The sequence below is a fragment of the Sceloporus occidentalis genome, unplaced genomic scaffold (assembly GCF_023333645.1).
Source record: "Sceloporus occidentalis isolate IW3139 unplaced genomic scaffold, rSceOcc1.0.p SCAF_53, whole genome shotgun sequence".
NCBI classification, from domain to species: domain Eukaryota; kingdom Metazoa; phylum Chordata; class Lepidosauria; order Squamata; family Phrynosomatidae; genus Sceloporus; species Sceloporus occidentalis.
Window position 1 is genome coordinate 3042871 of NW_028317033.1, and position 72089 is coordinate 3114959.

General features: G+C 41.1%; 1 protein-coding gene across 3 annotated transcripts; it reads right to left on the reverse strand.

Moving 5' to 3' along the window:
* Positions 1–21348: 21348 nt before the first annotated feature.
* LOC149288214 (phosphatidylinositol 4,5-bisphosphate 3-kinase catalytic subunit beta isoform-like) lies at positions 21349–57520 on the reverse strand. Of its 3 annotated transcripts, XM_089491933.1 has the most exons (23): positions 57494–57520; positions 56038–56184; positions 55512–55737; positions 48661–48884; positions 48070–48252; positions 47745–47912; positions 47515–47601; positions 46403–46648; positions 43881–43977; positions 43187–43317; positions 42815–42868; positions 40321–40509; positions 37943–38064; positions 36143–36286; positions 34813–34912; positions 34305–34483; positions 32830–32939; positions 32515–32593; positions 29463–29630; positions 28042–28165; positions 27590–27735; positions 27194–27326; positions 21349–21486 (listed from the first exon to the last, which is right to left on the reverse strand). In XM_089491933.1, the coding sequence occupies exons 1-23, from the start codon at positions 57518–57520 to the stop codon at positions 21349–21351; spliced, it is 3222 nt and encodes a 1073-aa protein (XP_089348059.1). The 3 variants fall into 3 exon arrangements, with proteins under 3 accessions (XP_089348059.1, XP_089348061.1, XP_089348060.1); XM_089491935.1 differs by lacking the exon at positions 42815–42868; XM_089491934.1 differs by lacking the exon at positions 57494–57520 and having other exon boundaries at positions 47515–47613.
* Between the last annotated feature and the right edge of the window lie 14569 nt (positions 57521–72089).

Here is a 72089-nt window from a genome sequence, read left to right on the forward strand (position 1 = left end):
ATGTTATTTCCTGTAATAAAATAATTGTTTAGGTTGTGAGCAGTGCATTAAGAGAATTAAGTGAGCCTTTGTATCCAAATTACTTAAATGGTTTACTTTTTTTAAATTGGGAAGATTGTATACATTTGCTGTTAATACCGAGTGAATCCAAACCTCTTTAAAAATTATGGCTCAATATTAGTTCTACCTTTTTATATAAGAAAGAAATCAACTTTGTCGAAGTCTTTACATTTAAAACGGTAAAATGAGCCACGACCCACACCTTGAATAAGATGCCATATGAAAATGCACATAAAAAGCATACAATTTCAAAATCAACACCTAAATAAAGGATATTGCCTGTAGAGCAATGCTATGTGGACACAGAGGCGCTGATAGCCTAATACAGGACCTGGAAATTGCTCCCATATTACCTTCAGCATACCATTCTTGCCAGACATGCACCACAAGCGTCTATAGAACCCATAGAACTCGAGAGCCTCCACACCAAACGCATCAAACCATGGCTAGATTCATCCGTCAGTGAAGTTTGATCCATAACTAATTGCTAACCAGAAATCAGTTTGTTTGCAGTATTACTTTGGGCTCAGAGATCAGTATACCAGGCATGTATACTTAATAAATGTATGGGATAGACACTGAATAATTTCCTTAACACAGTTGAAGTATATCTTATTTCGTAAGTTGTGTGTGTGTATATATATATATATATATTATATATATATACACTAAAAGAATGCTGGTTCGCGGTGAGCCAGCCTCCTAGACTATGTTTGTGTGCAGTCCGTTTTATAAACTGAATTAAATACTACAGCCACGGTAAATTATATATTGCAGCTTATCCTTAAGTGCATTTAATAAGTGTTAAGTTGATGTGAGTCAACTCGCAAAGCTATTCTGCTTTATTGCGAGTGTGAAATGTTAGCCTAGTAATTATATATTTAATGGCTTATTACATGTCGTTGGATGTGTGAAATTCATGTCGTCGGGGAAGCTTCGCTGTATAGAGGTTGGATATTATTTGCAATAGTATTTTATTCTTAAAACTTTTATTAAGTACGTTTCACATTTTTTTACTGTGTGATATATAGAGACTTTGCTTCTCCAATAGTTGTTTATTATTCAAGATATACAGAATCAGCTGTATGCCTGTACCTGGGAACTCTCCGGGTTTGACGGACGTCATGGCCCAAACACCCCCATTCCCCCAAGGGAAGGCTCCAGGTAGCCGGAGTGAAGAAGTTCCCAGGTAAGTGACTCTTATTTATATACAATTTTTGTGAGTGCATTTTACTCCTTTATTGTGGGTTCTTCATTTTAATATACCACACAATGAGAATTTCTTTTTATATCTGTTTTTTCTCCTCATCACTATACACAGAATATCACATTCATATAGAATTCTTACACCTAATGATAATTCTAGGGTTTGACGAACAGACCCCAAAAATCGCCCTTGGCATATTCTTACTCTGGCTGAGATATTTTATATGGCAAGAGTAACATGTCCACAATTTATATTCTCAGACCCCCCACATCAGCATTACGTACAGCTTACAAAGAAAAGCATAAATAAAGGCGACAAAGAGTGCGTTCTGAACCCAGCACTACAGCAGAATGCCGAATATGTTCCCCGATGACTGTATGGACACACGCCGTGGCAGGTGAAGGCGGAGCGGTCCTAACTATTCTGCAGCTTCTGCTCAGAATAATACTTTTCAGGTATTCTCTTAACCGATATTCACATTTATGGACCCATTTTTTTGCTTTCTCTCTTAAAATGCATTTTTGTACTATCGTCTGACAACCTTGTTTGCTAATTTGTAACTGAATCTAAATATTTTGCAGACTTTCATAGCCATTCCTAGAGACAATATTTCCGACTCCGCTGAGAAAAGGGATTGTTGTTGCTGGTCAGCTGTAGACGTGTTCCATGCGCCTTTCACGTAGAATCCTTGGACGTTCTGTAATATGAACACACTAAACAAGAGGATGATTGCAGTCACGTTAAACAGACTCACGGCCACACAAACAGGAACGACAGTTGGGTGGAGGGTTCACAGGAGGTGGATGTATAAAATCACAAGAGAAAGGGATACAAAATCAAGTGCAGAAATAAACTGAAAGTTGGTAAAAGGAGGCCATGTACATGTGTGTGTATATACATAAATAAAAAAACAAAAAACGAATAGTGGAGGTAGGATGAGGAAGGAAGAAAAAAAGAAAACATTAATGAAAGAACATTTTTGTCAATGATTTCCCAATAGCACACCCCCAACTGTAGTGCTGAACACCGCAAACTTTTAGTTATCAGTTCTATATATCCTATTTCAACCTCCCCTTCATATGATCATAAAATACGACCTTATTCATTTTTTTCATTTGCATGCTTACAGAGAGAATAAAATACACAGAGATACATAGATAGATGAGTGCAGGGGAGAGAACAGAATGCTGAATATAAAAGGAATGCTGGGATAGAGAACTGAATGATGGGGAAAGTAACAACCATCCAAGAAAGAAATGAATGGGGGGGGGGGTCTGCAGGGGATAACAGAAGACTGGCAGAAAGATTTCAATGCTAGAGCAGAAAACAGGACGCTGAGGAAGAAAATAGAACACAATGAGAAATAACTGAACTGTTAGGAAAAACAATGCTACCAGGCAGAATCATTTACTGGTGGAGAGAACAGAATGCTGGCTAAAGGAAAAAAGATGGGGGTAACACAGGTTTGTTCTGGGGGAGAGTGCATAAAGTTACTTACTGACAAGAATAATGAACATTACTGCACAACCAACACCCATGATAATCATCATCTGTGAAAAGAGATAAATATAGTCAATAACGTACAGTTTTCAGTTTTAATTAAGACACTAACACCTACAAATAAGAGATGATAATCAAGTTTAGATCATTTGTTAGCATTTTTATATATTTTTTTCAACTGGCCAAAACGCAAGAGAAGTGGAGGTCTTTGCAGTCAGTGGCACACGCTTCTCCACTAACGTCTCTTCCTTGGTGGTCTGATTGGATCCTGGGTGCCAGGATATAATGTCATATCCAACACACACTGCCAGCTGGTGCTGAACAAATTTCACCTCCAAGCTGTGCTAGCTGTTGAGGGGCTTAAAGGAGCAACCTCTGTAGGCCCCTAAGATACACCTAAGCCCTGGGGAGCTGCCTCTTTTGCCCCTTGCTTATTGCCTTGTGCTCAATGACTTCCCAATGAAGTGGTCCCTGTAATTGAGGCAGTTGACTATGAGGCCATCAGGTTGCCCCATTAGGAAGTTCTACTGGATCAGAAGCCATTTAGTACAATGGATGCATGAAGACTTGTCTTCTTATCCAAAAACATGTTTTTTTTTCTTTAGAACTCAACCCAGTGGAAGTGGTATCGACGCTGTCCCAAAGTGTGCTACAAATAAAAAGCTCTCGGTACATTTTACATTAGTCTTTATCCTGACAGTAGGTTGGGCAATAGGATTCTGAAGTGGACTCTACAGATCTCATGTTTGTACCAGAAGGTTATCACACGATGGGTCTGCTCTTTTCATTTGGGGAATCTGATGATAATAATAAAAAAATGTATGCCTCGTGATTGTAGATATTAGAATCCTTTGTCGGTTTAGTCTGGGGTTAGTGGATGATGGTATTAGAGAGGTGAAATGTTTTGCAGTGCTCTGTTGCAAACTAACCATCTAGTTCCTAATCACAACAGGACAGTAAATGCAAACCCTCTCAGCCATCTCATAGCCGAAGACGTTTCATCTATTACCGAGTACAATAAATGTAAAGCACTTCAAGGGAAAGCAAGTGTTTTCAATGTTTGGTTTATTGCAAGACAGAACATATGTATTACATACAAGGCATACTGATCCACAGAATACAACAACAGTACAACAAGGTATACACAGGCTTATGCTGTAATAAAAACAACGCAAAAACAATCAATACATTGACACAAGACATTGTACACAGAAGGAAATAAAACCGATTGTTAATTAGTTCCAAGAAGGCAAGAACTATGGTAGGAATGGCACCTAGAGATGAAGGGGGCTTAGGTGAAAGGTAGAGTACAAAACCTGTTGAGTTTAGGAGACAGGAGGATATCTTTTCTGAGGCAAATTAAATGCACATAAAATTGAAAAGGGAAACTTAATCATAAAATGCATGAATAAGGTTGGTGACTCTGATTAATGACAATAACTAGAGAGCGATGGGTTGAAAACATAACCACTGCAATATAACGTCTCCAGGGATGGTACACAATGCGTTAAAGGGATACCCCAGCCATCTGTAAAATCCCCTGATATGCATTTGCCCCCCAGTGTTTTCTGTGCAGGAATTGTTGGCACTTGGAGGAGGGCAGCTGCACAGCTGCAGCTTCTACCTCAGGTAAGCACTTTTGTGTTTTTCATTTTTGAAGAACTTGTATAAGTCACTGGGTACTTAATACCCATTCTTCTTTAGAGCTGGTGTCAGGGGCAGTGACAGTAAACTGTCCCTTTAAGTGGAACTCTCTCAATCCTTCTGTGACAAACTGCACGTTCTAAGCAGAATAAGCTAAAACAAATTCTTAGCAGGGAAGCTAAAAGCCATTATGCATTTTTATAATTTAAATTCGAAATTACTTTTTGCATTGCAGGATGCCAGTGCCTTATCATTCAAACCGACAAAAAAACCCAAAACATTTTGAAAGGTCTGTGTGATCTTCGGGGCTGAATGCTGGAAAGTGCAAGTTCTCATATTTTCTGTGCCTGACCCCAAACTGTTGACAGGGCATTAAATGATGAATACATTACAAAGTGTTTCCTTCTGTCTGTTACATTGAACGTTACTAAATCTCCCATTTCTATCAATGGCTAACCAGGTTTTATTTACGATGAGAAATTTTGACATGCATGCCAGATTTTAACAGCAAATTAACTATTTTAAATAGACCAGTTATGGAAATGGAGTAATACTTAGAGGCAATCAAATCCAGAATTGAAAACCAAAATAATTAATCTCTGAATGGTTTCCCTCCTGTGGATTTGGACAGAAATGCAAGAAATCCGGTATTCTGTAATTTGCTTTAGTAAATGGGTCTGCTCGCCAGAGAGGCACTAAGGGTATAAAGCAGTTTGCATAGTATCCCATCTTTTGTATACATCCTAACAGTGCAAACACTATTTCACGCCATTCCCGGGGTCAATACTAACTGCTATTTCTTGCAGTTCTGCGCTGGATGCATACATGCCTTGGAAATTCACAACACTTTTACTATCTTGTTATACATCATTACTTTTGTTTTCACCTTTTGTTACATTTACGCATCTACTGTTATTGTTGCGTTGTTTTTGTCATACATTTCCGTTAATGATTTTGCCAAGCTGATACCAGGGATACATTTCTGTAAGAGATCAGGATTTAGGAATCCCCCTGCCCCCACTATTCCAATTTTTTCATACTCACCTTACAGTTCCTCCACCAGTATTTTCTCTTTAATTTGGCAGCGCTGGTCTCAAACTGCGAGGCTCCAGCCTGGAGAGCATCTGCTCGGTTATCCAACTCTGACAGCTTCTGATCACGATCCAGTACCTTGTCCACATTCACACGCATTATGTCTACCACCTGTCACCAGGAGCAGAAATCCTCATCAAACACAGCAGTCTGTAAATTTGTTAAATTGGATTTTCTGCGTAAGGGTTTCACTCTAGAATATGTGTCACCATTATTCCTCTAGATTGTAAGAAGGGCCCACTTTACCTGATGTATTGGGTTGTCTTAGTAAGTCAATTCTAGTTTCGTCATATGCTTTGAATTTACTGTATGTAGTGGAAGAAGAGCTGCGTAAATAGTAATAATAGAAATTTTTCAAAGGTACGGTATTATGATTTTAAACTTATTCCAACTTAATTGTAACATTTGGTGTTCTTTGCTCCCACCTAGTGGAAAAAATATAAACTACAAGTTCTAGAAGAGCATGAGAACAAACAGAAGTATGTTTTACATTGACTGCCTCCATCTTTATTGTTCTCTGACAGTGTTCAGGGATACATTGTGTTCAAAAGAGATCAAAGAGAACCCTCATCACTGATATAGCTTACAAATAAGTGCAGAGACAGCAACAGGTTCTCGCACTGCCTTGTTGTTGTGAGCAGAGCCGTAGCCGGCTTTTTTTTGCGTGCAACTTAAGAATTGAAAATTGTGCCCCCTCCCCGCTATTTTTTTTTTACAGATGTTATTTTATTGACACTGCCCTTACACATTTCCTTTACACATACCTGCCCATAAGTACACATGTACACATACACTACCCTTACACAAACCTGCCCATAAACACACAGATACACATATGCTGCCCTTACACAAACCTGCCCATAAACACACATATACACATACACTGCCCTCACACACACCTGACCATAAACACATATACACTGCCCTTACACACACCTGCCCAAAAAACACATATACACAAAAACTGCCCTTACACACACCTTCCCATAAACACACATACACTGCCCTTACACACACCTGCCCAAAACACACATACAAACACTGCCCTCACACACACCTGCCCATAAACACATATACACTGCCCTTACATACACATGTATAGACATACACTGCCCTCACACACCCCTTCCTTTACACACATATACACACCAGCTTACAAACATACATTTACCTACACTGCTCTTACACACACCTGCACATACACATCCACCGCCCACACACATACATACATACACTGCCCTGCTTCGTAAGGAATCAATTGGCTACTACCTATGTCACGCGATCGCATGGCACTCTAGGTGTCTCTCTGCCTCCATCTTCATTGTTCTCTGAACAGTGTTCAGGGATACATTGTGTTCAAAAGAGATCAAAGAGAATCCTCATCACTGATATACTTCCACTTGGAGAACTAATCTGACAATTGCCAGGCTGTTTGTATGCCTGCAGGTCCCTGACTAACAGTTAGCCAGCTAAACCAGGCCCCTGAAATATAGCTTACACAGCCCTGTTTTAGTCTTTGGCAGCTTGGCGCGCAATCCACCACCATACTCCCAGGTCTCTCTGGGACTAGACTGAGAGCTACCTTTTTATAGCCCTCCAACCACATCCTTAATTAATCAATTAGTTAACTATTTCACCTCTAGATTTGTACAATCTATCACGGGCACCTCTAGTGTGACATCAGTCCATCACAGCATGATGAGACCTGGTTGCCTCATACGATTAGCCCACTTTTACTGTATAAGTAGCCATGTTGTCACGAATGCCTTTTGTGAGCCACAACTTTTTAAAGCTGTTTTGAACAGACAGCATGTTGGATCTTATAGCTCACCAAACCTGTAATCTGTATGCCAGTCATTTTATACAGGAGCAGAACACCCTGACTTATTTCATTCTAAGCACCATTCCGGGCTTGCTGATTAAACTTGCTGATTAGCATTGGGAAAAAAAAAAATCCTTCCTGTTGTGGCAATTTTTTTAAATATTTTTAATTCGAGACTGTGTCCTGTAGGACTGCACCAAAACACTGTAAATGTCTCCACAAAGCAGCTTGTAAAGACCAGGCAAACTCGGGGATCTGTGATGGCTTTCTGCCATAATGAGTTGTTGGCGCTGACCACAAGGATGTGTTAATGTCGTCCAAGATACAGAATCAGTCCATTGGGACAACATTTGTTAAAGGAAAAAAATGTCGCTCAGCCAAAGGGCATAGAAGATAACAATAAGCATGTGGGTTGTGTTGACTTGGCTGACCGGTGACTGAAACCATAGTAAGCATAGTTAGACTAAAATTGGTATCATGAGAAACCTCTGCCCTTGAAATATGTAAAAATGCAAAAAAAAAGCCCTAGGTTTTTGAGTAAAGTAAAGAAGGGGTTAAATGCAGCTTCTGTTAGCAGACAAAATGGCTGCTCTTTTTGGTGTCCGATTTCCAAATAACTTAAAACAGTAGATAAAGTTTCAGTTACTCTTCCCCCCCCCAAATACTGATTCTGGTTATGACGCAGGGCCAGATTGGGCATAAAAAAACAGAATATCAGTCCCAAATCTCATAGTGCCATTAAAGCCTTAAGGATGGAGGGTAGTATTACTTCCCTGCAAGACCAGTACTTAAAACTGAGGACGTGATATTATATTTAAATCTGCTTAGTGTGGGCAGAAGCCCTGAACGCTTAATCGTTCCATGACAACGGCCGTGAAACGCGAGCCTCTGCATTGCCGCGTTATGCAGCATCTATGACGTGATAGCAGGTGTCTTCTTTCCCCGCAAGCTTGAAGGGACCAAGTGACCATGCTGTGCTATGGATCACCTGCATTAAAAAAAGTAAAAAAAATTAAAAATGATTTTAAAAAATGTCCCCAACCCCAGAGAAGGAACCAAAAACCATGCCACGTGCACAAAAAAAACCCAACACCAACATGTAGGATTCATCCTGATATGTGCAAGAAATGTGAAAGAACATCCTGAATATCCTGCGTTCTCATAAAATTTGAGGTCCTCGTGCATTGTACTTTCAGGGAACACATATATTGTGGGGGTTATTTTGATGTTTAGGAGTAGTTTTACCGCCGAAATCATGATGTGCACTTTGAACCCTCATAACTTGGGCATGTCTTGTCTAACATTTGTGGTATCTTTGTACTCACAAGTGGCAGATTATTATTGTGCGTTCTTCTCTGTTACAGGTAGCCCAGCGTGCAGCAGAATGTACAAAATTTTGCTTTTTAGAGTTTTTTTTCCATATTGAATAATGGTTTGTGCATATACAGTAAGTATGGTTCCAAAAGAAAAGCCTACTTGTGCTGGGAAAAAACATAAACTTGTGTGAATAAACTAAATGAGAGGTGAGAAAATACAACAGAAAACAGGGTAGCTAAAGTGCTGAAAAATAGGGAAAAAAACATTATTAGCTTTTAAAGGGTTAAAAAGGGTTTTTTGGGTCTTATTCCCATATTTGTCAAGCCCCTGTTAATAAATACCTCAAACACCTTTTCTCCCCTGGCCTTCATCATACCCTACAACCTCATAATGGGATCCTCACTCATATTGACCACCAGGCCCGGACTGGGACAAAAAATAGGCCCGGGCATTTAAGCCCGAGCAGCCCATTTTTATTTATTTATTTATTGTTAAAGCCCACCCTTCATGTACCATCTTTGCATTTACTCATTCACACAAATCATTAACACATTCATTGATGCAGTCTCACAAATCATATAAGCAATTCATTTACACATGAATTCATTGTCATATGCATTCACACAATTCATCCAACCATCTATTCATTTATTCTCATACGCATTCACACTACCCCCTCTCCCCATCTTATCTGCCCCTTCTCACTATGTTTCCCCTTTTCACTATGTACCCCCTCTCACTATCTATCCCCTCTCCCCATTTCTCACTATCTAACCCCCCCTCTGCCCCTTCTCACTGCACCCCCCTCGCTCACCCTACTTACCTTGTTGCCGGAGCAAGCAGCAACTGCGGCCGGGCCCGCCACTCTAGGGGGCCGGGAAGCCCCCACCAGGGCCAGCCTTAGGGGTCTGCGGCCGCAAAGGGCTTACATTAAAACATCGGGGGTTTTTTTTTTTAAACTTTGTTTAACATCCTCTGTTAAATAAAGTTAACAAAAACTTTATTTAACATGGAGGATGTTAAATAAAGTAAAAAAAAAAAAACCCCGATGTTTTAATTTAAACCCTGTGCGGCCGCACACCCGTAAGGCCGGCCCTGGTGGGGGCGGACCCGGTCGCAGTTGCGGCGGGCTTAAGGGGCAGGTGCCCCTTATGCCCTGCGTTAATGCGGCCGTAGACTGGGCCTATTTTAAGGTAGGGGCCTGGAGCTGCAGCTCCATCAGCCCCTAAGTCAATCCGGCCCTGCCGCGGCCCGGCCCACCGGGCAAACGCCCGGTTTGCCCGATGGCCAGTCCGGGCCTGTTGACCACGCTTCGGTAACCTCTATAGCGTGAGGAGAAGCAAAGTCTTTCTATAGGTACATGACACATGTAGAGACGTATAGGACAAGCAGTATAACACGTACAGGCGTGCGCTCCATACCTCATTCACTTGCGCTTGTGTTTGGAGCAGCTTACGGTTGCTGCTTGGGGGTTGTACTCCAGAAGTTGACCTAGAATCAAATAGCAAGATGAATGCACCCGCCATACTACACGGTTCTGTATATGTCTGTGCATGATTATTAAACCTAGTAATAACTAAACCATCAAACAACAGTATGTCTGACCCCAGGCACCAACCTAAAGGATTGCTGGATAGTTTTACCATCTGATTTGATTTTCTTGTTCTTCACCCTGGTGTTTGTTGTTTTGGCTTTTTTAGTAGCAAACATCCCTGTTTCATATAGCATAACGCAGAATTCTATATAATAACAGGAAAAATGTAACTCCAATACCATATTATTGTATTATCCATGTGCTCTCAATTTTATTTATATGCCAGTGGAAGTTGAGCGAGGTTGCTAAGCCTTCAGGCAATATGACCATTGTCTCACCTTCATGCATCTAGACCTATAGTCCATCAAATGCCATACAACGTTCTCACTACCACCATTAGAGAGATCCATGGAAGTCCAACAAATGCTCATCAACCTGGGCTAAGTATGCTAGAAATAAACACTGTTCATTCTTACCGTGATAGCGGTCACACGGAAATATTGCTTATAGCATGGGCACTATGGAAAGCGGAACAGTCATTGTCTCCTTTATACCTTTTACGTTTCATTTTATTTATAGAGCGCAAGCAGATTCTGTGGAGCTGTTACAATCATGGAGAATGGAAATTAGCATTAAATTACAATATACATAATTAACATTAACGTTATGTTAAGACTGGTACAGAAGGACTAGAGGGCTTGGTTCTTGTGAGTTTATAATCTATTAGGGAGTTGGGGAGGTTGTATTTACCAATACGAAGAAAGATGAATAACTTTCTGCATTAAATGTAGTTCAAATTACCACAAATAGACCGTTTTCTTTTAAAGGTGTGTAGAGGGTGTCTAGGGTTTCATGGGAGATGTTCTGTTTGTCTCTGTGACCGGTCAACAGTTTTTTATGCAATTGAGTAAAGCGTTCAGAAGAAAATTTATGTTTTACTTAGGTTCACGTTGCACGCTTTTCAAAAACATCATAAAACGTCTATAAAATCTATGGCTGGAACAGGAAAGGCCGGGGTTAGAGTAGATGATCTCCACCGTTTGGTAGACTATTACCTTGCATTGTGTACAGCCTTTCCAGGTATTTATCGTTTATTTGTGCTCTTCACAATCCTACAATACACATTCATGTAAGAACAAAGCCAATGGAGAACCCATAACCAGGCACGCCAATCGCATCCAAGTCTGTCGAGTTATTTTTAGCAAACTGGATGTTCATGACGGTTTTGTTTTAGGAAGCTGATCTATGGGACCAGCCATGATGGACATTTCAATGTGGCCACCATACATCAGGCCTTCACCTGCCATAAGTCACATTGGTCAACATGGAAAGTGGGTTGCGTGCTTTCAAGGACTGGCCTATTTGTCATCCTTGTCTCGCCATATTGTTCTAGTTATACTTAGGATATATTTAGGTTTTTTTTGTTACAGAGTAGCAGCCAGTAGCCAACAAATGAACCGCGTGTTCCCCTCTCAGCATTATACAGAATCCGTACCCAGCAGGAATCATGCAGATCAGGTAGGAATCGCTAATCCCATTGGAAGCGCTGCTACAAGTTTCACCAACACCTTCCAAATAAAGTGTAAGAAATGCGCTAAAAATATCCTTTTTTTTTTTAGCTATGGCTGAGCCTTCAGTCACCAGGGGGAGGGGGGATTTGGTGTTAAATTTTAATTAACAAACGCTCATCACAGCAAATTAGTGAAGGGGAGCTGGGAAAGGGGGGGGGGACGGTTGCAATATGGTGTTTTATCTATCTGTATCTGTCAATGTTCTATTGATTCCGCTATATATATCCAAGAGATAATCTAGAATAAAGTATACTCCAATAAGTAATAACTCACAATGGGGAAGATAATGATGATGATAGTATTATTAATAATAATAATAAATAAATTGTAATGTAGAGCAGGATCCTCTTCTCCTTCTGTAGCATTATGTTGTAACGTGTGCTAATGTTATTGTCATGTTAAGTTGTCTAAATATTTTCACTTATAGTAACAGCGCTACGGAATGTGCAGGTGCTATATAATGAAATGTTATTGGCAAATAAATTAATGGTGAAGAGACAAAGACAGGTTGGCATAGGAACCCAACTGCAATTTACTAACAATAACTGTGTCAAAATATACATAGTAAACTAACATTTAAACACATTCTACTCCTAGATAAGACGCTATCCTCTGCTGGCATTTTCTCTACAGATAGAATCTCTGTGTATAGATAGATAGATAGATAGATAGATAGATAGATAGATAGATAGATAGATAGATAGATAGATAGATAGATAGATAGAGTCTCTGTAGATAGATGGATGGATGGATAGAGTCTCTGTAGATAGATGGATGGATAGATAGAGTCTCTGTAGATAGATGGATGGATAGATAGATAGAGTCTCTGTAGATAGATAGATAGATAGATAGATAGATAGATAGAGTCTCTGTAGATAGATGGATAGATAGAGTCTCTGTAAATAGATGAATGGATAGAGTCTCTGTAGATAGATGGATGGATAGATAGAGTCTCTGTAGATAGATGGATGGATAGATAGAGTCTCTGTAGATAGATGGATGGATAGAGTCTCTGTAGATAGATGGATGGATAGAGTCTCTGTAGATAGATGGATAGATAGATAGATAGATAGATAGATAGATAGAGTCTCTGTAGATAAATGGATAGATAGAGTCTCTGTAGATAGATGGATGGATAGAGTCTCTGTAGATAGATGGATAGATAGATAGATAGATGGATGGATAGATAGAGTCTCTGTAGATAAATGGATAGATAGAGTCTCTGTAGATAGATGGATGGATAGAGTCTCTGTAGATAGATGGATAGATAGATAGATAGAGTCTCTGTAGATAAATGGATAGATAGAGTCTCTGTAGATAGATAGATAAACACTTAAAACACAGCTCTGCATTTAAATGCCTATACAGGTAAAGCACAGTATAGACTCTGTAACTGCAGCACGTTCTAGAAATGGAAACTTTTAGGAGATGACATAGTTTTTGGTTGTAGGGTGCATTTTGGGTAGTGTTGGGTGTAAGGCGGAATGCAGTGTATAGGCGTAAGAGATATATGTGTGACGGCGGAGGATGCACTGGACGGTACGGCGGCGGAGGTGAGTAAACTGTCCCAACTACGAGGACCAGTCAAGGTAAACCTATCAACCCCCTTCTGGATACCCTTCCAGAGTGGTCGCTCACCCCTATCCATCCTTTCATTGTCACCCTACCAGCTTTATCTCTACCCAGGGATTCACCTTCCCTCCAACCTTCTCAAACCATTAACCCCTGCACTGCCACTTTCCTTACTCTTTTTCTTTGTATGCCTGTCTACTTGGCACTTGTAGAACTCCTTTGACTCCTAGCCAGCATCGCAGGAAAAGAAGTGAGTCTATTTGTAGCAGAACATCTTGGAAGATAGTGAGGAGAATGGGATTTCAGAACCAGCGGGTTTCATTATTGAACCCGTTGACAGTATACGGTATGGCTTGTTATTCAGCACCGAGCTCATGGACAGTATGCAGCATAATAGTCATCTCTTTGAGAAGAGTACAGCACCGAGCACCTGTCAGTGTGAGCTGGCTGTACGGTGTAATGGCCAGTGTGCATCCTTCGGCTCTATTCATTGGCTCACATGCCAATGCGGCTTTAAGTTGAAGAGCACTGGTGATCTATGCACCCCAGCGCCGTGTATAAGATCAGCATGTCAGGTTAGCCGGTGCTGCGGCAGCTACTCACATGTTTGGCGGGATCTCCGGTGATCTTCTCCGTAAAGCTGCACAGACGACTCTGGTACAGGAGAGCCTACCAGCGGAGCTCGGAGAGTGATTGACAGGAGGCGGGAGGGGGTGGAGTCACTGACAGGAGGCGGGCAGAGCGGAAAGGGGGCGGAGTGACTGACAGGAGGCAGGCAGCGCGGGGTGGGGAATCACTGAGAGAAGGCGGACAAAGTGAGGAGGCGGGGAGAACGAGGGGCGGAGGCGGAGACATGGTGACGGGGGCACCCCCAATGTACCCCAGGCCTGAGGTGAGGGTGGGGGCAGTGGGTACTTTCTGTATTATATTAAGGACAATAAATGCATTACGGGAAATAACATTTCCATAAATCTCACTATATTTACCCAGATATTGGGGCCCCTCCAAGATATTGTGGCTCCAAGTGCCCCTCACTGACACCCAGATCCTTATGTCGTTTTTTGTAGGAGCTCAGAATGTTTGCTGGGGATGAGTGAATCCCAATGTTCTGCAGCCCTAAAAGTAACAACAAACGTGGGTACCACTACCTAGAATATTTAGGTACCACTACCTATTTAGGTACCACTACCAAGAGTATTCGGTGCTGATGCTATATTTGCCCCCTCACCCCAACTTTAAAATGTAAAACCACACACACTCACTCACGCTCTCACACACACTCACTCACGCTCTCACACACACACTCACACTCTCTCACACACGCTCACTCTCACATGTTCACTCTCTTCTGTCTTTGTCTGCTCCATTGACCAGGCCTCCCGGAGCACTTCCGCCAAAGGACGAGTCTCCTCGCACACCTTCTCCCCAGTCGGAGGAATGGGGGAGAGGCTGCCCACGTGGTGTGCGTTGTGGTTCTGCCTTTTTGGAGAAGTGCTCTGGGAGGCCTGTGAATGAAGCTGATACCTGGGAGAAGCGGACAAAGTAAGAAGAGGCTGGAGAAGAAGCAGGAGTCGGGGACACAGAAGGGTCGGCGGACGGAGATATTGAGATGGAGGGAATTGGGGCCTGTGTGTGGCACCGTCCTGATGAGTGGCACCTGGAGCAGACTAATTATCAGACGCCATTCCATTTAGAGGATCTCAATATTTATAGTTTGGAAGACAGAATGTGAGGAGAAGTGTTAGAACAAGAGGATACAGTCTGAAATTAGAGGGTTTGAGCTTTAGATCGAATGCAAGGAAATATTTCTTTACTGAGAACATGGATCAGTGGAAATCCTTCTAGCAGAAGTGGGAGAACATGACAAGACCAAGTAAGGTTAAAGGTCCCACAGTAGGTAGATATGAGGCATTTGGCCCATCTAATCTGCCATCAAGTTCTATGCTTCTAGACAATCCCATTAAAGGTCTGTGCAGGCTACTGGAGGAGGACTGACTGCACAAGCTTTTCATTATAAGACAAAATAAACACATGGCTTGAGTGTTTCATGGAAACATTGGTTTGTTTGTCTCAGAAAACAAAACACTAAAGGAAGCTATTTTGAAGTCAATATATAGCATTCCAGAAAATATGGGCTCATGAAGGAATTGACGCTTGTGATAGAGGACAATCCTGCCAGGCCCACATACAATTACTGAATTACAAATTCCGACTCGGGGGGGTAATTTGATTTAAAAAGCCATTGGGACAATTATATCTGAAAGAGAACATTGCGATGAGGAAATGAAGATGGATCAGAGAAGGGGCATGGCGTGTGTGTCAGAGCGTTAAATAAGAGCACCGGAGCCTCTTCTCTGTGTCCACACAGATTGCATACAAGACGACGTACAGGTCCATCTGAGTGAATTTACCTCAATGAGAACATTTTCCTTTAAGGTAAGTGAATTTTGTGCTGAGAATTGGTAGATGTTGGTAGACTGACTTAGGTCCTAGATCTTTAGCCCATCTGAAGTTTCACCCAAACTTCACACCACAGGAACCATACACCAGCCCCCAGATACACAATATTTATCATCCACACTGTGGACTGACCTAGTTATTGGGAGCCTAGAGCCTGGGTCCTCTTTTTAGCTGGGTGGCCCAACTCTACGCACCTCGTACATACACCATGCACACAACATTAGGAGCTTAGCTACAAGGTGCTTTCTATTTCATATCTAAGTCAGGTTTTAAGACCCTCTAATTACATGTCTTGTTGACTTGTCGAATTCTATAATAATCACTGACCACATTAAAGTAGTTGAGCTAGGATTTCAGCTACTTTATAATGTGGGGAAAAACAGGACCTTCTTACAAGAATGTTGTTGTCTGATGTTGTCAGTGGTGATTGAAGAAAACTTTCCGAAAACAGTGTTTATGTGGTCCCAGAGTGGGAAAAGCTACTCGTTGACTTCAAAGTGGGCAGTTTATGTGGCCAGAGATAGAACTCTGTTGGCACATACACAGATCACTACAATAAGAACACTGGAATATGTGTTCCTCTACCTACATGGGTGGTGGTAGCGGCACGTAATTCCAATTGGCATTATACTCCTCAGTTACATTTCATTCCTAGCAACGTATGTCACTAATTGTTTTCAGAATGTTACTATCGTTTATAGAATTTTAAAATCTGAATGATTCTGGGGAGGTAGACAAAACTCAGACCATAGAAGCTAACAGAACCATTGGACCTATTTCACCAGCACTCCTAAAAGAACACAAACGACGTTGTATATTTTACTGTCATCATGACAGCCATCTGTCTCTTTCAAGTTCTAATTTTCAATGATGTGTAAAATGTAACCGCACGTCATTTCACATATCATACATTTTCTAACATACTTCTACATTTTTCTAAGCATTATGAAGAAGCCCTGATGAGCTCACAGAACATCTTAGCATCATCTCCATGCGTCTAAAAGTAACAGTTTCAATCTCATTGAATCTGATTTGATCCTGAAGAGGCAACCCTGACTCCCGATACATCAAAAACAGTAACACAGCGTCCACCTTTATAACACGCGACCTACACTTACCATTACATGGCATAGGCGTAAAGCCATCCTGAATAGTGAATATATAACATGGCCAAGGACCAAAGATGGTCTGAGGTTTTTAAGCAGGCAAATGGGCAGTATAGATGGGGTTCTTACATCTGCCATCACATTCTAGGCTTTTGATATGAAGGGCCGAACAATCATAGCAATTCGTCCTTCTCGTATTGCCCACACAAAACATTTAACTCTTTACCAGGTAAGGATCCTCAGTGATCAAACCCATGATCTCTTGTTGCTTTGCAAAGAGACCCTCCTGTGCAAACCTGTGACAGAATAAATGTATGTTTATCCATTACATGACTTATTAAACCTATATTAACTTCCTTTTACATGCCTGCTGTTGAGTTACATTGAGATTCATTTTTTTTTTTTACAGAAAACAGTTTTTTTCACAGTAAAATTATTTAAATTTCCAGAATATTCCTGATTCGGATATGAGCTTGCAGAATAAGAAGCCATCAGAAAAAGACAAAGAGATGACATCGACTGGAGATAGTAGTGTTCGGAAGAAGAGAGATCGACTGATCAGGAAGAAAATCTACTCCTTTGCCCTGCTTTGTGGATCCCTAAAAACACAGAAGTATTATTAACCAAAAATAGTAATGTTACCGTACAGGCAGGCAGATCTGCACAGTAAACAGTTAACATTTAAAATTTGGGAATTTGTAGTGTTAATCTACACAGATTGTGTAGATTAACAAGGTCTTTAGGTAACACTTATATCCATACTTATGGATTTGGAGGCATTTGGCTGGACTTGCACCAGTTCTGCCCTGATCCAGTCTGTGTACCACTAATAATGCCTTAACCTTAAGTATTTTTGAGCGGACATGGATAGCCATATTACCTGTGCCTAGGAGCATCTGGAATTAGGACCAGTCCTGCACATTGCACGTTGAATATAGATGCTTTCCTACTGACATACAATAAAATGCTCTCTATGGTTAGTAAAAGCCTCTTGTTCTCTTTCTGAACTTTATCGCCTGCAATTCATAGCATCCGTAAAGGCATCCGTGCGGGTTTTAAAAAAGTGTCAAATTGTTCTTTTTTTGTACAGAAGTGCAAAAGTTATCAGGTTGCACCCTTAAGACACAAACAGAAATCCAACAGGCATTGGCCGCATTATTTATCTGAAATAATTAAAATGTCCCAGTTTACAGAATATTTTTATAATGTTTGTTTCTTCGATTCAGCCCATTTGGTGTCAAAACATTAAGGAGCACTCGCCCCTTCTGGCACCTCCATTGTCTTAAACCGACCATTTCAGGTAGGATGTGACCTTCTAACGCACGTACTTTTGTCCACAGCGTAAAGAAGCGGGTACCAGAAGAGAAGAGAAAACCTCAAAGACGAGTTGGACAAAAAGATCCAAAGGTTACCCATCAGGAGTCATGCTGTGGGAGGATGGAGAGACCCCGGAGGATGTGCCCCAAATGTGAGATAGTCAGCTGCCGAAAATGTGACACTCTACATGCTGACACCTTGTTCGTGGCTCATAGTTTATTAGATCATTATGACATCTAAGGAGAAACTTTAAACCCATGCCAGGTAGGGTTGTAGAACCATCTTTTAAAGTATTATATAATCAGTCCCTACATTTACCAGTTGATGGACCAACTCATTCAGGAACTGATTTTCAGAAGAAAGCTTACAGTATGCAGCATCATGTGTTAAACACACAAGACAGGCATGTGTCCATCCCTCGCTTATGTTTTTCAACCTTCACTTCCATGCTTCCTGGTTTGAAAAGGTTGATAAATTATTTCTGCTTTCCAAAGATTTTGGAAATGCCCAGACCTTTCCAGAAAAGTCATTTCATCAAGTAAAAATGTATTGTGTTGTTTTTTATGTGAATAAACCTTGACGTTCTCAGTGCATTGCTGTATACTTACCAATGGGAGGTAGGGCACATTTAGACCACCCTGGTAATAAATTACATTCCTTATTATTTTCTGAAATTCACCACCAAAACAAAAACAGCAAACATAAACAGGGCAGTATTGGCACTTCCAGGTGGGGTTTGGAATGTTTTCAGCCTAACATATACTATATGCAGCCCATTAAGCCAAAAGAGCATTTGTGAGGTCAAATGAAGGCTTGACTCGCAATCGGCATTGCAATGCAATGGATGGGGCAGGTGAGTATAAAATGCACAGTTTGTAGCCTAAAACTATGTTTAATATTCATATCAAACTCAGTGTTAAAAGAAATACTCAAGTGTCCTCTCCCCAGTCACTGATATGCATTTTGCCCATGGGCTTCCTCAAGTCGGTATGACTTATTTTACGCTCCACTCACTGATGGTGGGTCGCACCACCTTTGCTTTTGTTTATACTATTGTTATTGTGGGATAGTGGGATTCCCATAGAGTGTTGTAGCGTGTGTATGCTTTTACCTATATTGCTTTTACTTTTGAAAGATATCATTAAAATGACCAAAAAAAAAAGTGCTGGTCATGAAGCGGTTAATGTCCGATATTGTCACTCCCTGTATAGAAAGTGGGACTGTCTGACCCTGCTCTTTAGTTGGAGATTCACTTTAGGTGGTTCCCTGAATAATTTTTGATACAAATGTCTAATACCTTTCTACAGTCCTTAGTTAGCATGTTGGTATCATCTCTATAGGCACACCAGGCTAGGCCTTAAAGTTTCACAAAACTATTACCTATTTGGGTTCAAACCCAAACTTTTAGCAACTTCTAAATAAAAGCGTCTCGATGGTGGCCTTACAATCTTATGTAGTTCTGTGGCATGCATTCATCTTATATGATTAAACCTACGGAGGAAATAAGAAAATGACAAAACCACAAAGGTGTATTTACCTGCACAACAGACAGATGTTTGATCTAAGTGGCACAGCACCTTTAAAGGGCAGTTTATGTATAGTGTTTTGAATTATACTTTATAGCTTACCCAATAAAAAAATAAACAAGCAAACAAATTTAACAAAAAGTTTTAAGGTTTATTCCATCCGATTTGGAAGGCCATTTTTCTGTTTGGAGAGTAAAATCATCTCAATTACATTCTCATTGGAGAAGCGGTATAATACCAGGCTTTCTGTAAGTGTTCTTATATTCCAGTGTAAGACGTGTGCAACAGACGGCAGTAGTCAGGTGAAAACGCGTAACATACAGGTAGGAAGTAAGCAAAGTCTGTCGGCATCCTCTGCTCAGTCTATGGTCTTTAAAAGGTAAAGCTTAAGCCTTTCAGATAAAATATCCCAGAAAATACTCATTCTTCCATCTTAATAAATACAGTAAAATGTGACAAGACTGGCACATCCAGATAAAAATAGTCCTCTCCGCTTTTTTTTTTTCTTAAAAGGCATAAATAGAACTTTCAATTATATTTGTTTTCTGACAAATGAATTGTCCACACACTAGAACAGCCTGTACGTACACATCCATCCTAGCAGCTGATAGGATATCAATCTACTACATTGCACAATGATATCAAGTATCTATGGATCTTTACAGTCCTCCCAAAATCAAGGAAAGGAAATTGTCACATTCATCGCAAAGCATCAACTACGTGATAAATAATAAAGTCTTCGTTTTGTCAAGTGAGAGCTCCCAACGTTGCTCTGTGAAACAAATACGACAGATGGAGTGGGTGCGGACATCACATGGAAGACAGCAGCCATCTTCGTTTTAGGAATGTCCTTCAAAGATTGATATTGCAACGGTACTTCCAGTGGTTATTCGGACCAGTCCGTAAGAGTACGTCATGGGTCGTACGGCATTGATCTTTGAAGACGAAATGGGCAGCTCTGGGGGTTAAGCTGCAGGTGGAAGACAATTCATTAAAAGGATAACTTTTGGAGTGACGCTGGAACTTCAAGTAAGGTTCCCATCTGCAGACTGATGACAATATACAGGGCAGTGCAGAGCTTGAATGTCTTACCATGAATTCAGGAACAAAAACACAAAACAAAATTATACGTAACACTTTCATCAAGATCTGAACTTGTATCACTTGGAAGTGGAGTCACTCAGTATAGCTTCATTCATACACAGAATAAAAGAAAAACTAAGATGGGCTGGGGGTAAAAAGTCTGAGAAGAATGTGTGCAAAACATTTCCAAGAGGAAGTAAGTTTATTTCTCAGCAGAGGATTGAGTGGCAGTCTCACCATTGTCACATCCCTTTTTGTGATCTTGTAGAACTTAGAAGTAAAATCATGTTTGAGCATCCAGAGCTGGCAGCTGGGTCCGTGGACTGTGCAAATCTTTTGTGCTTTGACCTCTCTGTCGCTTGCATCTTGCCTTCTTCTTGGACATTGATGACCCAGTGTGATGTCACATATTTAAAGCCTCAATATCGTACGTGCACCTTTGTGATACAATGTATTCATAAACCACTGGCACAGTCACCAGAGGGTGAGGAGATTGAAATATCTCTGGCACCGAATTTAGAGCCACTGAATCTGACCCTACGACTTATAATCCTTTCTCATAGTGTGGGCCATCCAATTAACTTTGGTTGTCCAGCTCTCCTTCAGAGCCTCGTCAAACTTCTGTCTGAACTGTTTAAGTGCGTCATCTTCTGTTTTCCCAAGCGCCAGAGAGTCCTGAAGCAGATATAGGTTAAAGGGAAAATTAAGATTCAGTGTGAAGCAGAGGCACAGTACAGAAAACAATCTAATAGGAGACATTTAAATCATCTAAACTCCCAATTTTATGCTGGTAAATCTGGTAGTTAATTTGGAAAACTGTTAGGCACTAGTACAGGACTTGATGGAAATAATGCAGACATCTAATCTAAGAAAGCAATATCATGTAATCCAGGAGAAGGTTAGTACAGAAGGGGTCAAATCCATCAAAGGCAGGCAATACGTTGGTGGCTTAGGAATTGCAATATTCTGGGGCGGCGGAGGGCTAGTTTACAGGTCCAGATGGATATCCTCTGGTTTACTGATATAAGTAAAACGATAAACCACAATAAGGAAAGAATAGAAGGTAGGTGTGGTTTTGAACCCACTGAAATACCCTGTTCATCAACATGTTTTTTATTCTGTTATTTACCAGTCAGTCTGACAGTTTTAGCAAACACTATTTGGTAGATTTGCAAAATGGAATTCAAATGGATAACTACAATAGAACTGGCAACATCTCTATAGCCATCTCTATAGGGCTTTTTGCAGTTGCATTTAGCTTGGACACACAAGCGAATCCTGAGCTGGGGCGAATCTCCTAAGTGACATCTCTAAGTGAGGAGTTACAAGCAAAGAAGGAGAGTATATTCATTACTATTGCAAGGGGGAGCACTGTGTTTGTTTGTGTTGTGTTCAGTGTAAAGTTTTGTTGAAAAAAGCAAAAAAAAAAAGGGTAAGGGCTATTTCAGGTGTGTTGCTAATTAAGTAACCTTCTCTGTGAGTTCTGCTTGGCTTTTGCAGTTGCATTTAGCTTGGACACACAAGCGAATCCTGAGCTGGGGCGAATCTCCTAAGTGACATCTCTAAGTGAGGAGTTACAAGCAAAGAAGGAGAGTATATTCATTACTATTGCAAGGGGGAGCACTGTGTTTGTTTGTGTTGTGTTCAGTGTAAAGTTTTGTTGACAAAAGCAAAAAAAAAAGGGTAAGGGCTATTTCAGGTGTGTTGCTAATTAAGTAACCTTCTCTGTGAGTTCTGCTTGGCTTTTGCAGTTGCATTTAGCTTGGACACACAAGCGAATCCTGAGCTGGGGTGAATCTCCTAAGTGACATCTCTAAGTGAGGAGTTACAAGCAAAGAAGGAGTTAAAAAGCAAGAAGGAGGGTAAAGTATAAATCCTTGTGATTGCATATAATATATTTATATATATTTTGCGCCTTACTGTCTGTTTTTGCCAGTTATTGGAGCTATCCCCATTGCCAAGATGTCCTCCATGTTTGACAATGCGGTCAGGTGTACATCTTGCTCAATGTATGCAATCCTTGAGCAGCGCTTCGAGGGTGCATATTGCTGTGCGAGATGTGTGCGGGTTGCTCATTTGGAAGCACAAATCCTGAGTCTAGAGGAGCAACTGGCAACACTGAGATCTATTGACAACTTGGAGAGGAGTCTGCTGCTCACTGAGCAAGCTCTCTCGCAGGTAGAGGTGGGGGAGGATAGTGGGATGGAGGTACAGGACAGTCAGGCAGCTAGCTGGGTTACAGTTAGAAGGCGGGGTAGGGGGAAAAGCGCCAGGGAGGCTAGTCCTGATCTAGCACACCCCAACAAGTTTGCCCGGTTGGCAGATGAGGGGGATGTTAGTTCAGAGTTAGCAGTACTGCAGCAAGTCACTGCCTCTGACCACCAGAGGGGTGTCTGCTCCAGTAAGGAGGGAAGGAGGAGCGCAGGGCAGGCCAGACAGGTGCTGGTAGTGGGGGACAGACAGGGCGATCTGTCACAAAGACCGGGATCGCCGAACAGTGTGTTGTCTGCCTGGCGCTCGAGTTCGGCACATCGCGGATCGGGTTGACAGATTACTGGGAGGGGCTGGAGAAGACCCAGCAGTCATGGTGCACATTGGCACCAATGACAAAGTGAGAGGGAGGCGGAGTGTCCTTAAAAATGATTTCAGGGACTTAGGTAGCAAGCTTAAGGCAAGGACCTCCAAGGTAGTATTTTCTGAAATATTACCTGTACCACGTGCCACACCAGAGAGGCAGCGGGAGATTAGGGAGCTAAACAAGTGGCTCAGAAGCTGGTGTAGGAAGGAGGGGTTTGGGTTCATGGAGAACTGGGCCGACTTCTCTGTCGGATACAGGCTCTACGGTAGGGACGGGCTGCACCTCAATGGGGAGGGTGCAGCTGTGCTTGGGGAGAAGATGGTCAGAAGGGTGGAGGAGTGTTTAAACTAGGGAAAGGGGGGGAGGGAAACTACAATATAGAAGGGGAAGATAGTGTAGATAGAGAGCTGGGGCTTATAAATGTACCTGGGGGTGGAGCAGAGGGAGGGGTTAGAATAGTTAATAGGGATAGGCTTCATAGGGAAAAAAAACATACACCTCTAAATTGTATGCTTACTAATGCCAGAAGTCTGACCAATAAAACTGACGAACTGGAGTTAATAATGTCTGAAGAAAATTATGACATAGTGGGTATAACAGAGACATGGTTGGATGATAGCTATGACTGGGCGGTTAACATACAGGGGTATAGTCTATTCAGGAAGGATCGGAAAAAACGAAAAGGGGGAGGAGTTTGCCTTTATGTAAAGTCCAGCCTAAAGGCCACACTGCGGGAGAATATATGTGAGGGAAATGATAATGTGGAGTCATTATGGGTAGAAATATATGGAAAGAAAAATAATAAAATACTGATCGGGGTTTGCTATAAGCCACCAAATATAATGGAAGCAGCAGAAGATCAATTATTAAAGCAAATAAACAAGGCAGCTAATCACAATGAGGTGGTTATTATGGGGGACTTTAACTATCCCGACATAAACTGGGAAACCGAGACCTGTGAATCTCATAAAGGAAACCGGTTTCTGACTATAAGTAAGGATAATTATCTGTCCCAAATGGTACAGGACCCGACCAGAGGGGGCGCCCTACTGGACTTAATATTAACCAACAGACCTGACAGAGTAACTAATGTGCAGGTCAGGGGACATCTAGGAAATAGTGATCACAATATGATGCATTATAACTTGTCCTTCAATAAGGGAACTCTTAGAGGAGCCACAAGAACTATGCACTTTAGGAGGGCAAAGTTTGATCAACTAAGAGAAGCCCTTAACACTGTAAATTGGGAAAATGTCCTCAAAAACAAGAGTACAGACGCTCAATGGGAGATTTTTAAGAATATCTTAAATTCTCACTGTGAAAGGTACATACCGTATGGGAATAAAAGAGTCAGGAACAAGAGAAAACCAATGTGGATAAATAAAAATGTAAAGGGGGCAATAAATGGCAAAAAAAAGGCATTTAAGCTACTAAAACAGGAAGGCAGTGAGGAAGCACTAAAAAGCTATCGGGAAAAAAATAAAATATGTAAAAATCAGATAAAAGCAGCAAAATTGGAGACAGAAAGACTCATTGCCAAAGAGAGTAAAACAAACCCCAAAATGTTCTTTAACTATATAAATAGTAAAAAGGTTAACAATGAAAGCGTTGGCCCCTTAAAAAGTAATGAGGGAGAAGTTATAGACGGGGATCAGGAAAAAGCTAATCTATTAAATATATTCTTCTCTGCTGTATTCACAGAGGAAAATGAAATGCCAGGTAATATACAGCAGGATGAGATAAATGCCCCAGTACATGTCGCCTGTCTAACCCAGGAAGAAGTGCAGTGCCTCCTAAAAAAAATCAAAATAGACAAATCACCAGGTCCAGATGGCATTCACCCCCGCGTTCTAAGGGAGTTAAGTAATGTAATAGACAGACCCCTATTTCTAATATTCAAGGACTCTATAGTGACAGGGTCTGTTCCCCAGGACTGGCGCATAGCAAATGTTGTGCCAATATTCAAAAAGGGGACAAAAAGTGACCCGGGGAATTATAGGCCTGTTAGTTTAACTTCTGTTGTGTGTAAACTGTTTGAGGGTTTCCTAAGAGATGCTATTTTGGAGTATCTCAATGAAAATAAGTGTATGACTCCATATCAGCATGGGTTTACAAGGGATCGGTCCTGTCAAACTAACCTGATCAGCTTTTATGAGGAGGTGAGCTCAAGACTGGATCGGGGTGAATCGCTGGATGTCGTATATCTTGATTTTTCCAAAGCATTTGATACGGTGCCACATAAAAGGCTCGTACATAAAATGAGAATGCTTGGGCTGGGGGAGAATGTGTGTATGTGGGTAAGTAACTGGCTCAGTGATAGGAAACAGAGGGTGGTTATTAATGGTACATACTCTGAGTGGGTGACTGTTGCTAGTGGGGTACCACAGGGGTCAGTTTTGGGTCCTATTCTTTTTAATATATTTATTAATGACCTTGTAGAGGGATTGCATAGTAAAGTATCAATCTTTGCAGACGATACTAAGCTCTGTAACGTGGTTAACACAATAGAGGACAGCGCACGATTACAAATGGATCTGCATAGGTTGGAGGCTTGGGCTGGGATGTGGCAGATGAGGTTCAACACAGATAAATGTAAGGTTATGCACATGGGGAAGAAAAATCCAGGCTGGGAATATGTATTAAATGGGAAAACACTGGGGACGACTGACATGGAAAAGGACTTAGGAGTTTTAGTTAACAGTAAATTTACCTGTAGCGACCAGTGTCAGGCAGCTGCTGCTAAGGCAAATAAAATCATGGGGTGCATCAAAAGGGGCATAGATGCCCACGACAAGGAAATAATTCTACCCCTGTACAAGTCACTAGTCAGACCACACATGGAATACTGTGTACAGTACTGGGCACCAGTGTACAAGAAAGATATAGTGGAGCTGGAGAGGGTTCAAAGACGGGCAACCAGAGTAATAAGGGGAATGGGAGGACTACAGTACCCAGAAAGATTATCAGAATTGGGGTTATTTAGTTTGGAAAAAAGACGGCTTAGGGGGGACTTAATAACTATGTATAAATATATAAGGGGACAGTACAGAGATCACTCCCAGGACCTATTTATACCCAGGACTGTATCTATAACAAGGGGACATCCTCTACGGCTGGAGGAAAGAAGGTTTCTACACCAGCACAGACGGGGGTTCTTTACAGTAAGAGCGGTGAGATTATGGAACTCTCTGCCAGAGGAAGTGGTGATGGTAAACTCAATAAAAGAGTTCAAAAGGAGCCTGGACGTGTTTCTTGAAAGCAATAATATTACAAGTTATGGATATTAGATTAATAGGGACAGAACGTTGATCCAGGGATTTATTCTGATTGCCATATTTGGAGTCGGGAAGGAATTTTCCCCCTGGTATGGGGCAATTGGCATCTGCTTCATAAGGGTTTTTTGCCTTCCTCTGGATCAACACAGTAGGGACACAATATGTATATAGGTTGAACTTGATGGACTTTGGTCTTTTTTCAACCTTATGAACTATGTTACTATGTTACTATAGCGATTTAGGAAATACTGACAAATCCAATTCCCACAATGCTTTGCTAGCCACAGTCGAGTTTTGTTTTACAATTCTAAGCATCACGGGAGTGCTACCCAGATCACAGCGACATACAGAATTCTGCAAATTAATAAGGATTTCAATTTGCCAGGTGGGTTCCATTAAATGAAGCCATGGGACCAGATGGTCCACATGATATGACATTCTGGGTCTTTGTGTAGTCTGGAGAAAGTAGCTTTAACTGCACCCAGGAAGAAGGATTAGCGCAGGAGGAGATGGGTCATGGATGCATTACCTTAACATACTGGATATCTTTAACAGAGCTCAACTCTGGAAGGCCAGCTGTCAGCATCAGTGCAAAGAGGGTGATGATAAGATTCCCATTTCTGCGAAGAACCAGGTAGGCGTCCTCACAGCACTGCCGGAACCTGCATAGAGGCATTCAGGAAGAGAGTTTTCACACTGACAAGGAACTTTTTTTGCATATATCATATTTATAATGTCAGCAGGATACCTAGCAATGTTTAGTAAGTAGGTTTTTGTTACTCCAAGCAGAAAAGCAGGAAGATAAAGTTTTGCATCCCTTGGTTCCTGTTTTTCCAGCGTTATTTGTAGGAACCCATTGCACAGTTGTGGGTTGCCTTTCATATCAGGACACTAAGGGAGTATCGATCTCTGTGGAGGACCTTACCTTCCAAATTTTTCTGTGTTCCCTGCTTTTCCCTGCTGAATGACATGGATGAAGTCATAGGTTAGAATGAAAGGTCCTCTCTCTCTCTTAATTTTAAATTTGGATTTGAAGTTTCCCAGAATGTGGCCAAAGTCTATGTGGAAAAGCTGAAAGCAGAAGAAAAGCAAATAATGATAATCATTGCAGTAACAACTAAAGCAAATCTTGAAAGCTTGGTACAACAGTCAAGAGACGTGGTAGATAAATGGAACAGCCTATCACAACATGCATCGGGTAGGCATAAAGCTATCCTGAATATAAGACAAGACCATGCAGCAAAGGGGATGTTGGCCTAGGCCAACTAGGAATATGCCACCGGTGGAGGATATCCACTATGTGCTTCTACAGAATATTCCACTATTGAAATATGGAAAACATCAGTATAAAGCACCTGCAACATTAATGTTTCTTACCTGCCCTGTTTTTCTAACCATGATGTTGTCATTGTGGCGGTCTCCAATCCCTAGAACATAAGTAGCTACACAGTAGCCAGCACAGGACAAGGTGAACTCTTCAATAGCTCGCTCCAAGTCATCCCTGGGAAATGGAATAAACAAAGGTTAAAGAATGCCTAAATCACCATTTAAGTCCAAGAGAAAAATTATCTTCCTGTATCTCGTACAAATTTAACATTAGCATAGACACTTGCAGTGAGCGCCAGTACACCGTCATCATCATCTGGGCTCTCCCCCTGCTGGCTGATTGCACATATTGCAATCAGCAATTCAGGGCTATGGATCCCTGCTTACTAATCACAGTGTGATCAGCACACTCAGGTCAGGAAGAAGAGAGGGAGAAACTTTGAAAAAAATAGGAGTAAAAAGAAATAACAAAATTAAAAAAGAAAGTCACAAACACCAAATGGATATATATGTGGGGTATGACTATAATCACAAAATGTTGCTGAACATAAATTGGGTCATTGTTCAGTTGTGGCACCTATTTTAGTATGGATTTTAATCAATTATCACCATTAGTTATTATGTGTTATGTATTTCTCTGATTTTAAATGGAGGGCCTCCTTGTCCTGAACAAAAGGATGCACAACTTGTGCAGGTTCATCAAGTATGGAAATCATAGGTTAACAAACATATGTTAAAGATGATGTTAGAAAAATGCTTATGTTAAATATTATTGCTGACAAAGACATAAGAAAACAGGAAATGTCTAGTCTATGATATATTCATATGTTGTCCTTGAAACTGTGCCAAGACATCTACTCCATGCTTCTTTGAATAAATGCAAAGGGTCAAGTATAGACCATTCTTAATTATGCAGCTTGAAAGTCGTTTACTGCTTGAAAAGTAACCAATCAGGATATATCATTAGAAGTAGATAAGATGCTATATAAACCATGTAATCTAAACATGTAATTAGACAATGCTTCCACTTATGTTTGTTGTGTGCCTTGTCTCGATTATGCGCATGATCTGAATAAAGAAAAAACTTTCTGAGGAGAATTCGACCATTAATTCAACCAACAACAACAAAAGAAAAATCTGGTCCTGTTATAAAAATAAAAAAAAATAAAAAGCTCCTGGGACTGAAGGGCTTAAAATACTGTACATGTTTATTATGGCTCCAAATAAACATGCAAAAGAGGTTGCCACTTGCTCCACTTCTTGCTCTACGTCTTTCTGCTGTATGAGAAGTTAGCATGAATGCCATGAGAAAAGGAGTGCGTGACATTTCTCAGCCGAATGTGACAGGTGTCCGGATAATGTGACATTGAGAGGTAGGAAGCCTGGTGTAACTGAAGGTGGGGAGTGAGCGGTCAGTCTGCACATCACAGACACGAGAGCGCCTTTATTGTCTGGCACTCGCGTGGCTTTACCCTGAATTGTACTCCTTTATCCAGTTCAGAAGAGCATCCTTGTTGAAGGCAGCTGCAGCTGCGAGGTTGCTGCTGTCCAGTTGGATATCGGCAATCGTCTCTGCTGCCGAAACAACCTCAATCAGACCGCAGCGATCTCCTGTTGCCAGGCATCCGTAAGGCACTATCCTGAAAAACACAATGTTTACAATCTATGAGGATCAAGGGATCACCTAGAAACACAAATCATGCGTTACAGGAACACCATTGAGCAGGGAGAAAGTTTTCATGTAAAAACTGTCAACGCAATCTCTGTATTAGGTATGACACAGGGAGGCCGATGTACATTTGGTAGGCATTTGACTTGGTACAGCACGGGAAGAAGACTGAGGTCTCCTCACTGCCAGCTTTCTTGTAAACAAAATGGAGTCTAGCTAAAGGGGTAAAACTATATGGTCTGGTGGACTTTTCAACTGGAGTAACTGGAAAATGGTGGCAAAACTAGTATTGAATACGTTCCCCTTATAAAACACTGCCAGAACAGAGCAGATTCCACAGGAGGAATAACCCAATGAACCAAAGAAATCATCCAGATCCCGGGAAGAGGACGTTAGGGTCACATCTACGAAAAGGTATATCTACTGTACGCACGCTGTCTACTCCCAAAGATATTGCGCTGTTTCCTTTTTGTAAAACAGTTCTTGCATTATAGTTTTTGCATAATATAATCAGGCTGCTACATATTAGCTGTTTGTATATATTCTAGTTCTGTTTTCTTAGCCCAAACTACTAGACAAACACCATGACTCCTTATCATACAGCATATAGTAAACAATAGAATGGCTCAGTATTAATCACTCAGCTGGACACGCTGACTAATGAAGGTCTGTGTGAGAATGGATTTCATTACAATTGCCACGAAAAGCGTTTGTGCAGAGAAAGTCACATAAAACAGCAATGGCAGCCTCCAAGTCTTCAGATAAAGAAAATATAGCGCCGGACTTCATGTTCAAGTCGAATACCTCCTTTACTCATTTCATGGGTGCATGATGCAATTTTAACCTTGATACATCCAAAACAACATGACGACATCTATATATATCTATATTTCATCTGCACTGACTATGTCAGTTTTAAGTAAAGCTACATAAGTAAAGTTTTGTTTAAAAAAGCCCTACTTAAAGAAAATATATAATTTGTGTGGTTAAACTAAATGAGAGAGGGGTAAATCATGACGGAAAACAAGAGTGCTTAAGTAAAAAAAAAAAATAATTAACCTTTCGTCTTTAAGAGGTTAGATTTAACCCTTTGGAATGTGAAAGATATTCTGGAAGGGGGAACCTAACAAAAGCAACATAAAACGTTTTCTAAAGTCACTAAACTAAAGTAAAATGAGAACGCTGGGAAGTAATAGAACAATTGGACATGACGCTGCTTAAAATACAGATCTTTCAAAAGTATGTGTAAAATGAAACTTATATTGTATATTTAATTTGTGGTAATAAGGTGGCTTTAAGTGCCAGCAGAGGGGGCTCTTTGCTTTCCATACAATAGCTGTACACATAAAGTATCACATAGGTTTCCACCCCAAATAATGTCTCTTAAAACATCAGAGCGACAAAAAATGTAATTAAAAAACAGAGCTGTGTAGGGTAGATTCCCATAAAGAAAACCTGATGGAGTACTTAATATTTTACAGGGCTTCTAATAAACAATAGACACGTTTTATTTATATTATTTAATCCATACCATTGATTAAATATTTGTTTTAACCTTGGCTGTAGGTCATTCACATGAAAAAATACGCTATGAGGCATTTTATAGAGATATTGCGTTACGTAAAGTTGACCTCGTAATGTTAGGAAATTTCTCATAAGATCAGGGATATAAATTACTGTTGCTAGTTCCAGATGAGATAAAAGATGAAAGCAAATGTTTAATTTTAGGGCATAAAATAGGCATTGTCCATGAAATAGTCTAGCCCAAGCCAGAAAGGGCAGTATGAACATTCAGCGCACGACAACAAACAGATCGCAGAATAGGTAGAGATACGGTGGGCTCTTTCATGCCATAACCTAAGGATACCATAAAGCCGCTCACAGCACAGAGGGATTTGCGTTCCTTCTCCTACTGGTTCCATGTAGGCAGCCAATCTAAAGCCCATAGAAGCCTCGTACACATGTAAATGCATTAATATGATGTCAAACAAGTTTTTTTTTTAGGTTGTATAGAATATGGTCAATGATATGAGGTTTTGAACAAGTCAGTTTTTGCTTGTTCAAATCATCTCAGTAAACATGAGCTCTTTCACCTCTGAGGAGTGTGAATAAAAGTGCCAGGACTCTCGCTGTGGAAAGCACAGCTCTGTGTAGGTGGTAATTTGACGTTAAGCGTTGTCTGGGTCACGGGGTGAATTGGAGCTGCTCCATCACATAGTCCTTTCGACCCGCTTGGCAGTGTTCATGGGCAGGAGTCCAGTAACTTCCCTTCCAGAGGCTGTGCTATGACAGCTGGGGTCCCAAGAGGATCTGCAGGAGGGGTGTATAAAAACATCCTTGTCAGAGAAAGCTCTGACAGGAGTCATGTGGAGGGCAGCTCCTGCGTATAGAGCGAGGGTGAGATGCACAACGGCACCAGGAAATTCTCCTGCGGGATGTGAGTATTTCAATTCAATTCATGTAACATCTACACCCTTATCTGGTTTGGGTACAAAGTAATACATGGAAACGGGTATTCAATAGCTGTCGTTACCCCAAGCTGGTTTGAGTATGGGGTAGCTGTTGTAGAGGGGCTTTTTCAATAGACACAGTAAGTATATGAAGAGGTCATGCTCATTTCTGAAGACCGGCTCTCAGGGAGTGAAGTAAACTGAAATCTTAAGAAGAGCTGCTAAAATTGACAAAGAAATTAGATTTCCCTTTTATAGCAACTCTCAGGAGGGTCACCCACATTCAACATGAAGCTTTGTAGCACATAGTGAATTTTCTCCTGAAGTACTTTTATAGAAAGGTGACTGACACCGGAGTTCTCCGTGGAGCATAATGTTTGGTCAGGAGTCAGCGGTGATACTTGCCTAAGGTCCAACCCTGACTCTTTCCAAAGCATATCCATAAGGCGCAATAACTGGAGTGCAAGCATGTCCTGCCGCAGGTCTGTGAAAAGAAACATACAGAATTGTTAACATGTAACTCCTCTCTCCAAAAAGCTGGTCTACAAGTCTGGATTTGTACTTTATTAGAGAGCCCCGCTACATGGAGTATCACATGGGTTGTCTTGCTAGCGAGGTACACTTGGCACCTGTTGTACATGGCGCTCTACAGGGTCATGGTACGTGGCTCCAAACATTGTACTTGCTTCTGCTGTTTATTCAAAAGAAGACTTTGCTCACCGTCTCCATTCTTGAAGATGATCCCCATAGAGTCCCCTCCGAAACCTCTGTTGCTGTAGACAATCCATAGTGGTTTCATTTTGGAATCCATGTATTTGCACTTCTCTATACTGTTCAAATAAAGGACAAGATAGACATTAACACAATACAGCAAGGGTATTGAATGAACACAATCTGTTTGTTATAATATTAGGAAGTGAAACAGAAGATTTAATGAGCAGGAAAACAGAAAAATAAAACCAGTGACTATAAAAGGTAAATCAATTCCTTTTACTAGCTAGATTATTATGGCAGATCTAGCCTCATAAGCTAAAAGCCACAAAGGAAAATAATTAGTAATTAGATAACACACATGAACAAAGCTATGAACAAATGTGTAAGCAGCTGTTAGCCCTGGGTACTGTTTGTCAAACACATGACATACCACTGACAACAACACACGGGAGTAATGGAAGGGTTGGAACTACTGGGATCTTCAGAAGCAGGGAATCACTAATTATTACTGTTCTCTGACACAAAATAATCTGCGCTTTTATGCTCTGCAACCAAAGCAGTAGAACATTCATTTAATTTAGTGCATAAACCCTTCATGTCCAATGACATACCAGGTATATCATGAGCTGATGTCCTTACAGGACCAATGACGTGCTTGGTACTTCATGACGTACAGGTCCCACATTGGAGTGGTGATTCTACAGCAAATTCCCTACAATGTGCATGTCATTGCTTCTAGAGCCAATCCCACATGCCAAGAACTGTAAGAATCAGTGACTCCCTGCTTCCCAAGACCCAGGTCTAAAAAACGTCAAAACTTTTTGTTCTTTTTTTTAACTGGCACTAAGAGTTATTTTGAAGTTAAGTTAATAGTGTGGTGGAAGTTAGTTAGTGTGGAATTAATTAAACAGGGTTACGTAGGGGTTAAAAAAAGCCAAACTTAAATTAAATCTATGTAGGAATGTAGGGTAATTTCCAAATCAGGACAGGTTAATGAAAATATTCAAGGTATTTTTTCCATTTACACTAGCTGTGTATAATTTATATACATGTAACATTATGAATAAATGTGAGGGTGTTTTAACAATCCCATTGTTTCTTATCTATCAAAAATATTGTCTTTACATTATATATATATATATATATATATATATATATATATATATATATATATATATATATATCAATATGGTTTACAAAAATAGACCTACTTCTTCCGAAAAAAAGGACAAAACGGTTAAAGCAAAAAAGTGTAAAAAACTAAAAATGCTCTGGTCCTGTAGTGTGAAATAGCCCCGGTCATTAAGAGGTCAAAGAAAGCGTAACATCTGAGGACCTGACGAGGTCAAGATACTGAGCTCAAAGTAGGATAGAGAATTTTTGGTTTTAGAGGTTTTTCAGGTTTACAGCACTGTAGTGAAAGGCATTAGCATTAAATAAAGCATGTGCCAACGGCCCCATGTCACGCGAGAGGCACTCACACAAGTTCAGAGAGGGTTACGCTGGGGTTGAGAGGTGACTGGATGTCTGTGAGCGCCTCCTTGTACGCGTTCTGTTTTAGACAGGCATGCATGGTCTCCTTGTTCTTCGCCTTACTCTGCTTCATGGCATTCAACTTGATCAAACCGTTCAAAGTACGCAGCTTGTTCAGTGCCTCCACCTGGAAAGACATGCTGGCTCCAATTACAATGGACTTCAAGGTTAAAGCAGCCACATATGGAAGACATTTCAGGCAGTCAACATCAACTAGTGCTAGAAAGGACAGGATTAAATCAGGCTGGGCTAGTTGGCCTGTCAATGAACTACAGCCTCCTTTACCTGCATACATAGCCTCATAAATGATGGTCAAGAACATATACTTGGTTTGATGGCTTTAGCAGGGTAGCGGGAGGGCACAGGTTGGCCAACCTCTTGTAAACACCAGATAAATGCCTGTGAATATTTGCTACCACTGGGGCTTAAGGTTTATTTCTGCGGCAGACAAGTTACCTGTTTGGAGAGCACTCTCATGTGAGCCACATTGCCGCGGCAATACGCTTCCAGTAACGGGCCAAACTGCACCATCACTGAGGGAATGTGAACTTCAGACCTGCAGAAAGCAACAGAGAGGAAGGAGGTCAGACTTACAGGAATCAAAACACACCGATCCATTCCCTCCTGGGGTAGTGTGCACAAATGTTTATTACATGTTTATTACACAGTATATCTTTCATGTATATCTGTATATCTTTCATGTAAACCTGTATATCTTTCATGGACCTGTTATACTATATCTTTCATGTATATCTGTATATCTTTCATGGACCTGTTATACTATATCTTTCATGTATATCTGTATATCTTTCATGTACCTGTTATACTATACTGCAACACGCTGCAAAGAACTAGAATACCAAAATAAAACAATCCCCCTGATATAAAAAAGTTTCCTTGAGTGTTAAGGTCGCTCTTTTTGACTAATATGTGACTTAGCTTTAGGCAAACAATAATGCTAAGATAAGAATTTGACAAACATTTTGTTTTAATCATTAACCAATGTGCATAAACAAAAGGCTAACTGCTATGTATGGTTACCGGTACATTCAAAGAAAATGCACATGGCATATGTTTCATGTCCGGCAACAAATAATAATATAATACTAATATTTCTGCATGCATCCTTTTCTATTCTTGTTCTAAGAAGCAACTTTGACTGAAAACGGAGAATTCATGCTCAAAATGCATTTTTTCAGCAGAATCCATCAAATGGCATTACAAAGCTGATTGCTTGGCTGTCAAATGAGGACATATATATATATATATATATATATGCTATAAAGGGCCCCGCAGTGTTGTGGATGAGGGCCTGTGTAGCTTGACGAGCTGCACGTGTTCTCCTCATTGTGTGCACAGCAAGTGTTCCGTGTGATTTCTCATGATATGACATATCATTGCATACACGTGTGAGCGAGCAGGCCCCACGGGCCCAGACACTTAAGCACATGCTGTCTAAACACTCAGAGGAGAGAGTTTCACACAGACACAAGTGGATCTTGTATATAAAAAAAATGGCAAAAGATCAAACAAGGTATGGGGTTTAACAGCAGGCAGTAAAAGAGCAGAGTTGGTGGGCCCATCAGAGCTTTCATCCCTTTCTCTGCATCTAACAGCTACAAAGATTCATTTCAGTTACTGATTCCGGGAACCAGCGATCTGTTTCTCTCCAGCTGCTGTGTACTACATTTCCCATGATGCCCAGCTTCAGTATGGGTCCACATCAGCTGGAATGTCACAGGCTGCCTATATGTATAATGCTGGTGTAGTGACACAGTTACCGAACCTCAGGTGCCAGAAGAGGAACTGCCCGATCCTCCGGTTGGCGAGGGCCCTCTCGAGCAGGAAACGGGAAAGGGCGCAGTCCAGGAACGGCTCGTATTTCAGAACCTGTACAAGTTGCAGAAGATATTGCGAAAGCTCCTCGTCACTATAAAGATAAGAGTAACAGGGGTTACCAGCGGGATACGCAGAGACCACCACATTCACCATTAGCTACACTAATAGAGACAGGCATAGATCACTTTCACTGCAGGTAATAACAGCAACATACAGATCACTTCACTGCAGCCAATAACAGCAACATACAGATCACTTCACTGCAGATAATAACAGCGACATACAGATCACTTCACTGCAGACAATAACAGCAACATACAGATCACCTACACTGCAGACAATAACAGCAACATACAGATCACTTCACTGCAGACAATAACAGCAACATACAGATCACCTTCACTGCAGACAATAACAGCAACATACAGATCACCTTCACTGCAGACAATAACAGCAACATACAGATCACTTCACTGCAGACAATAACAGCAACATACAGATCACCTTCACTGCAGACAATAACAGCAACATACAGATCACTTCACTGCAGATAACAGCGACATACAGATCACTTCACTGCAGATAATAACAGCGACATACAGATCACTTCACTGCAGACAATAACAGCGACATACAGATCACCTTCACTGCAGACAATAACAGCGACATACAGATCACTTTCACTGCAGGCAATAACAGCGACATACAGATCACTTCACTGCAGGCAATAACAGCGACATACAGATCACTTCACTGCAGGCAATAACAGCGACATACAGATCACTTCACTGCAGACAATAACAGCGACATACAGATCACTTCACTGCAGGTAATAACAGCGACATACAGATCACCTTCACTGCAGACAATAACAGCGACATACAGATCACCTTCACTGCAGCCAATAACAGCGACATACAGATCACTTCACTGCAGGCAATAACAGCGACATACAGATCACTTCACTGCAGACAATAACAGCGACATACAGATCACTTCACTGCAGGTAATAAAAGCGACATACAGATCACTTCACTGCAGGTAATAAAAGCGACATACAGATCACCTTCACTGCAGGTAATAAAAGCGACATACAGATCACTTCACTGCAGACAATAACAGCGACATACAGATCACTTTCACTGCAGGCAATAACAGCGACATACAGATCACTTCACTGCAGACAATAACAGCGACATACAGATCACTTCACTGCAGACAATAACAGCGACATACAGATCACTTCACTGCAGGTAATAACAGCGACATACAGATCACTTTCACTGCAGGCAATAACAGCGACATACAGATCACTTCACTGCAGACAATAACAGCGACATACAGATCACTTCACTGCAGACAATAACAGCGACATACAGATCACTTCACTGCAGGTAATAAAAGCGACATACAGATCACTTCACTGCAGGCAATAACAGCAACATACAGATCACTTCACTGCAGATAACAGCGACATACAGATCACTTCACTGCAGACAATAAAAGCGACATACAGATCACTTCACTGCAGATAATAACAGCGACATACAGATCACTTCACTGCAGGTAATAAAAGCGACATACAGATCACCTTCACTGCAGGTAATAAAAGCGACATACAGATCACTTCATTGCAGGTAATAAAAGCGACATACAGATCACCGTCAGTAACAGAAATAAACACGGATCATTTTCATTTCATGTGACATATGGAATTGTTCGCTCGTCGTTGTGACTGTTCACCCACCTCATGCTTTTCAGACAGTTGACTGCGTATTCTCTCACATACTGGTCAGGATAGTTGAAATCGAGTAGCTCCAGGGCATCTCTCGGGGGAAGCTTAGACCAGATTTGCAGTAAAGCCTGGAGCTTTGAATGTAAGAGAGACAAGTGGTCAGTTCAGACGGGGACAGTAGGTGCTATAAGGACCTTTAACAGTATAGATTATAGATTGACGTAAAGGGCACAGACACCAGTGGTCAGAGCTCAACCTATGTAATGTGGGCCAGTGGCCGTATCTGGAGGAGTAACTACAGATTAACCAGCGCATATAAGCTCCCTGACAATTATTCAGAGGCAGCGCGTGATACACCTCTGCCATCACCATTTCCCAGGCCGTACGAGTGCAGCGGAACGAATACAGAGAACTCGTGGAGACGTTATACTTTCACGGGGGAGAAGCCCGTAAATTAGTCACTAGATCATTACTGGGCCACTTGGAACTGAAACAAAAAGCAAAAGTGGTGTCAAGGTCAAAGTGGAATTTTCCAGAGACGTGTTTTTAAGCCTAGAGAGCAAGGTCCTGTTTCCATGTTTATCGAATGGCCGTCTCGTATCTCACAGACAGGAAGTTGTTGTGTATGAGATCTGGCCCTGCTTTACTCCCATTCCACCTGGACTTCTGCAATTAAAATCACATTGCTTCCAAAATAGGATAAAGCATTCTAGTTCCGATTGGCGCAAGCTCGCTGTGAAAGCACATTGCAACAGACAGAAGATGGCGAAGAAAAAAAAGCAGCTGATACTTAAAAGGGAATGTAATGCACTCTGCCACGGAGCAATAGATTAAGTCAGAAAGTCGAGAAAGGAAGCATGCTGACTATGGAGGAAGTACTAAAGTGCAATATGGGATTTATGATCAGGCCTTCCTGCAGAGTTGGTAAAGGCACAGCCTATCCAGCTCTGAAATATTTGTAGGGAACTAATGGGGAAAATGTCATTTTTGGGAAAATAATTTATTAAATGGACGTCTCACAAAAAAAGAATACATATTAAAGTACTTGATAAAGGAACTTTTCTCATGGAGAATTCATTCGCTAAGCAATCGCTGGACTGGCGGTAAATATATCACATCTGATCTGGTATTCTGCATGTAAAATAGCAGGGGCGGTGGGAAAAGGGGCAAATACGTATGGGGTTTCTGCACAATGCCCCCCGCACATTTGCAAAGAAGACACCATTGTAATGTAAAAGGACCTCTCAACTATCATATGCGTTAGATTTAACCCATTGAGGAATAAGAATTATCTCTACGGTTACAACAATCTAGGCCCCTTAACGCTTTGGGTGAAGTTAGCCAGAAAGCATCGTAAGATCCTGACCAGCACAGAATATGTGCTGAGATGCTTTTGGAAGGAAGCAGAGGTCTAAGTGACCTGAGAGGAGTGAGGAAATTCCCAAAATACTCCTGTGTGTGTTTACATTCCGCTGCTGCAAATCTGGAAGGGAAGTGAGGGCTTTAGTGGAGCTCTGTGACCAGGAGAGATAATCAGTCCTCAAAAAGCAAAGCCAGAGGATGCACAGAGACCAAAGGATGTCTAAAAACAGCTCTGCACCCACACGACCTGCAATCAGCAAGCACAGACAGGAAGACTGATTACCGCTTGCTCCAGCTGCACTTCTTCCTTTTCTAAAATTCTTTTTAACACATTTTTTTTTCTGCTGCTAGAAGCCATATAGAGTGTTTATCTGAGTGCAAATCACAGATCAAACCAATACAGATTTTGTGATTGGAATTTTCTACTCACTATTATTTTCAATAGGAAAGAACCTTTAGGAGAGTAACTACTATGGGGCCCTAAGTAGGCAGCAGCAGTAAGTTTCTCATACTGTGCTATATGTACCACACGTGGGCGTCTGGATTTTGGGCTTTGGACCCACTTAAAGGGCCAGTCACTCCTCAACTTTATTTTCAGGAACTGTGAAACAGGTTATGATTGTTTCATTGTTGTCTCTCTGCAACATTTCGGTTCTTGTTTGCTTACGCAGCAGCTGCCTGGGATCTGTGCAGGCAGGCGCGCACGTACTGAAAGCATACAGTCATTTTCCTCCTCCTGCTGCCCTGCCACCTCTCAGTAACCAGAAAGGGGCCACGAGCCCCAAAGTTTGGGAAGGGTCCATCTGGGTCTGAAAACCTGAAAGGGCCCAGTCTGGTCAAGAGGGCCACAGGGGCCCAGTCCCAGGTACTGGCCATGAGGGCCTAGAGAAAGCGTGTAGTTGGAATATTTGAAGCACTGTGCTGGTTCCTTTGGTTTGTCTATAATAAGTGGGCGCATAGATCTGTGCATTACCACCAGCACCAAGCTCTATGACTGTCGACGCTTGGTGGCCGAAGGTTCCCCTCACCTGTGCTACATCCTCCAGCTTGTTCCACTTGACAGACAGCAGTAGTTTTGGCAGTGAGCAGGGGAAGTTTTCCCGACAGTCGTACCGCAAAGTCCAGATTAGGTCCTTTTCATTCTCGCAAAGCTGGCACAGTGGGTCCCTCTCCATGATCTCCTTAAGTTCAATATTGAACTTTTTCCCACCACGTCCCTAACAAATAAGGCACAAAGAATGAATATTTATATCTATGCAGAAATACCTATGCAAAGTGACAAAGGAACAATCCGAAAAAAAGTAGGAGGATTAGTAGTATTTTTCTTTCCATACACAACTGTAATAAATACAAACATATACAGTTATACATAGATCCAGCAATATTAGTAACAGCCATAAATTAAGACCATTGACTAAACAAATCTGAGCCTAAGAATTAGGTATTCATAGATTATTAGTAATTTTTAAAGGACTTTTGAGATCAGTTTATCTTGTTTTTATTTATTTTTTAGTATAGAACCTGCCAAAAGTGTTGCCCTCATCAAAAATAACATTGACCTCGTTCATCGTGTCTCTGTTATCAAGTCATCCACCAATCCTTTCATATTGTCGCGAAGCCACTATGGGGCACTGCTGCTCCATTAAAAGTGAATGTTAGTTAGACCTGGTCTTGTAACTGGAGCCGTTTTTTAAAGAAATTTAAGAAACAAAATGAGTTTCTGCGGTTTGGCGCCACACCTTCAACACATCTGTGTTCTTACAGAAAAAGCATCTCCTGCATTTTTATCATTATTAACCAAACATATAGCTTAATGTCTGCTTTAAATGTAAATAATTGCTTTATTTTATAATGTGAGGCTAGGTTTCCACTTGGTTTTTTTTAGCTAAAAACGCCCATAAAAACGCCAATAGCGCCACCTGGCGTTTTTTTAGTGAAAAAACGCCGCAGCCAGATGTTAGCTGTTCTTCAATAGGAAATCGCAGAATGCCATATGCACTTGGCGTTTTTTTGTTTGGCGTTTTTTTCAGTCCTCTTTGGCGTTTTTCTGCTTTTTTGGGCTCTGTGGCAGTTTTTCAAAATCGCACTCTGGCGTTTTTTGCAAGGAAATTTTGGCGTTTTTCTCCAATAGAAGTCTATGGGAGAGAAAAAACGCCATGAAAAAGCCATGTGGGTTTATTGCCTTGGCGTTTTTTATGGCGTTTTTTCCACAGTTACAATGCAGAGGATGGACCCAGTATCTGTGTGTCCTACGAGAAATAGGCTGGAAACAAACAGTTTCACACAAAACAAAAGTTCATATTGAATTCTACACCATTTGGAACAAACATGCCATTACAAACAAACATACGCGACACATCAACTGGATCCTGCGTGCCAAAAGCAACAGCAAACAATTTGCACCATCATTTGGGGCCAATCTTCCTAGAGGAGCAGACATTCGGAATAAAGCATGCCTTACAAACCACAGAAAAGAGACAAAAGGGTCCGCCGGGGCGTTTAAGTAGAACTCTACCAAGTAAATTACATCAGGGGGCAGATACTTGCCATTTATCCTAATCCCTTTTAGCTGGGTGAAACTTCTAACTTGTAAAGGCTGGAAAAACTGCCTAAGGTCAAAAAAAGCAATTTCCACAGAAAGGCTAAAACGCCAGAAAAAACTCCAGAAAAAAACGCCAAAACGCAGAAAAATGCAGTGGCAGTTTTCTTGGCGTTTTTCATCAAGAAAAAAAACGCAGGACAAAAACCCAAGTGGAAACCTAGCCTAATACAACTTTCACCAACTGTGAAAATTAATTTAAATGGGAGGAATTATTATGCACATCATGGTGTAAAAATGAGAAGGGTTTCTAATGTATACACAATGTTTGCTTAATCTGCAAAAGTAGTTGGGTTTATGCAGTATATGGGTTTGGGAAAGTGGAGACCCACATTAATAACTCTCTCTTATTCTTACGTCTCTCGTCACTATACCTTGCAATTTTGAATGATCCTCTGCAATGGCTTCTTTTATAAGAACATCTAACAGCTACCCATGTTTTACTTTTGTTTTTTTTATTATTATTTTGAGGTATTAAGTATATATAGGGAAAGGCAAGTTTGTAACGTTATTCTGTAATCTTTTACTGAGAACACAGTAGGGACAATCTCAACCCTGTATGCGTTATTAATTAAGTTTTTGATTAGCCATTAAACACTGGACTTCTCACTATTCCCGAGAGTCAGCAGGGAACAAAATCAGACATTCCTCAATGAAGTGGCGTGGGATCTACCACCCCAGGGCCAAGATGTGCTAAACATACCCTGCACGTGATAATGCCTTCAGGGCATGCTTTGTAATAAAACGCTTGCCTGTCCACCCCGCACATGCTTAAATAATAAGACAAAAGAAGCCATTCTGCATTCCAAAAAAGACAAATCACAGTTGTTTCCGGGGAGCTTACATATGAAGGCTCATGTGGGCTAAGCTCTTTGACCCATATGCTACTTTTAAAGCGCACATCTCGAATGTCCGCCACTTACCGACATGGTCAGGCTGTCACTGTGCCGTGCAATCTCTGCGGCTTTTTCAAGTATCTATGTAAAAAGAAATGTTATTATAGAAAGAACCGGAACGGTACGGCCTTGTCTTATATTGCTCTATTTTACTCTTACATACAGCTGCCAACACTAAAGTGACCGACTCTTACTACAATAGAATAGAATCGATAACTGGAGGAACTACAGGGCAGTCTCTAATTAGACATCTCTAGCTTACCATATTATGATACATTCTGGCCTATGGGTTCTGGTAAAGTTTACAATCAATTTTTAAACAAAATCAGTGAAGAGACCCCAACGACTACTTGGACCTCAAGGTCTCGCTCAAGAAGTGTTTTGATAACTTTACTGCACCTTATCAAACGGAGGGTAATAAATAGGGGCTTTGGAGTATTCATAGAATTGGATGTGCAGGGAGGTGGCATTCTCAGTGTACGGGTTGTTCCGAACCGTCCCCATTGGATTCAACATTTCTTCAAGTTCATCTGAAAGACAGGAGCAAGTTTAAAGAAGATATTAAACATGGACTAGTAGAGCAAATTAACGGCTCATTTTTTTTTAATTGGGGGCTTTTCCCTGATCTTTACAAGTGTAGTACTTTTAGTCCTAGAACTTTAAATACTCTGGGTCACAATTAAGCAAGCTGCATCGTACTAAGGCATTACATTAACATGACAATGGTATAAAAACACTAGACAGAGGACACTTATTTTTTTATTTACTTATTCTTCCAGAAAACACAGAAAGAGTCCCTCCTCACTTCCTAATCTGCAGAAAAATATAAGGTTTTCTGTAAAAACAGCTAGAGCGCTTTTCTGTATGATGTAGAATTCTTGTGCAACAATTTTATCTAAAAAGAAGCAGTACTTCTCTTTCATCAAATTCTTTGTAAGCTGCACCCACTGCTCAGTAACTTGCCTGTATTGTTGCAACTAAATGTTTTCATTCCTTGATAGGAAATTTCCTGTAACCGCAACAATTGTGACCAATACGTTTCTCTTTTATCTTTTAAACATGACGGAGATTTCTGAACATTTCTGATACTTGCCAGGAAATGATGTCCAGCTATGTAAGATGTGTTCACCGGCCTTTAGCTTCCCCTTGTAGTCAAACACCATGGTGTTCACCCAAGCTAGAGGGTAGTGCTAGAAGAGACAGATCCCGTATGAAATTGGGTACAGTACTCAAGATCCAATATCTAGTAGGATATACATACACCGGCGCAAACCCTAAGGGAGACTACCTAAATAGTTCACGGTTTAAAGAACTATAAGTAAGGTTATGGGCCATAACAATATTGTTAAATAACAAGATAGTGGTAAATAGTCGTAGACGTTAACACAGACAAATAACTGAAACATGCGCATATGGCCATCATGAAAATAACACATGACTAATGTTTAACCCCTTCGTGACAATGGGCGTTTTAACATTTCTGCGCTGCTTGTGTTTAGCTGTAATTTTCTTCTTTCCCGTTTACTGAACTCACACACATTAGATATTGTTTTTTTCAGCACAAGAAGGGCTTTGATTGTATCATATTATTTACTATTAAAAAAAGCATAAAATAGTGAAACATTTAGAAAAAAATGACTGTTTCTAACTTTTAGTTGAAAAATCTTTTACTCATCTATAAAAGGTAATGAAACCTGCTAAATAGATTCTACTATTTGTCCTGAGTTTAGAAATACCCAATGTTTTTATGTTTTTTTGCTTTTTTCTACACATTATGGGGCAATAAGTACAGGTAGCGTTTTGCTATTTCAAAGCCATTTTTTCCAAATCTGGTAATTCTTCCCCCATGTGCCATTTCGGGTATATTTGAAGCCGGCCAATGCAATTTACCCCATCAAGTCATATATTTTTGAAAACTAGACAGCCCAGGGTATTTCAAATGCTAGTATTTTAACCCTTTCCAAGCACTAATTATACCATCAGCCTTTGTCAAACTTTATGGTAGTAATTTTTTTTGCATTTGTTTTTTCACACACATTTTACTTCAGGTATGAAGGTTCTGGTATATGTCACTATCATAAAACACCCCAATATGTGTTTAGCAACATCTCCCGAGTACAGCGATACCTCACATGAATGAATCTGCCTGGCTGTTTGGGGGCAAAAGGGCCACATTTGGGGCATGCGCATTTTCAATGTTGAACTTTGGAGTTTGGCGATCAACTGCCCATGCCCTATTTGGTACATCTTTGAGCCGGGCCATTTCAGTGTGCCCAACAAAACCATATATTTTTGAAAACTAGACATACCAGGGTATTTTAAATGCTGGTATTTTAACTCTTTGCATGCACACATTTTCCCCCACACACCTATGTTTTGTATGAATTTACAGCTCCTGGTATATGTCACTGTCACACGACATCCCAATATGTGTTCAGCAACATCTCCTGAGTACAGTGATACCCTACATGCATGGGTTTGTAATTTTTGGGGGGAACTAAAAGGCCACATTTGGTACGTGTGCATTTTTCTAATTGGAAATTGTGTGGCCATCCTTCCCCCCCCCGTGTTAATTGGGACATTGTTGAACCCGGCCAATTCAATTTACCCCATCAAATCATACATTTTTTAAAAGTAGACACCCCATGGGCATTTAATATGCCATTATTTTAACTCTTTCCATGCGAGAATTGTTTTAAGCTAATGTGCTAATTTTAGGACTTGCTCACAAAAATATATTTTTTATATATATGTTTTTTTTTTTGCCTTTTTTAAAAATTTTACATTTTTTTTCAACTTGACATCAGAGGGAAATTATTTTTACATTTTACTGTTTTTTTTTACTATTTTTTTCTAATTATTATTAATTTTATTTTTTAATTTATTTTTACTAATCACACTGTGATTAGAAAGCTGGGCTCCATTGACTTGCATGGTTGAATGCAGTACCTGTATTCAACCTGCAAGTGGAGCCAGAGTTCTCTAGAGGGTCTGGAGACCGTCTTGCAAACTTTTTCATCTTTATTATTTTTTTTCCCGGGCCGCCGCCATCTTGCTGATGGCGAAGATCACCGGCAGCTGCGGCTGTGACCGCTCTCTGGAGCGGTCACAGTCCATCAAGAGGTAAGTGTTTGGTGTCGCTGGTTGCCTCCTGATCGAGGCATTCCAGCGACACCATTTAAGTTTAGGAGGTGATCGTTGATCGCCTCCTAAACGCTTTTAAAACGGGCATCCGCCGCCATACAATGTATGGCGGTTGTTGACGCCCCGGGGAGGGGCCAGAGATGGCCCCTGGTGCCGATCGTGGTGTTGCTGAATGCCTCGAGGTCGAGGCATTACAGCAACGCCGTTTGGCTGCAGAAAGCGAACGTAGATCGCTTTCTGCACCCGTTTAAAGACGTGCCGGTCCTGGCACGTCATTTGTCGTAAACCACTTGTTTTTCAGTGCCGTGCCAGAACCGGCAATTGTCATTAAGGGGTTAAACAAGATTTGATTTTTTTTTGCAACAGAATAAAACTTGCAGACTAGCTCGGCCAAGTTCTTAGTTCGTAGAAAAAAAGGAAGGCGCAAGGAAAATGAAGGGCGTTATTTGGAGAAATATGAAAGAAAAGTACCATTTTGCCAGCTTTCTTTATAGTCTGGTACTTGGGGTTCACAGCCTTGTTACCCTTCTTGTTCTTGGTCTTCTCTAGGACAGTGTAGATGGCCAAGCAGAGGCGAGCCATCCGTGGCAGGTCACAGACGTTGATTTCAAACTCCAGTGAAGCATTCCACGAGCTGTCGCTCTTCCCTGGTACTTCCAAACTCATGGGTTTACACAGCAGCTCAGTGCCATGGAATAGACCAGCCCGCACCACAACCTGCGAAACAACGTAAGAAATCCTATCATCTGCATCTATGGGACTGGACTTGGAGAACTAGCTTCAAACACCTCCATATTAGATTCCCTTTGAAGAAGAGACCTCTGTAAAGTGACTTTAGATCTTTTTTTAGTGTTGGTCCAATAAAAGCTATCATCTGTGACTTAAAACTAAATCTCCCTGACCAATACAGCTATATTGATTTTTCTTATCATTTAGCATTAAACCAAATTATTTAAAAACAGTGTTTCTTGTTTTTAGTGGGTCTATAAGTGACAAAACCACCTTTGTTATGGTAAATAAGTGTAACTCAAGGACACAATGTCACAAAGTCCGGGACACTTTGTGCTGTTCTGCCTCATTACCCCAAACTGTATAATTTCGTGAATTCCGTGTACACATGATTACACACCACAATCCTAACAGCATGTGGGGTAAACATTAATTACAGAGCCATTAACTGACTCTCCACTAAAGAACTGAGTCTACAGTTGGAGGAATAACATTATCTAAAAATAAAGTCATATTTTATATGCATTTAAATATTGGAGGGGAAATGTGTCCATACAAGATTCCTATTGCAAAATAGATCCTGGCATATGGTATGAAAGGACATAATGTGATAAGAAACCAACATATTTAAAAGAAAAGAAGAAAAGTCTTGAAAACGTTTATAACACCAAGGGCCCCCTTTCCGTTGACATAGGAAGTTACGTAAGGGTGAGATTCTTATATTTTGTTGCCTATGTACACTCTCGAACCAGATAAGTAATCACGTGGAGAGAGAGACACAGACTTGTGCTGCTTTGATAGCTGGGCATCAAATAACATAGTGTGAGCGTGTAATACTATACTAAACAGCTGACTGAAGGACTTGTTACCATGTCTTCTGTGCTCAGTTTGCTTCCTTTGATCAACGTGATCTTGTAAGGATGAACAATATCCCACACATTCTGAGACATCATCTGCAACAAAACATAAGCTACTAAGATCACTTATCCATTTAGAGCGATCATGGGCACTTCAGTCGTTATTATCAATATGCAATAATAAGCACTACTTAAAAGGGACAGTTCAATCCAGATGTATTACTCACAGAGGCACCTCGAGTTTTTGGTGGCAGAGGTAAAGGAGGACCTGATGCCCTCCTCTTCACAGCCATTTCAATTGCACTCATTTCCTCATCAAACAGCTTCTTAATATTACAGCATTCAACAAGAATAAGTCGCGGGAGTGTCTTGTTCATGACGCAATTCTTAATGTACTGCAAATGGTATTGAAATACTGGGTTAGGGTTGAATTTGACCTCTGTCTTCATTCCAATTGCTCAGTTTATGCTGGTTCCCAAATGGCGGTGAGCACTGCTTGCGGTAGTGACTATAGTTCACAGAAATCAATCAATTTCCAAAGCTGATACCTACCTGGAACTGAATTAAAGGATGGTCACCAAACACATATTCCTGCCTCCCGCTGACCTGCAGAACATAGTCATCGGGATCTACCTCCTCTTCCTCTTGGCCATGGATAGTCAGACGTTTCCGAATAGCCAGCTCATTTACCTTTAGTGGGATCATATTTGGCGACACCTGGAAGCTGAACACATCCTGGAAGTGAAGCAGTGAGATAATTCTGAGAAAATAATGGTGACATCAATTTATCAAGAAGGCACTGTATGACAGCATGGTAATAATGTCTTATGACTGCAGCTACATGACGGTTGTACTAGGTGCCATAGCTAGGAGCATGCCTATACTGGTACAATGACAACAAGTTTATGCCCCCCCCCTACAGTAGCCAGTACCTGGGATTTGTTTTGGAAGTAAAAAAGTATTTTAATGGGCCAAAAAGGAAATGATGTAAAGTTAAATAAGCTTTCAGGACTTCAGATGCCTCTTCTCCAGATGGCAAAGAATGTATGTGGATATCCATACTGTAAGCATGGTGTGGAGGTGTAGAGACTGGTCATTTCATGCCACCCTCTAGCAGGACAGTTAACGTTGAGTGGACCTTACCTGACAGTTGTTGAAATGGATGGCCACAACAAGGTTGCCACCATACAGCTTGTCCTGAATGTTCTCCTGAAGAGTTGGCTCCAGCTCAGGTGGAAACGTGCACTTCAGCCATTCCATCCAAGTAAGCCTAAGTAAGGACTGGGCCTTGTCCTCGCTGATCTTTCTCATCTTGGATCGGAATTCTTTCACCTCATTATCGTTCAAGGCATCAAATTCATGGAGACCTGGAACAACAATATGACCAATATCAGTTACATTCCCAGCAGACGACAACTAGTGCTGTTGGAAGAATGTCAGAACCCATAAATAAACAATTTATATTACACTATGTAAGAAAATATCACCCTAAAACCATTAAACCAGTAAACTTAAAGTAACGAAGGTTGACATTTGACATATTATCTTGGGCCTGGGTATCTTATTTTTGTAGGATTACAGTTTACATCATACGCACTTTAATGCAGATGATAAGAAGCATGGTCCTTTTAGGGAGGTGATCTGATATAACGCATGCGATATTACTGAGCAAATCTTCCACGTTGGATTAAAAGGATGAATTTCCAGAGTCAGATGGAGTCGGAAGCGTTAAGAGAAAATGTAGCTAATTTGCAGTTTAGGATACGTCACAGAACAGGTTAGTGGAGGAATTAGGTTTTAGCTGTGCGGAGACTCAATGCTCGAGGTAGTAAGCTTCGCACTGCTTTCACTGTTTTTCACTGGAATGAATACGCTCATTTTTAAATTTGTTTTGATTAAAGTGACAGGAACGCAGAATTAGAATCTGCTATATTTTTTCTGCTATAAAAACCTTTGAAGAAAAAGTTTCTTTACATTAAGTCTAAACCTCTGACCCTCTAATGTTAGATTATGACCTCTTGTCCTTACACTTCTCCTTTGAAATAAACTTCCCTCTTGTACTTTGTTAAATTCCTTTATGCACTTCAATGTTTCCATTTTTGTAACACATGTGTTTTACTTTCCACTTTACCATGTTCCTATTTTGTTTCTACACACATATTCTACACACATATTTTTGTAAATATTTTATTACATTATATTTGTTGCCAAGGTATAGACATTAATGGCTGTGTGTTGAGTTATATTGATGTGTACAGGCTGTACACTCACTACTTTACATTGTAGTAGAGTGTCATTTTTTCAGTGTTGTCACAAGAAAAGTTATAATAAAATATTTACAAAAATGTGAGGGGTGTACTCAATTTTGTGAGATAGAGATATATATATATATATACCGTATTGGCTCGGATATAGGCCGCCCCTGTATATAGGCCGCACCCTAAAAGTTTGGTGCTTTTTTAAAGAAAAAGTTTTTTTCTTTAAAAAAGCACCAAAAAAACATGCTGCCACTCTGTCCCCCCCCGAGATATGCTGCCACTCTGTCCCCCCCCCCGAGATATGCTGCCACTGTCCTCCCCCCCGAGATATGCTGCCACTGTCCTCCTCCTACCCCCGAGATATGGTGCCACTGTCCTCCTCCTCCCCCCCCCCCGAGATATGCTGCCACTCTGCCCCCCCCGACTTACCAGAGGAAACTCCCGGGTGTCTTGCGGGGCCGGCGGGGGACATCTACGCAATACGTGTATACAACTTCCGGTGCCGGGTGCTGCTCTGGTAAGTCTTGGGGGCAGAGGTAAAACGCATCGTCACCGGCTGCGGCGATGCGGGTAGACAACCTCCTGTGCCGGCAACCCCCCCCGTGGAAAGTGCTGGCAGGGGAGGCTGTCTGAGCGTATCAGAGAGTAGGATGCAGCAGTGGCGGAACTACCGGGGTCGCAGGGGTCGCGACTGCGACCGGGCCCCGGCGGCAGGGGGGCCCAAGCCAAGCCTTTTTAAATAAGGCAGGGGCATCCAACATGCGGCCCGCGGGCCAAATGCGGCCCGCGAGACCTCGAGGTGCGGCCCGCATAAGATCGGCAGCCAGGGCAACCGATCTTACGCGAGCCGCACCTCAAGCCCTGCTACTTACTTGTGCGAGGGTCTTCTGGACTGCACAGAGGAAGCGGAGTTCACGTGACATCCTACTTCCTCTGTGCTTTAGCAGAGAAGGCAGAGGGAGGCTGCGCCCCCTGCTGAAGTCTGTGAGCGGCATCGAGGAGCTGCAGTGCAGGTAAGGGGGTGGGGAGGGTGTTTGAATGAGTGTGTGTGATTGAGGGAATGAATCTGTGAATGAATGATTATGAGTGTGTGTGTGATGTGTGTGTGATAGCATGGATGTGTAAGTGCTGGAACCTAGGCATGATGGGACTGTGATTGCTGCTAGCAATCACACTCCTATCATGCCAAGTCAGCCAGTACATGCTGAAACCTGGCCAGCTGCCCCCCTTGTGTAGTGATGCTGCCAGCAGTATGGGGTCTGCACATCACTTACAGCCACCCTGTACCAGCGTGTATTGGCTGACTTGGCATGATAGGAGTGTGATTGCTAACAGCAATCACAGTCCCATCATGCCTAGGTTCCAGCATTTACTGGATGGATGTGTAAGTGCTGGAACCTAGGCATGATGGGACTGTGACTACTGTTAGCAATCACACTCCTATCATGCCAAGTCAGCCAGTACATGCTGAAACCTAGCTAGCTGCCCCCCTTGTGTAGTGATGCTGCCAGCAGTATGGGGTCTGCACATCACTTACAGCCACCCTGTACCAGCATGTACTGGCTGACTTGGCATGATAGGAGTGTGATTGCTAACAGCAATCACAGCGAGCACAGTCCCATCATGCCTAGGTACCAAGTCACATTGCTAATTTTGTCCAATTGTGTGTTACCTACTTTTATTAAACATGTGAGTTTTTATTATTATTTTTAAAGGTGGGGGGTCATTTTCGGTTTTGGCTAAGTGAACCCTGAATGTTTTGGTCCAGAATTTTCATTTTAGTTAATCCCTAGAATAAATCTAGGGAATCCTGAATTTGTAGTCGCAAAACTTTCAAGGTCCAGAAATCAGTGAGAGGAAGAGTAAAGGTTTTGTGTCATTTTACTTTATTTTAATCTGCATATTTTATTAAATGCCATATTTTTTGTCACAGTGAAAAATGAGTGCAGCCCGCGCACGTATACAATTCTGATGAAGTGGCCCACTGCAGAAAAAACTTGGACACCCCTGGATTATGCCCTTTGTACATGCACCCCCTTTTCTTTGATTTTTTTACAGATATGATTCAATATTTAAATTGAATTTGTTTAAAAAAAATTGTTGGGTAAAAATCATGTTTTTGGGGGGGGGGTGAGGGGGTCCTTAACAGATTCTCGCACCCGGGCCCTGAGGCGTCTAGTTACGCCCCTGGGATGCAGGTCCCCTGCACCGCTGCGGGGGATCTGTATCCTAACCCCGCTGCCTGCCCGGCGCCCGGGACTGCATGTCCTGGGCGTCGGGCGCTAGACCCCGAATATACGCCGCACCCCCACTTTAAAGACTTAAAGTGGGAGAAAAAAGTGCGGCCTATATTCGAGCCAATACGGTATATATATATATATATATATATATATATATATATATAATGCCTGTATTTATTTACTGAGGGATCAAGAGGTAAAAAATGATGAAATTGCCATAGAAGCTAAAGGAACGGCTGACAGCTTTCTTCAGCACTGCACTAGAATTACTTGGCATATTCTTCCTATTTGTTTCTATGTAAAATGACTGATGTAAAAGATGTTACATTAATAGATCGGATTGCGGGTTAAAGTGGAAAACACTATGATATTGTGGACATTTGAAAAAAATGATAGGCAGATAAACCTGAGATCCAATTAAGATCAACATGGCAAATGACAAATGATTTAAGTGAATGGTGAAGAGTGTGGCAGCTGCAGTTTAATGTTGATAAATGTAACATAATGCATGTAAAACTCCCAAGTGTGGTCACTCCTCTATCAGTGACAACATTAGAGAGGGACTCGCAAGTAATTATTTCTCAAGATTTAACAGTAAGCGGACATTGCAATAAAGCACTGGAGAAATGTGAAGGAAAAGGTGAGAGCGACCAGCAGTATGAAGATCTCTGGTCAGGTCTCACCTACAGTGTTGTGTACAGTTCTGGAGACCCCGTCCCCAGAAGGATATAGACACATTGGAGAGAGTTCAGAAGAGGGCAACCAAAATGGTGAATCATTTACAGGATGACAATTATAGGGAAATATTCAATATGCATATATTAGAGAGGAAATGTTATAGAAACTTAACAAACAGATTTAACAAAAGTTTTTTTCAAATGAGGGAGGCCAAGAGGTCATAATCTAAAACTAGAGGGTCAGAGGTTAAGATATAATGTTTAAATGTTTCAATACTTTATTGAGATGGTGGTAGATGAATGGAACAGCCACCCAGCAGAGGTGGTAGAGGCTAACACAGTGAGGAAATTTAAACATGAATAAGATAGGCTTGAAGCTATCCTGAATCTAAGGCCAGACTAGACGGGTCAAGTGGTACTTATCTGCCGTCACATTCTATTTTGTCAGTATTTCAATGATGTGATATGTGTGACAGACAGAACTATGCTTCCCATTGGTTACAGAAGCCTGGCTTCCCCTGTATTCCAAGAAAAAAAGAATATTCATCTGGGAGCCACTACGGACATTCCTAACGTGTGATCCTTCTCCCCCAGTCCTGACAGCTCTGTGGCACAGACTTGAATTAAACCAAACCCAGAACTCCGTATAACCAGCACCATATCTCCGCAAGCAAGGACCACAAGCTTATTTCCATGAAACTCGTTTTAAGTGATTTCAAATTTTTGACAGAGGCCCGGAGGTACAGAGAAGGAGAAAAAAAAACTGGACAGAGGAAGCCTGCATTTATTAAAAACAAACGACCGCGTGCAAAGAGAGCGAGTATTGTGACCTTACAAATCAGGAACATCTCTGTACGCTGGCAAACCAATATATGTACACGTAGCTATGTAGTTATGTGGGGCAAGAAAAAGAAAAGAACAATTGTAATAATGCCTCTTTGCTTAACAGTTTATGTATACACGATAGTGACAAATTCTAACTTTCCATTAATCTTCTGCACGAGTCAAATATCCTCAGCCCTAGTGGCTTGTCTTGGAGATCCTTCATAAAAACTGTCAGCCCCCAAGTTATTAACAGTAATGAGGGGAAAAAAGCGGAATATTTGCCAGGTTTTCCGGGATTCTACAGAAGGAGTTCCGTGAAGTAGTAGGGTGGCCCTAGATCCATCTCCTTCCCTTAAGCAGACACCCAAACCTGTTTAACAGGCTTTCACGCCATCCGTACGTTGCATGCCACCTGGGCATTTGTGAGCTCTCAAAATATCCTTAAACCAAGAGATTTAGTTATCTGGATGTCACCGAGCTTCCCTCTGCCACTTTGAGGGTTAAAACCCAGCACTGTAGTATGAGTGCAAGACAGGACCAGTCACCAAAAGCTGGAAATAAACGCTGCTCTCAGGGAGTGTTTTCCTTGAGATCAGATGACGTTGAAGCACAGAACGTCAAATGTTCTTAATTCCTCTGCCAAAGTCAAGTCAAAGCTCGTCAGTCAGGGCAGGGCTCGCAGATCTCAGTTCTTGGGAAGAAAGCCAGTTACACATCAAACTGTTCCACTAACCTGAGAGCTGGCTGGAGCTTTAAAGCTAGCGATGTAGTCTTAAAAAACAAATGGCCGCACTGTAACGCGTAGATGTACATTTCTATTATAGGCATAGCACAAATCTCAGAGGACCCTTCTATATGCTGGTATCAAAATAAATATTTTAGTGTTGTTGTTGGAGAATAACAAATATAAAACAAATCATTTGGTCATGGGCAAAAAAAAGTAAGGCAGGCAGTTGTATAACCACGCAACTTTGGGCATTAGGATAGAGCTTTAATGGGGGGGGACTAACCACTGGATGGTTTTACACGAAGATGGACTGACTGGTTTCCCATCGCTTTCGCTTGTGTAGCTTCATTGTCTCTATGGTAGGATAAAATGGCAACATCTAAATGTGCCCTCAGTCACTGCTATAGTAAATGGGAAACAAAAAAGTGGATGCTAAATCTTTAGATCACTGCCCTGATGTTAATCGCTCCTTCTTTGTGGATCACCAGGGTGAAGGCTATAAATGATCCGCAGGTTATAATGGTTATACCACTGCATCCAAACACAGAGGCATTCAGATTTCAAAATGAAGTTAAAGGCCAAAAGATACATTTCATATATCTTGTATACCAACCTTCTGAGACCCATCAGCTGCTTAACGGAGGTTAGGTTCCTGAACAAAGTTAATTGTGCAAATGACCACGCATACAATATTTTTATCTAGTGTACTATGTGTATATACAACACACTAAACACCATCTAATAATCTGCACTGCGTTACAACATAAGCTAAAGGCAAACTTGTATTTACTTATAGGACATAATAGTAGAGTTGGTTAAGTGGTTTAACATGGGAAGCACCACTTGTTTAATAAATAACATGCCAGTCTGGGTCTGCCACAATGTAACTGAAGATCACATCTAAAAGGAGCAGGATAGAGTTGTCTGGATGTATTAAAGCACTCACTATGTTTATCTGTTTACACACACAGTATCAGTGTCTCATGGAATCCGGAAGGTTCCGGGACGCAGTACAGTGAAACGGTTGCTGGCACAAGCTGCAGCCTGACCTCACTCCACCAATCACACTCCCGCTGGCCAAATGTCCAGACTATCGCTAGATTCCAACACCTATCACCATCCTTAATATAACACAAGAAGCTGGCTTGGGAATGATAAGCAGCGCAATACCAGCTGGTGGCCCATTGTTTACGCATGCCTAGGTTAAGCTCTGGGTGATGTATCAGATTTCATCGAGGATTATCTCAATCCTATTTTTTTTTATTACCTTTCCCTATGAGAACACCGATTTTGGAGTCCAGCTTCTCAGCAGGGTTGCAGCTCCTGGATACGAGTTTTAAGACAGGCAGGAAGGGTCGGACGTCGCAAAGCCGTCGCGTCTCGTCTTCCAGCTCTTCGTGGACAGCAGTTTGGTTAACACATTCGAACATGTAAGAGTCAATCTCCAGGAGGAGATGATAGAGAGGGTAATTTTGTGCATGCATCCATAGGAGCTGTGAAGAGATAAATCCCAAATTACAAGCAATACAATTAACAATGAGGTTGTGCTCCCTTGCTATAACTGGAGTATGACTTGATATTCCAGTTTTCACTTCACAAATAACAAGTGGAGTTTAGCAGCCATTCAACACATAGAGCGGACACAATCTCTGGGTCCCGTCACCCAGTAGGCCCAGTCTTTAGGTACATACTGGGCTTCATCCATTCCCATAATGTTCCAGGACTCAGAATGTCTAGTTCGTGGTCCAATACCCCAGGCAGCACCAAGTTCACAAACATATTTTCTTTCTTACCTGCTTAATTTGTGATATAGATGCATCCCGAGGCACGTCCATCTGCACATAAATCCCAGTGGGAAGTAGGATGTCCACAGAAACATCTGTAGGGAGCTGTGCATCCGCTGCCCAGATGTCCATGGGGTCCGACACAGCGGGAGGCATCTTACAATGTTGGGTACTACCTGTGAAACATTATCCTATAGGAAGAAAAGAGGATTTACCGAATCAGTCGAGAAAAACATGCAGTGCATTGCTGAATGTTGAATCAGTAATGTGTTGATGATATAAAAACTACCATTATTTGTGCTCGAGTTCTTCCTTTCAACAGCATCTTTATTTCCGGAAACACTTTTGCACTCTATCCACTGTAATGCACTAAAACAAAAGTGTACTAATCATCTTGAAGTACATTGGTTAATGTGCCTGTCAATCACCACCCAAGGATGACGGGTCTTCAGTTAAACAGGAGAGCAGCATATGTCGTATTCCTGCACTGTACAGAGAGTGTGCAAGCAGCCCGGGTGCCATCGGCATCACCTCCCATTTATTTCAGCATTAGTAAACACATTCACACATGGACTTTGTGCTGGCACGAGTTGTGACGTAATCCTGATGAATGTAGCAGATAATGCATATACAATGCTGGAGAGCACGCTCATAAACTACAGATTGCAAGTCTAGAGTTAATAGCGCAACAAACTCTAACATTGAAAGAAGCATTTTAGAAAGTCTTTGTCGTATATACACTGAAGGAAAAAATTATTTGATCCCCTGCTGATTTTGTATGCTTGCCCACTGACAAAGACGTGATCAGTCTATAATTTTAATGGTAGGTTTATTTGAACAGTGAGAGACAGAATAACAAAAATCCAGAATAACGCATTCCTCGGTCTGGGGCTCCATGCAAGATCTCACCTCGAGGAGTTTCAATGATCATGAGAACGGTGAGGAATCAGCTCAGAACTACACGGTCTTGTCAATGATCGCAAGGCAGCTGGGACCATAGTCACCAAGAAAACAATTGGTAAAATTCTATGCCGTGAAGGACTAAAATCCTGCAGCCCCTGCAAGGCCCCCCTGCTCAGGAAAGCACATATACAGGCCCATCTGAAGTTTGCCAATGAACATCTGAATGATTCAGAGGAGAACTGGGTGAAAGTATTGTTGTCAGATGCGACCAAAATCAATCTATTTGGCATCAACTCAACTCCATGTTTGGAGGAGGAGGAATGCTGCCTATGACCCCAAGAACACCATCCCCACCGACAAACATGGAGGTGGAAACATTATACTTTGGGGGTGTATTTCTGCTAAGGGGACAGGACAACTTCACTGTATCAAAGGGACGACGGATGGGGCCCATGTACCGTCAAATCTTGGGCGAGGACCTCCTTCCCTCAGCCAGGGCATTGAAAACGGGTGGTGGATGGGTATTCCAGCATGACAATGACCCAAAACACATGGCCAAGGCAACAAAGGAGTGGCTCAAGAAGCACATTAATGTCCTGGAGTGGCCTAGCCAGTCTCCAGACCTTAATCCCATAGAAAATCTGTGGAGGGAGCTGAAGGTTCGAGTTGCCAAACCTCAGCCTCGAAACCTTAAGGAGAGGACCTCCTGAAATTTGTGCAAAGCTGGTGGCCAACTACAAGAAACTTCTGATCTCTGTGATTGCCAACAGGTGTTTTGCCACCAAGTACTAAGTCATGTTTTGCAAAGGGATCAAATAGTTATTTCACAGAGTAAAATGCAAATCAATTTATAATTTATTTGAAATGCGTTATTCTGGATTTTTTGTTGTTATTCTGTCTCTCACTGTTCAAATAAAAAATAGACCGATCATGTCTTTGTCAGTGGGCAAACGTACAAAACCAGCAGGGAATCAAATAATTAAATCCTTCACTGTAAGACTGATACAATTCTATGCATTAAATTAACCCAGCGAAGCCTCCCCAATAACTGCTGTTCACTATAGCAGCAGTAATGAGTCTTGCATTTAAAAGCAGTTTCTCAAAGCTTCTGGCTGCCCCGGCGTGGTAGAGGTTAACATGTCACGCAGCTATGAAGCAATACTAATAATATCACTTCCCTTAATTGTGTACAACAATAAACAAGATCATGTCAGCTGCACAGAACTGACATTGTCCAAGAATAAAAGGCAGGGAGGCGTCTTGGGCTCAGGCCAGGATCCCACAGAGGCAGAGCTCGCAAAATACGGGAGAGACAGGAGGCCGACAGAACGAGAGACATCACTCTACAAAAGAGTGTGCGAGTCTGATGTGACAAAACAGAGGCTTGAAACAGGAACACAACTAAGACAAGGCACAGACAGAACAACGCTGTATGGGACTCAGTGTAAACAGATTACGTAACAGGAACACAAAACCAGCTCCCTACCTACTATAAAGCCTAAAAGGGTAATCCAGGTTGTTACCTTACTGCCCCATGAAACGGCCTCTCCGGATAAACAATAACGAGCGCTCTAAATGCCAGCTTGTGCCAAAAAATCTCTTGCCCACCAAGACGTGAGGTCACTGCAGTGACCACTGGGTAAAAACCACCAGGCAGCCATTGTCCTGAGCCAAACGCCTGTAGGATGCAGAGTGGATGGTGATCAGCATCTGTCAGGGGGATACCGTGGCGGCTCCTGGGCAGAGAATTCTGTGGAGGTCACCTTGGGTGAATCCCTTCCACATGTTTCAGGATTTTGGTCGGTGCGTGTAGCGGCTTCTCCTGCCGGTGCAGGGAGGCATTGTGCAGTACCTGCTTGTTACATAACTCCCAAGAAAGACTAAAAATGGCTGTGTGAAAATTCACACAGAGCTCTCAGTGCACGGCTAGCGGCACAAGCAGCTTCCTATGGTAACCCTTACGATGCCTGCAGGGACAGTCAGCTGCCAACATCAGTAGGACTCACTGAACACATATAACCACCCTGCACACGGAGCTAACAGACACAGCATGTTATATGCATGTAATTCTCACATTTAATGATTCAGAATTAGACTAAGTGACTACTGGGGATTTTCAACAGCCATTCTTGAATATCATGTCGTGATCAACAATAAGACTTTGCCTGCTCTAGATGTATATGTCGGGTACATTAAACCAACAGAGATGGAAGTCAATTAGAGGACTGTCCGTACCATAATCATATGGCAAAAGACATGCTTTCCTTAAGATCAGGGACCATGTATGAGCTGTTCTAATCAAACCAAGATAGGGCTTTCTTACAACAACTGGCACACACTTCTAATGCCAAATAACATCAAGCCCATCGCAGCAACATCCTCGTCTAATGGAAACCCAATAAGTCTCTTTTCAGTCCATTTTCTGCCATTTTTTTTAATGAAATTATATATACTGCAGCTTGTATATTGTGAACTCCTGACAGTAATGCTAAAAAAAACTGAGATACAGAATAAGGACACGAGTGCTGACCTTGCAACATCAGAAGAACCTATAAAGACATTAAGGGAAACCTATGAAAAACTGCCTGTCTGCTAAATTTTATTTTTCCCCCCCTTTACATCACACAGAGGAGCCAAGCGGATCTACCCAGTGTTTCCATGGAATTATGCCACAATTTCAAAAATACATTTAAAAATAATCCATGTTCCATTTAGTTGGTAATCAAAAGGGTGACAGCAGTACATTTGAACATATTTTCGCTTTTGTGTCAATAGATTTACTTTTTTGGCGGCAGTACACATCATGCTCGGTTTGTAGATGAGATATACAACCCTTTTAAGACGAGCAATTTAGTCTTTAATGTGACTGTGGATGGACAGTTCAGTGTCTCTCTTACATCGTTTTGAGATGGCACAGAACTTCTTTCTTCGCATGTACAAAGAACAAATGATAATCCCGCTGTTGAAAGGAGCAGTCAGGCCCAACATTTTTTATGGATCAGTGAATTAAACTCAGCCTTGTGATACGCAAAGCGTTTCACCGACTGTGGCTGCCACCTGGCCAGTCAGGAGTGCTGGGTGTCTGCTCCGCTGGTGCAATGGGGGAGGCACTTAGCCATTAAGCATACTGGTTCTAAGAAACATTTTCTGAAACTTACCAAGATTTTGGTGGGTGGTGAGGAACCACGGTGTGCGAAGGTGTTCACTATATTCCTAGCGCTGATAAATGTGTAAGTGTGTGTCAGAGGAAGCAGAAGTCGCAGGAAGAAGGATAACTGGGCTGAAGCCGGCAGCTGAGGCGCTTGGGGTTTTTGTTACAGGTGATTGGTGTTAGATAGTTTATAAGTTAAAATAAATAGGAAACAGTTACAGCAGAAGCTGCGGCCACATGTTCCAAGGAAGTCATTACAATGAGCTATTACTCCAGATAAGTATCACACGGACCTTAATGACCAATGTCTAGCTGCTTTATAACCCCAAATGTACAAATAGCAGCTCCAGCTGTTTCAATACAGATATCCTTCTATCCATCGGACCCCTCACAACAACCATACCCTCTAAAGCCACTTCTGCGTGGACCTGTCACGCTTCACGGATGATTCCAGGACACGCATGGTGGCCATTAACATAACCTTTGGTGAATTAAACCCAATGTCCTCCAAGCACATTGAATATACATCAAGATTGCTGTATAAATCTTCCACAGGGAATAGTCACATATGTATCTGTATAAGTAATATGAATGCGTAATAATAACAGATATTTTTTTTTATCAGTTTTGTCTGTTTGGGGGCCCTTTGGTGATGTTAGAATTTGACAATTTGCCAAATAATACTGGACAAACCACACAAACTGAGCGAATTATATCCCAAAGGTCACAAGGAGTCAAACCACAGGATCCCATGGATAAAACACCCCAACCGCACTAGTGTAATCTTGAGCTGATTAGTTCACTACAAGTAAACAGGTCAAACTGTACACACATCGATTAAATGTTGATATGAATGATGCCTGACAGCAGCTTTTTAACTCCTGAGCAATTATCATTGGAGAATTGAGACATTTAGTACATACCGGTATCTCTCATATTTGTACCGAATGCAATGAGAATGCACAAAATACCTTAAGGGATTCATACAATGTGAAAATTTTGTACATCACACAATACCGTGACCAATGAAGGATCAGAAGAAAAAAAAGTACCATATGTAGAGAACACATAAGTATTAGCAGGCCCGGAAGTACTAGAGTTACAGTTTGGGATGACACAATTGGTGTGCATTGTTTCAAAGACTTTTTGTATAATCTTTATGCACCGATATTTTATCAGATGATTCTTTTGTGTGAATTTTGTGTATTTTTTCAGATGTGGAACGAGTTATCAGCAAAGACTTTTTATGGCCTGTTCTTTCTTTTTTGGTAAAATTTCCAAAAAATAGCCAACTCAGCATGATACGTGAAATCTACATTAGGGAAACAAGGATGGGCTCAATTAGAACGCAGGGGAAAAATAATAACCAGTATTGAATTTAAACAACATTTCTAAGTGGACTCAAGCAGTATTTTGTTAGTTCTAATAACTAATGTATAGTATGTTCCAGTGAACCCTTATTAAGTGCTTTAACCCTTTATGTGTGTACATGTGTATACGTGAAGGCAGGGTGACAGGACTTGCTTGTGGTTCTAGTTATGCAAAGGAAAATGCCTTGAAAATGAATAAATTGCATTATTATGATGTGTTTTGAGAGGGTTAACTTTTTGTGAGCATAACATCCAAGTGCCCTTGTTTAGGAGGTGCAGTCACGGTTTTCCAGGAGCTTGGAATATTTGGTTTGTATCAGTGTATTGTGGTGTTCTACAAAGACTTGTCGGTTCTGCTGTTTGTGTAGCATACACCATAGAACACTTTAACGAATGGTTCACTGGTTTCACAACAAATCTGTTAAACTGTTAATTAGGGCCAATAACAGGACAACTAAGTCCATGTAAAAGTGTTAGCATTGTTTAGTTTGAAAGCAAAATAAATAAATAAATAAATAAATAATAATTAAAAAAAAAATCGGACAATTCTCTGCATACGGAAAGCTTCTGCAACCGCCACCATCCAGGTGACCGCCGAGCGGTTGCTGAAAACTTCACAAGCGACAGATCAGCGCCCCTGCCTGGGACATAAATGAAAACATTGTTTTTTTTGTTTGTTTTAACTTTATTTAACATCCTCCATGTTAAATAAAGTTTTTTTTTAACTTTATTTAACATGGAGGATGTTAAATAAAGTTAAAACAAACAAAAAAACCCCAATGTTTTCATTTAGGTCCAGAGGGGGCGGCAGCGGACCCGGCGGCGGATCGCACGGCGGCGGACCCCGCGGCGGCGCCCCCTGGAGTGTGGCGCCCTGTGCGGTCGCACACCCCAAAGGCCGGCCCTGATAGGACTCACATGGACCAGAATCCACAAGCGGATGCCAACTTACAGAACCCTCAGCCATTGAGTACTAAAGCAACAGCTTGAGGCCCAGCCTCCAACACAAGTAGAAACTCATCAAAACAAGATGTGAACGAAAATTGCAGTTTACGGAATTATGTCGAATTAATTAGTCCTGCGAGGTGGACTATGCTGTTTGGTGAGACGTCTGCACCCAGAAATGCACATTGCTGCCGGGCGAGCAAAGGAGACACACGAATGGTTAATTTCTTGGGGCCTCATCCTGTAACATTATATACAATGTGTGCGCTATTCCACTATCTACTAGATTGCAAGCTCACGTGAATAAGGCCCTCCTCGACTTTTGCTGCTGTAATGCAACGCACTACTGATGCACGGTTTACGTATTGTACAGAATTGTGGAATATGATGGTGCTATATAAATGAATACATAATAATAGTAATATATGGCAAGGTTCTAGTTGAGTGTGTATGAAGTAGAGGAGAAAGCCTCAGCTCAGAGTCATGGAGTAAACTCGGCATTTTCATGCGCACATCCTGGTTCACTCCGGTTATTTCTAATCTCGCGTCAATCAGATCTCTGCATTTCTAAAAGCAGCCAACAGAGAAAGGGCAACCTCTCAAGCCACAGGATCCAGGTCTTTTGTTACCGGATCAAAGCTGCAGAGATCAAACGGCACGCTGATTTCTCAATTTGGACACAGCTTGTCAGCGGAGCTAATTGGTTGCAGGAAAACGCAGAAAGTCACTGAACAATGATTAGATGAGATACATAATATTACTCAGTAACTGCCTATTTCCTATGGATTGTGCTTCGGCTATTTATAGCAGGAAAGTGCATAGGGAAGAATAAAAAAACACTACTCTTAACAAATGCCATTTAATTATCTAACTGCCTAATTGCGGCTATGATTAAAGATACGATGACACACGTCACATGGGCGGAAAGGAAAAGACTAAAAATAATTAAAATGCTTTTTTTTCAAATTTGCTGAAAGATGGTCAGATTCCTATACTGTTTATTTAGTTCAGAGGCTTCCAACTGCATTTACTTTTTTCTTACTCATAATGTAATAAAAAATACATTTTTTGCTATAAATTACAGAACTCCAAGTGCCACCCAACCAGTATGGATAATGGTGAGTAAATTCCTTAACAAATGCTAACTGGGGTTAGCAGTACCAAAAATAACTCAGAAAACCTTATTTAGTGGCTAAAACACATGTTAATTTTGTTATTTTCAATCAACAGGGGGATATAACCCGGTGCATTTTTCTGCATATTACAACCCAAACCAACCTCAACATTTTATCATCATATCAGGCAATGACGAAAGTACCATCATTAAAATATAGGGTTTCAAACCACATCTGGAATGCCACTGTCCAGAATATGTTTTGAAGTTTACTTTAGTATGATTCGGCTTCCAATAAAAATTTAAATTACAAAAAAATATTAGGTTTGAAGGATTACAATTATCCAGCTTGGGCAAAGCAAAACCCCTGCCAGATGGTCATGATCTGCCACAGGAAATATTTCATTAGCTTCATAAGGCAAACATCACAAAACCAAGTATTACAAACTGGCTCTAGAATTATCTCTGGGAAAGATGATAAAATAGAAATATAAACATTATGGAGCTCTCTGGCCCCATCTGATATATCTCTAATGGTTTTCAACTGACCTTTCATACTAACTGGATGATCTTATTAAATATAGTATCATAGAGGCTGGATGACAAGAACCTTTTTTTTTTTTTTTTTTTAAAAGCTAAGTTTATCACCCAAGCTCCATCACAATTAAAACAGGTTAAAAAGGGCACCAATACCTACATTTCAAAACTATTCATATATGAAAAAGATGTTCACTGCAGAAGGAACTTACATACGTGTCACACGTACATAGTAATACACAAAAAAAATCTTCTTACGTTGTGCATATATGTGCAAGCACAGCCTGCCTGAGAATGAAAATTGGCTCTGGCACTTTAAGGCCAGTGGCTGCTTTAGGACCAACAGGCAGCTGCATGCCATGCTCTTTCACTCTTGTATGGTGTGGCCACCGGTATCCAGCTGTCTGCCGCACACTGAAAAAACAGACCTGCTGCTCAAGTGTAAAGGTAAGTGACCGGTGCACTAGTTTGCCAGATGGCTAGTCCGGGCCTGATTATTGTCTATATGACTACTGAACTTATTATACAGCTACATGTATGCTATGTTCCCTTTATTATACTGGAATGCTCTAAATAAATAAAAAATATACATACACATACGGAAATGTATACAACAAGGGAAAAAAATGACTAAATTCCGAAAACCCAGATGCTACAAAGCAGAAGACAGATGCTTTCCTGTAATAATTGAGGACATGGAAGAATGCAACAAGACAGACATTTTGAAGGCCCTCTTGTGGGAGGCATGAGCTGCTGAAGCAATTGAAATCAGAGGACACGGTCGTAGACACATTAATCCAGAAAGACTGCAGAACAGCAGCACTAGGAGCTCCTTCAAACACAATCAAGAATGTGTGAAGTTCTTGACAACAGACAGCTCTTTTATCTTCGGAGTCTGTGAACAAGTGACAAAACCAACAATGTAGAGAAGTGAAGAGAGACAGGGGGAGTCTTGAGGGAGGGCAGGAAGGAGAGCAGGGCTATAAACCATGTATAATGCTACAGCTATTCCATGGCTATTTCATGGCTCCTAGATTTTTATATCTGGGTCCTACCTTTCTAGGTCATTTTATTTCTGTCCAAATTGTCATGTGATACACTACATGTTACGGTCTGTTGCCCCATGGTACGGTGTGGTGGAATATGATGATGCTATATAAAATCTCTATGGATGTAGTACTTTGTGGCTCCTCAAAAAATCAAGATGGCTTCCAGATTTGTCAGGTTTCTAACAACTACGCTAATTTGTCCAACCCTTTCTCAGAGGGCTCCATTTCGTATTCTTTTTTTTTCTCATAGAGGCTGACGTGGATCAGAAAAGTATAAAAATAAAAAATGTGTGAATGTAGCCAGCAGTATGTATGTTATTATTGTGCTGATACGTAACATCATTATACAATGTAGCTCATTATCAGTGTGCAGACATGGTATCATCCCCAATCATCATATACAAATGATATCTGCCTCTGGGTATATAGCATGGTACAATCAGATACATACAACGGAACACATTCATTATCTGTGTGTAGGTGTTCTCTATCACTATACGATGCAGCATGTTAAGTATCAATGTACAACAAGTATTCTCATCCAAGTGATACTCATCACTTTCATACAATTCATCCTGTTCTGTATCAGCGTACGATACTCTGTAATCTCAAGCGGTGCAGAGACACGGGGACGGTGTCTCATGCTTGAGGGGGTAGAAGAATTGTCTTTGCTGAGCAAGATTTTCAGGAGGCAGAAATAGACGTGACTCATTGATGTATTTTTCCTAGTTTTGTTTTTTTGGACAGTAGATCTGAGTGAGAGAGCTTAACACATTGTCCGGTCACAGCGTCACGCTGGTGACATTACAAACCTCAGTCCTAAAATTGGAAGTCGGGTGGTCACGAGCTGTGGGTGTGAAACTGAGTCACAGCGGAAAGCAGGAGCTTGGATTTGGTGTCTTAACCCTTCTGCAGCCAGAAGCCAGAGGCTGGCAGCACCATCCAAGGAAAGTCTGTCCCTTCTTACGTTATTCTTCATAATTCGTCTCACTTAAACCTTTAGATAAACCAGTGGGCTTAGCTTAATGGGAGTTTCACTTCAACAACAGCAGGAGAATTGATTGTTAAACTAAAAAATTTTCTTCAGAAGCTTCCATTCAGTGATTCCCCCTTTAACCGCCTCTGATGCGGCTCTTGTAATGGTTAGCGAGAGAAGGAGTTAAGTCTACAAGTGGCAAACACTTAAGCTGCTAAGTGGTGCTTATGGTCGTAAATATGTGGGCATTTCCAAATACGTGCGCTCAGCACAATAAGAGGAAATGCTGTATTCCAGGCATAATACTATTGGGACAATAATCCCAAGCAATGCCCTTACCCACCAACATAATTCCTCCTGTGGACAGAGATAGTTGACGCAGGAATTAACTACTAGTTATATTAGGAAAGTTCTAAATTCAGAGGCCAATAAAAAAAAAATTAATACACAGGAGATGGGATCAATAAGCAGGTGGCCAAGGATGTTATTCAGGATATAGATATTATTCAGGATATAGATGATAGATGCCGGGGGTTAGTCTAGGGACTCTCTTTCCTTAGAAAGCCTGTGATTTTAAAACTTGCATTTAGGTGTGTCTTCCCCCCGAATGTAAGTAAAAGTGTATGCCGTGACGGCTCATTACTGGTGCACGGCTTAGTAGCCAAGAAGAAAATGTACATACTGGTGTGTTCAGTGCCATGTACACAGCCAGACACACGACAGCAAACAGCTTACTGAGCCATGGAAAGAGTATATAGAAAGAGTCATTCCTGCGTCCGTGTAACTGCTCATCATTCACTGTTTTCAGCTTAGACTGACCTCCATGGCTCTTCACGTTACACAACAAAGCCACATAGGAAACCCATGTAACAAATGTTTACTGTTTGGTCATTCTTAAAACACCAGCATTTTCTGCAACCTTCACTGTAAAACTGGGCGCTGCTTTATACGTCACATCTACATCCGGTCCCTGTTCCTCCTAAGGTAGGGTGGTTTTTTTGTTGTTGTTTTTTTTAGAAAATACTTAAAAAGAAACAACCACCATGACTAATGGAGAAGGAAGACCCTTCACAATGTAAATTTCAGGATCCATCCAGTTTATGCCTCACCAAGCCTAATAGGTGGTGGATGTTCTTACTGACCAGGGCCTTAGCCTTGTTAGCCCCAGGGAGGGATTTTCCAGAATGATCCCCAAGGAAAGTAATAAGTTGGATTCCCAGGTTCCCCAGAGCCGGTTCAGTGCTGCCCCTGTAGGCCCTCGCTGGGCTCCAGCACATGCAGCAACTACAGCTTCCGCCCCACATTACCTTCCAGTTTATCAGTCTTCGTGGCTCTTCCGGTAATCAATGTCTATCTGTAACAGCTCTTGCGCCTTAGCCAGGCCTAGCAGGGTGCCTACTTTGACAGCAAGTACATTTGTCTCTAACAACATCCATATACACATTAAACTTAGAATTTGACATCAGATAAGAACCATTCGGCCCATCTATTCTGCCGGTTTTAAAGACATGTCTGCTTATAACTATACGATTTGCAAGGAATCTAAAGGCACCTGAACTATCCTAAGATGACACCACAAATAAAAGCAAAGCTACCCCAAAGGGTTTCATGATTTAGGCAAAGCCATAACATTTAACTTTTTTAATGTAACACTGAAGCAAATAACAGTGTGTTTCACTTTCATTTTCTCACGCTACACGCTTAACTGGATAACACGGAGAACCTACCCTCCCTCCTCAAATTCCTTGTAGCAGCCTTAGGACAGAGAAAACACATGCCCGACGCATTTCACTTAAGAGTCTCGCTTCAGAACCCAGCTGGCCAGCTGCTTGTCAGCCGGATGACGCATTCTGTACCCCGAGCTTTAAAGGCAATCAGCCATGAAGTACATTTTCCAAACTTTTCCATTTCCTTTTTTTTTTTTTTACATCTGTTACATTATTACCCATTTTATGCTATTGAAACTGGGTCTGTATGTAATGTCAGACAGCATTCATTCCATCCTACAAACACACACTATACAGTAAACAGAAACTTCCTCCATTACACCACATGCTTGGGGAGTTCACCGGCAGATTGTATACATGGACACAAGGACTATAGTAGTTTTTTTTTTAATCGGGTTAAACTATTCTTCCCTAAATCTGATTAGCTGTGACATCACCGTCATTCAAGCTTTTCTCCTGCATAGAAACATGGAATTGGACAGCAGATAAGAACGTCATCTACTGTGTATTTTTTTTTTTTTATACACCCCAGACTTATTCAGTCTTTAATCTTTCCTTATATTCAGGATAGCCTTATGCTTAAATTCCTTCAATGTATTAAGCTCTGCCACTTCTGCTGGAAAGTTGTATTACTGATCTACTGATCTCTTCAAGGAACACACTTGTTTAGGTGAACTGAGTGAAGATTTGCAGATCTGGCCCATTTAATTATCAACCCCGGCCCCCCCGCCCGCTCCATAGGATGGGCATAGAATCTGACATTATACAAGAGCAAGAAGGTTGGTGGCTAAAATATTCCAGCTGTATTTACACTAACAAGTTAAAAGTCGCAGGACACGGCTGGGGTCATTTAAACAACTTTTCCAGTGTGCCAAGTAGTAACAAAGAGGCAGTGTGCGCACCGTAAACTCTGCAAAACCAAATAGCCATTTGATCGGATGTGTAGCCCATGGTTATGATGTTCACACAGCAGAAAAGCCATGTGGCATTCAAAAGGTTAATGCAAACACTTGGGAAGCAAAGGAATTCTTAAACAGTCCCGCAGTTACAGGGACAGAAAACACTCAGTGTGAGCCTCAGACCCCACCGTAGGGCAAAGGCCAACACAGCACAATCCAAGCTGTTCAGTCCCGCTCTGGGGATCACTAAGTACACAAAGAGCAGAGGCATTACTAGTAAGGGAAGAATCTGAACCATTTCACGTGATTAAATCCGTTACAGAGTAACCCACACACATGCATTCATTATACTTTTGATTTTGGTGATAATCGAGTTCATCATTTTACATACAGATCTGAGGTTCTTTAACCGTTTTCTCCTCTACACGTTGATCAACAACTGGCACAAGACTTGATGACAGCTTCTTTCTAATGTCTCTTCCTTTGAGAATTAATTTCCTTTACCCCATGATGTCACCTATTTTTTTTCCTTACTCGGTAATCCTTTATCCCAATACGCAAACAACATCCCTGTGCACTCCCAAGTCCCATCCTTTGCATTATTTTTAATACTTTTTTGTTTAGTTTGAACCAGGGTTCATCAATGGGGGCATGTTCATTTTATTGCGCAGAAAAATAGGTTTTATAAATTGTGTTTATTGTCTCAAATTATGCAGGCGATTAGCGGTATAAATATAAAATATATCTATATATCTATATATCAATCTACGCATTTACTAGCTCCTAAGATACCACAATGCATAGGCAGAAAGATCATCGTGTTTATACGTTAAGGATCAGTGTTTTCTATTCCCCACCAAATAGATAACGTAGCACTTCCGCAATCATGATTACACAATGCACGCTACACAATAGCTTAAAATCACCTCCCTCTTCCTACTCATGTGGAAGCTGACAAACACTTACTTCTCAATTCTCAGAAATCAACAAAATGAACCATAAACAGAAAGAATGGGATTAACAGAGCCCACATGGAGAGGTTTACTGATAACAGGCCAACACAAAAGGTGCTTTGTTTTGAAAATCTGTGTACTATGGAAGACATTGTTGGGTTAAATACAGCTTCATCAAGAAAATAAAATTCATTATTTTCATTAATGACATCCGTTTTTGAAACTCTAATCTGAAGCAAGGTCTATTGTTATCTGGATTAGCATAATTTCCCCAATGGACAGTCGAGCCAGAAATTCTTCCTTTTCTTCAAACATAAGGTGCCCGTGTTGCTTGGAAGACACGGCTAATTCCTACCGGTATACGGGAACGAGCCTTGGACAGCAGCCATTATCACGATCTCCGAGTAAACTAACGAACCAAAGAGTAAATGAGTATTGGGATCAGGATGTCAGCAGAGACATGTGAGATACTAAGCCCCAGAGTCAAACTCTTTTAGAAAATAAAAACTATATAGAAACATAGAATTTCACAGCACGTAAGACACATTCAACCCATCCAGCCAGACCATTACTCAGGTCTTAATCAGGCAATGGTCTTGTCCTAGGTTCATGTGTAAATATATATATATATATATATATATATATATATATATATATATATATATATATATATATATATATATATATATATATATAGTGGCAAGTGGAATTGGGATTACCTCGGTTTTACATTCATTGTTTATAAAATAACACAGAGACAAAATACACCTATTAAACATTCACAGCGCTGATAAATGAACCCTTGGATTCAATAAGCGGTTGAACTTCCTTCGGCAGCAATAACCTCAGACAAGTGATTGTAGATCTTCTCAATTATTTGTTTTATATTAAAGTAGCTCTAAAACACACCTCCAATCCCGTTTCATTGACTGGACTCCAGGTTTGCTTACTCCCGACTCCAGAATGTTTACATTTTAAATTCAATATGGCCAAGAACAATACAATAAACGTGTGTGTGATTAGTTAAAACATTTTGTGTTGGTTCATTATTGTAACTTAGAGGAAGAGAATATCATACTTTAAAACAAGTTTATAAACAAACGCTGGTAAATCCGAAGGGTTCACTTACTTTTTCTCGCCACTGTACATTTATAACAAAACAAATAAACCAACACAAAAAGTATATAATAAAACTGAATAAAACATTACGTTCCAGCAACATCCAAGGAATAAGTGAAAAAAAAAATTGTACCGCTACACATATCACATTAACGCCCTCCCATATTGCTTTAGTTCACCTTTCCTAGTCCCTCTCCTGCAATTCTATATAAAACAAATAATAATAATAATACACACTCAGTCCATAAACTCATGCCCGAGTCTCCTACTCTTCCCATCTTTAGGGTATACAATCCCTCTTTGGGACCCATATCCCTCAAGACTGTAAACTGGTTTGAGCAGGGCCCTCGTCACCTGTTGTCTCTGTTAGTCAAATTGTTATGTTACATACTACTTGTTATGTCCTGTCTACCCATTGTACAGCACTACGGAATTTGATGGCGCTATATAAAAACAATAAATAATAATAATATCCCTATGCCTCCTCTTTCCAGTAGCTGTGAATGTTTGTGTGGGTATCACTGTGTGCTACAATCTGAAAAAGTCATGATAGGGTGGATAGTAGGAGAAGCCGAAAAGTTTACAAATAGAATTAAAATAGTATATTCTCCTTTTAAATGTCAGACTAGCTTGCAGGAATAGCTACCAATAGGTTACGAAGTAACATAACAAGCCTTGTTAAAGTCCTGTCTTCTCACCACACCTCTAACCAAAAACCAACGAAACAAAAGTGTCTCACACTCCGGCACGTGCAGACCTCAGAGCCCTTAGATGCCCCCTCCAAACAATAATGACCGTCAGATATCAGCACGGGCAGAGACCCTACCGAAGCTGGTGTTTTATTGGTGAGCTCCTACACTTCTCTCTGGGAATGTTGGCATTTTATTAAAGAGTTGCTGCTTTTCTGGTGATGTTGCTGTCGGTGGGTTTAAAATTCATAAATATGACAAATATGTACATTTTGGCAATTATTTTTTTTATATATATATCTTTTAGCTAATTCGGGATATTGATGCACACCACCGAACATCATGTTATAGACATTTTTAGGTCCAAACCTACTTTTTGGTTAATAAACTAATAAGAACACAAAAGGATTGTCAGACAAAACACATTTTTTTGGGAAAAAACTTCCAAACCAATTAAAACAGGTTCCCAGATTTTCTGTTCTCTACGGACGATACAAAGGTGTGCTTTACAGATGGCACAGCAACAGACATATCAGTAAACCCATTTGTGCTTCAAATGTACGTTTTTATACATCAGTTTACCCCCTTACAAATCTCACATCAGATTGACAGTCAGAAAAACAGCTCGC

What these genes read in the sequence shown, in the direction of transcription:
- LOC149288214 (XM_089491933.1), bottom strand. Translation starts at nt 57,520, where the DNA reads ATGTGCTTCTTGAGCCACTCCTTTGTT. An exon ending in TAAAGAAAGCTGGCAAAATG is followed by an intron (nt 43,978 to 46,402) that starts GTACTTTTCTTT and finishes TGTCTCTTCTAG; the next exon opens with CACTACCCTCTAGCTTGGGT. An exon ending in AGCTGGAGGATGTAGCACAG is followed by an intron (nt 38,065 to 40,320) that starts GTGAGGGGAACC and finishes TTACATTCAAAG; the next exon opens with CTCCAGGCTTTACTGCAAAT.